The 69,841-nt window shown below is 35.8% G+C and overlaps 2 protein-coding genes and 1 long non-coding RNA gene across 3 annotated transcripts; all 3 read left to right on the top strand.

Annotated features, from left to right (window-relative positions):
* Positions 1-19,481: 19,481 nt before the first annotated feature.
* Positions 19,482-22,996, top strand: LOC128553333 (uncharacterized). Its single transcript, XM_053534469.1, has 2 exons — positions 19,482-20,303; positions 22,338-22,996. Exons 1-2 carry the CDS (start codon positions 19,482-19,484, stop codon positions 22,671-22,673), a joined length of 1,158 nt encoding a protein of 385 aa, XP_053390444.1. The 3' UTR covers positions 22,674-22,996.
* Positions 22,997-39,741: 16,745 nt separating this feature from the next.
* On the top strand, positions 39,742-42,944 carry LOC128553332 (uncharacterized). Its single transcript, XR_008369317.1, has 3 exons — positions 39,742-39,975; positions 41,288-41,436; positions 42,634-42,944. It is a non-coding gene; the product is annotated as an uncharacterized LOC128553332 (long non-coding RNA).
* Positions 42,945-55,013: 12,069 nt separating this feature from the next.
* Positions 55,014-62,730, top strand: LOC128553334 (uncharacterized; the record flags this gene model as incomplete). Its single annotated transcript, XM_053534470.1, has 3 exons — positions 55,014-55,148; positions 62,266-62,399; positions 62,560-62,730. Coding segments are annotated over exons 1-3 (440 nt in total), but the record flags the coding sequence as incomplete, so codon positions are not given.
* Between the last annotated feature and the right edge of the window lie 7,111 nt (positions 62,731-69,841).

Here is a 69,841-nt window from a genome sequence, read left to right on the forward strand (position 1 = left end):
TATTTGCCTTTCTATCCTTAGTAATATAATCTCAATATTCTCCCACTCTTCTTTAAATACCCACTGAGGTAGCCGAGCACATGGATGGTGACCGACAATGACATTTCTGACCTTTCTTAAACGTAACAGGTCAGCCGCAATAGATATGTCTTTACCCTTTGGAGGACGGTCCCATCCTTTTGTCGGAGGTGGTAGCTGCACGGTAGTAAATAAATTGATAGAGAGAGTAATCAGTAGCGATACATCCATACGTCTGAGATTTGGCCATGGTGTGATTACGACTTCACATTACTGTTGATTCAGAACTCCCTTTGTCTTTAATTCATTCAGTTTAGCTTGGTTTGATAGAATAAAATCTTCCCCATTTTTATTTGGTGAATGAAAATTTAACACTTTTCTGACACTCTCTGTACAAAGGTCCATATACATAGACACAAGTCGAAGGTAGTAAGCTGTTTCTTCTGGGTTGTCAGACATGGTATTTATCTTTGGAATGCCTATGTAACATAATAAATTGCTAAAATTTGTCATTACAAGTGTCTAAAAATTGACCGTTATATCATCTACGGGTGTTCAACTTATAATTGAACACTTTCAAATTAAAATCTCTTAGAGCTTGAAAGAGACTTTCAAAATTTTTTCATTGCACCATTTTCTTGAAGATACATGTACTTTGATTAATATATAATTAAGAACTGCAGTATAGTGTTTACATCAGATTTCTGGTCATTCGAGTTACAACACGGTAACACTTATATACATACCTTCCCCACCCATCCTACGACTAAAATATCGATGGTTCATCCGAGTTATGCTATCAAGTAACAACTGAATTAAAGCAAGGTGATGATGACAAATAATTGTAATGAGAATGAATGGTGTTAAATGATGATTTGATGATGATGGTGATGAAAAATGACGATGTATGACTGATGTTGAAAAATAATGATGAATAAATAACGGTGATGAAGAAATGGTGACGATGAATGAATGAATGAATGAATGAACAATTGAATATGATGATAAATGATTACGAATGAAGAATGATGATGATTTATAATTATGATCAGTATAAAGAGTTTTATTTATTTGTCAAAAACATCAGTTTTGGCCGATAAGAAATTGTTTATTTATTGAACATATAGAAATAAGAGTTTCGTCTGATTGATTTGATTAGTTATTCAATGCCATGCCAAATGGCAAATATAAAATGCAAACTACTGTATGATAATGGCAATTATTTAATGCTAACTGCCAATTACTCAATGCTAAAAGCTACATACCAAATGCTTTATGCCTTGTACTTAATGCAAAATGTCAAATGCTAAATGTCAAATAGCTAATACTTATTGCTAATGCCTCGGTCACAAAACCGTACATGTCCGTACGGTTTGACAAAAAATCGTACGAGTCCACCAATTTTAGAATCATTACTGTCTCTGTACAATCGTAGCGTCTGGTCACAGTACCTACGGGCTCCGTGCGATCTTAAGAGGATAAAGTCGCAGGGTATCCGTACATACATCGCAGACAAGTCGTGCGGAGCCTGCAAGGAGCCCGGCCGTACCTCGTACGATGTTCGTGGGATCGTACAGCGCTCGCACGGCTCTCGTACGGTGTCCGTAGTAACTGTGTTTTGATACCACCTTAAATAACAAAGGAAGTCGTACGGAGCCCGTACGGCCATAATGTACTGTCATCGTACGTTGACCGTGCGAGTCCCCTACGATAGTCGTGCGAACATCAGCAAGCCTGGCAGTTTTCCAAATCCACACGGATGCCCGTACGAGCTCATCAGGGGTCGATGTGGTTTCCGTACAGGGCTCTAGCGAGCTGCTCCCGACTTCGAAAATCTCTACGAGCTCATAGAGAACTCGGGAGCGCGGTGAACAAGTTGCCGAGTCTTCTACGAGTTCAAACAACCCATACGACGCTTGTACGAGTCAACGATGTCCGTACGGACGCCGTACGAGTTTGCAAAAATTCGACTGAAAACGGAGCTCGTAGAGTTCTTGTGACCGGGGTATAAATGATCAAGGCTAATCGTCAAGTTCTTAAACTTTGTTGATATAATGATTTCTATCTCTTAATCTAATGAATGATACTTTTAAATATTTCAGACATACAATATTCTAACAGTCTAACATGAAAAAGTAACATGTTCTAGAGCCCATAAGAACATAAACATTTGGAAGTTTTGTTTCGCATTTTTCATTTAACAATAAAAATTGACGTTAAGCATTTGGCAAATAGCACTTTGCATTAACTATTAATTTTGTCATTTAGCATTTGGCAATTATAATTGCGCTGCGGCTTCCCGTAAATAGGACTCCCTGTGTTTCTTTTCAGAACGGACCAACATCACCTTATTCCCAGGTACACGATTTACCTTAGGCTTAGTAAAATCCCTTCATGTTTTAAATAGGTGATCTTTGACCATCAATCATTATTCACAATCATCATCATCATCATCATTATCATAATCGTTCATTCATTCATTCATTCATTCATTCATTCATTCATTTTATTTCTACTTAATAAAATCAGATGCCTTATCTGAGGCATTAATGAAGATTAGGTACAGTAATCCTTTTCAAGTATCGATGTAAACATTGTGATGTCATGATGAACGTTACATAATGATTAAGTCTGTGTGATAAAAGTGGAGCCAGGCATAGTTAAATTACTAGTTGAAATTGAATAATCTGTTCTATGGTGGCATATTTCTGCCACGAGATAGATATGTAGCTATCGCGACAATAATGTAAACTTTCCAGAAAAAACAATCCGCAAAAAATAATATTTTGTGAAAATATTCTAGCGCAAAATTTCGCGTTAATGCTCCAAACTGCCACAAGATGCTTGGTAGCTATCATGATAATATTCTAAACTTTCCAGAAAAATAGTGCCATTTTCTGAAAGTATTATCGCAATAATTTATTTTTCCAGATAATGTTATTGTTTTCTGAAAACTTTTAAGCGTCTAATTCCGTTACTGCAACGTCACAGCTGCGCGATAGATATAGAGACATGATGATGGCAAGTTCAGTGTTAAATTACAGGGGTTCAACTTTGAAATATTTCATAAAAATATCACTTTTTCAGTTATTATCTGACAAGTAACAAAACTGCGTGTCATCTTCCTAAGTATCTTTACAGTTGGTGCCAGTTACTGCATTTAATATTCACTTACATATTAACTAGATATCTTGATTTTTGTCAGTAAGTTATGATTGGCAATATCCCGTAATCATCCTCTATCATTATGGAATGAATGAAAATACATAAAGAGGCATAATAAGTATGCGATTTTATCATTCCTTCGGAATGTTATAATTGCACAAATCATTAGCGGTAGTTGTTGGGGATGAGGTGCATAAATACTCATTCATTCCGTATAGGGGACGAAAAGTCTTACCGGTAATCGCCAATTTGTTTACGAATATTAACTATAGATATCAAGAAAACTTTCAATCAGAACTGTTAGAATCTATATTTCGATCTCTTTAGATCGTTCAACACGACATTTATGCTGTGTTAGTGTAGACATCTACTGTTTAATTTTTCAGCTTGAACATTTCGGCTTGGGGGTTCCAATACCCCCGCTTTAAAAGCTTTGGGTATTGTTTAATCACCCCTTGCATATGGTGCCTGCTTTTTAACTTTGTCTTTTGGCAGTTTCAGTGATATGCAGGCTCTATAACCACAGATCCCCTTTTTAAATACCAGTTTGTTAAGTTCTGCACATTGTTTTCTCGTTTAGGGCAAAGCCATTATTTCATTTGGAAACCATATGCCTTTTTTCATGGAATTGCACTCTGTACATCACCGAATGTTCCATGTGCACCGCCATATGAGTACATCTGTGGATGTCTCTAAATTATTTCCTAGTACTTATAACTGTGTAAATGATGAGTTCTGCTCAACCCGGGGCTAAAGGTCGTAGACGGTAGCTTGCATCCCCACTACCGTCCATGAACAGACTCTCAAATCCAGCCTGCAACATTTTCGTTTATGTCGTGTTGGAGAAGTAAGCACTACCTGTTAAGATAATTATCTGGATAACACGTAATTTTGCCACTTGCCAGAAAGACTTGATATGTGACATTTCTAGAGAAAACTGTCTATATAAATAAGTGGATATCAGAAATATGCCACCTGTAATAAAATTCAATCTGGAAGGAAACTGATGTAAACACTAGTCTGTCAATATGGGAGGAGCTTAATAAAAAAAAAATTATTCATCTGTTAACGACCTGATATCAAAAAATGATATCAGGCACTTTGCGTAGTTGCTGTATGATAAACGTAATTACGAGTACCTAAATGGTAATTACAAGTTACTTACTGATCATTACTAGCTTTATTAATGTTGATAACAGTAAGTAAAAAAGAGCTGTCACAGGAGACAGCGCGCTGGACTATGTCGGTGCTAGATAGTGAACTTGGGCACATGTGAGGAAACTGGAGCTATCATTGGAGTGTTAAATTACTCCGATGTGAATGACTATGATGGACAATAGTTTTAAATCTGGGTCAAATGTATTTAGTAATAACAGAGATAAGGTGAAAATGTATCAAAACATTAATCAAGTATAAAAGGGACATAATTCATGGAATATTTCTGCAAGAATAATGCACTATTGCCATATCGTTTGATTAATAATGTGGAACAACTATTTTAGGTTTGAATAGAATAAATTTAGTAATAACTGAGGAAGACATTATAACTTTAACCTGAACTTTTAAGAAAAAGGGGCATATTTAAAAACATTTGATGCCAGAGTAATGTGCCTTGCATCATATGATGTGTGTGATGATGTGGAACAAACTGCTTAGGTTTTAATCAAATCTGTTTCCTAACAACAGAGATATAACCTGAAATTCCAAGTAAAAAGAGGAAATAATTCATAAAACACTGGTGCAGTAGTAATGGCCCTTGTGTTATATGATGTGCGTGATGATGTGGAACAACTGTTTTATGTCTGAATCAAATCCATTCAGTAATAACAAATGTAGAGCGGAAGTGTAATATTTTAACTTGAAATTTTAAATAAAAAGGCTGGATAATTTATGAAACATTGGTGTGAGAGTTATATCCCTTGTGTCATATGATGTGGGTAATGATGTGCAACAATTGTAAGTTTGAAGCAAATTCCTTTTGTGATAACAGAAATATATCGAAAATGCAACAAAAATAACCTAAAATTCTAAGTAAGAAGATTGCATAGTTCATGAAAAATTGGTGTCACAGTTATGGACCTTGTCATATGATGTGCGTTATGATGTTGAACAACTATTTTAAGACTGAATCAAAGTGAGTCAATCAAGGTAAAGTGAAAGTGCACCGAAACTTTATCTGGAAATTCTAAGTTAAAATTAACGGGGGAGGGGGGATTTATTAAATTTTCCAGAGAGAGTTATGTCCCTTTATGTCATATGATGTGGGTGATGAAGAGGAATAACTGTTAAGTAATAACAGAGATAAAGTGGAAGTGCATCAAAACTTATCTAAGATGTGGACGCGGAACGGATGCTAACGCGGACGCCGGTACCAGGTCGAGTATAGTAGCTCTCTATATATTTCGTACGATACTGAAGGGGCCCTAAGCTTCTTCCGTTACTAAGTGTGTTCATCGATTAGGTCTGTTGATAATTTGCCCATTCTTTGAGATTGTTATATTGTCCGTAAATATTGACCTGACACTCATGAATATTCCGTATGTTTCCGTAAATTAATTGTCGGTGCCCGGACCTTAACAACGTTACAACTCTTGAAAAACCAATAATATACTTTTCTGAACATCAACATTATTATGTCGCATGTGCAGATATAGCTGTGCGGACAAAGCGTTCAGGTACCAATCTCAGAATTGCCATTATGAATTTGGCCAGGCGTGACGGCAGAAGCGGAGGAATAATGTAGCGACTGTTAGGCGGCAGCTCTAGCTTCTACGTTTATTACACATAAAATGGAGAATGTGCGTTATTGTAGAAGCTATATACCAGTGAAACATTTCCCATATGGTTGTAGTGTAAATTCGCCACAGTTTAGATCTGTTTACTATATTTTCTAAAATTTTAACCCATTGACGAAAATACACTGAATAAGCTGTCAAAATATCAAATTAGAAGATTTTGCGGCTGGAAAGACAGACAGCCACACGGACTGACAGTCGTGGGTAAACCTATAGTCCCCTTCTGTCTCACCTCATCGACTTTTTGAAGTCGGCTGGAAACATTTCTTCGCGTGACTTCCATAGCTATAGGGAATCGACAGAGGGTAATTTCTTGCGTTACATACTAGGGCCGCTGTGTATACTTTCGGTTTCTTATTCTGTATTTTTTGAGAGTATAATTATGTCTGTTAAACAAACACGGAATACTTAAATGAAGCATTCAGTAGCGTTATATTATTAGGTAGTTAAAGACCCCCATCCCCACCACCACCCCCAATCGATTAGTACATACATTACACAAGGGGTTCGACATTAAATGACGGTATAGACATGAAGATCGATAGATAGAGACACTTTGGTATGTATTTTTTTATTTACGCCCTTTAAAGACAAAGAAAATCTCCTATATAAGTGACCCCCCACCCCCACCCCTAAAAGCCAGACATTTTAATCCCCAATACACAGGATCCTGTCTGGTCCAGTCTGATAAGGGGCCCCTGTAGACTTGAAGGTAGTCCATGTTAGAGGATCATAAATTGTTTTGATATGTACAGATAATTGGTTATTTCCAGTGCTATACATTTCACTGATTGAAATGCAGCTTTTTTTCAGATTATACACACAATTATTTTAATTGATAATATACTAATTGTAATTGCTCATTTTTTTTTGAGTAATGTCCTGACCAATTAAATTATAATTCTTACATCAAGACAATTCTCACCTTTTTAGTAAACCTATCACCCTTATTTAATGAAAAATGAAATAATTATTTAAAACTCAATAACAGAAAGGACAAAGATTTTTTTTCAATTACTAATTGATTATGATCTGTTTATCTAAGTTATAAAATAAAAACAGAAAATTGAATATTGCTGGATTTTATTAGAAATTAAAGAAGCGCTCAGTTGCATTTTAAATAAATGAAAAAAAAAGTACCTTCATAATAAAATCCAGCATTCAACATATATCATTGTTCAAAATACACATGATTTATTTATACATAAATTATTTATTATTTTTAAAAAGGTGCATGAATGCATTTTCTTTTATTTATTTATTATTATTTTTAAATTAAGCAATAATGAGATATAATTGTTTTAAAGCTTGATTAATTGAAAACTAAATATGCTGTTGTATTTTATCACTTTGTTTGTTTAGTCCGAATTTAATTAGGCTTTCTAAACAGTGTAGTATTATAAGCAGCTCTTTAACGTCACCACTGCGCATGCTCAAGAATGGTCATTTTGAAATCTAGTTTTAGAATGACATCACCTTTCTATTTTAAGAATGACTTCACAATGTTATAAATACAAACCAGCATTAGTAAACTTTATAATGACCTTATATGTTATTAATAGAAAACGTTTTCCAAAGTATAACCGCCTGACTTGTTCATGTCAAACTAAAGTCTTCTTTCATCAAGGGAACATCTGGTTGTATATCAGTATGGATAACGCACACTGCATGCAGTTATGTAAATTCGCATTTCTGTGATCAGAAGTATTCACAAATGATTTCCGAAAACGTCAACGTTATAGGATAATTTTTTAGGATTGAAATTTGACGATTTATTTAAAAATCTAGTTCATTTTCTTTTCATCATAAAGTTTTTCTAACTGACCCATATACAGGCGCGGATACCTGTTGTGTTTACATAACTTTTATGGTATAATCATGCCGACAGCTACTATATTTGACACTTTGCTATTACTCAGAAACACATGACACCCATGTATATACTAAGCAAAACAGCCAACCTGCTATATGCTATTACTGTAATATAAAAATCCATTTTAAATTAAAAGATACCAAGTTAAAAGATATATCATGTCAGTCCATTGTTCATATTTAGTTTTGAAAACTATTTGTTCGACTGCAAGCTTCGTAAACATGATAATTAAAATTAAGTACTCGAAATTTATGTGTCAGTAGTATATTTTATATACTTTCAGTAGTCCTAAATTTATCTATTAGTCAATTATATCATATAGCAATCTTGTAATACATATAATAACAGTAAAAATAATACAGTTGTATGTTCATATAGAGGTGATTTATTCTGTTGATCCGATTCTGATAAATAACTGCGGAAGCGAAACCCCTGTAAAAGCCGATAAGAATTCTGATTTTGTTTATAATCTCTATACTGAAACTCAAACGTTATACTATTTTTATTTCGCACGCACTAATATCACATTTATTTCACTTTTTACAAAAATGCAACCGATATATTCTGTCAGTCACAGTGTAGCGCGGATGTTAAATTCACAAAACTATAAACTGTGTTTTTTGACATTCCACATGTCACACACCGTGCTATAGCGTACAAATACGATGATTTTACGTAGCGCAGGATTCAATTTATGAGCGTATTAATATAATTATAGAAATGAATATAATTTCTTTAATAAACCAAATTATTCATACAACGTACCAGTCATGCGCATTCTTCTGGATAAATCCGCCTAATGAATCCAGCTCTAGATGGTTGAATATAAATATCGTTTCACTTCCAACAGCCAATCAGAATGCAGTATTTTGACAAGCGGTAACACTTTTCCAATACACCTGACAGGTAAAGACCCGTATCGCTTTACTCCACGCTACATATATATTGATTTTAAAGAGCGCCGTTAACGCTTTATGCATAAGTATAGAAATGATTATAGCAAAATGTTATTAATTTCTTTAATTTACCTGATACAAAAATGAAACAGAAATATTTAATTTAATTGTTCATACAGCATAAATCGTGATATGCACTCTACCAGATCCTTTAACCGGATAATATTTACCTGTAGAACTCGAGTATAGTATATAACACTTCACTACCTACAGCCAATCAGAAAGCAGAATTTTGACAAGCGATAGCACGGAGTTTAACATTTGTCCGCTTATTGGGTGCGTTTTATAATTTCAGTCAGTGTATAGCTTTAATCTCTTTCTTCTTTATAAATACTAACGGAATTAAAAAGCTATATGCGTTGGTTATTAAGGTACAGACGTTTATTTCCACTAACGGTTTACAATAATTTTATAAAATAAAATACTAAAACTTTACATTTTAGAAGTGACAAAATGATAATAGAAAGGAATGTTTACTGTTCTTTAATACATAGATGAATAACTATTGACAAGGCAGTCAATTAAACACGATGGTTTTCTTAACTTACCTATCTGTTAAAAAACGTAAAGTACAACATTTCTCTATTATGCTTGGAACGACTTTAGCAGTGTTTGGTATCAAATGAAAGGTTTTGACGAGGACTATTGCGTTGTATACACAATTTGAATGCGTGGTCACTCCTGCGTAAAATTGTAGGCGTTATGGAAGAAGGTGTTACGAGGTACTGTATATACCGACAACACCTCCTCCTCCGCCTCGTCCTCCTCTCCTCCTCCTCTTCTGATAACCTAGGCGTGTTGGGTATCTCACCGAAGGTCTCGATAAGTACTATAAGGCAATAAACTTAAACCGGAAGTCAAATCACTCATGCGAGAAATACGCCAAAGTAATACTTACACTTTGATATCCAAAATGGCAGTGAATGAATTTACAGGGCGAAGTATAATAAATAGAGCCAAAGCAACGTTCTGATTAGTCAGTATAGCTTAAACTTAGCAATGCTCTGATTGGCTAGTGATATGACGCATTCTCACTGGTCACTCAGGGATCACACGCACAAGTCATATATAAGTCAAAAGTAAATTTAACCATGACTGGAGGTGTTACGAGCTGCTGTATATACCGACACCACCTCCTCCTCCTCCGCTCCTCCTCCCCCCGCTCCTCCACTCCTCCTCCTCCTCAATCTCCTCCTCCTCCACTCCTCTTCCTCCTCCTCCTCAATCTCTTCCTCCTCCTCCTCCTCCTCCTCAATCTTCTCCTCATCCACTCCTCCTCCTCATCCACTCCTCTTTCTCCTCCTTTAACACTCTTCCTCCTCCTCCTCCACTCCTCCTCCCTCTCCGCTCCTCCTCCTCTGCCTCCTCCTCCTCCACTCCTCCTCCTCCTTCAACACTCCTCCTCCTCCTTCTCTCCTCCTCCTCAATCTCCTCCTCCTCCCCTCCTCCTCCTCCTCCTCCTCAATCTCCTCCTCCTCCTCCACTCCTCCTCCTCCTCTTCCTTCTCCTCTGCCCCAAGAAAGCGTAAGAATGGCTAATAGAACAGAATAAAGCAGTGTCTTTTTGATAAAAGATATATAACTTACATCGGTTTCACAAATGCATCAGTCTTTCTCTAGGATCGACAACATGCGGAGACATCAACGTTATGTCCACGGAAAGGACGAAGCCACTGACAGTTTTTCACCGCCATTACAAACATGGGACATCTCAAGAGAGACGACGTTTCAACATTCATTTTCTATGGTCGTTTCAGGACCAAGTGGTAGTGGAAAAACTGAATGGACAAAAAAATTGTTATCATCAAATCTTGTAAGACCTCAGCCTCAGCGTATCATATGATGTTTTGGACAATGGCAACCATTGTATGATGAACTTCAGCGTAAAATCCCCGGGGTCGAATTTGTACACGGTATTCCAGACTACTTGAATGATTCCCAATATATAAATGTTAATCAAAGGAACCTGCTGGTCTTTGACGACTTGATGACTGAAGCTAAATGCGATCAAAGAATTGCTGATCTCTTTACCAAGGGCAGTCACCACAGGAACATATCTGTCGTATATCTCATCCAAAATTTTTTCCCTCAAGGTAAAGCTTGTAGGGATATCGCTGTGAATACGCAGTATCTAGTGCTATTTCATAATCCTATTGACAGACAACAAGTAGCTACATTGGCGAGAAGAATTTACCCTTCGTCTAGTAACATCTTTATGAAACGGTTTGAACGAGCGACATCAAGACCGCACGGTTATTTGGTAATAGATTTAAAATCGAGCACCCCAGAACAACACCGTTTACGCGATAACATTTTCGAGGCGAACAATCCAAAAAAGAGAAAACGAACAGATGATGAATATAAACCAGAAGACTATTTCAATGGAGAAGGATACTTATCGGACAAAAATGATGACAAGGATGAAGATGAGGAGGAGGATACTGATGACCATGATGATGATGATGATGATGATAATGATGATGAAACAGAAAATAGGAATAATGACACAAGCTTTGTAAAGAAACGATCTTTGATCGAGGGACCTCCCAGTAAACGTAGAAAAGTTGAGATTATAGAAGAGCGATCACGTCGTGAAATTTGGGATAAGCATTTTCAGGATCCTCTCAGACAATCAATTAAAGAACAATTTAGAGCTAAAGTTAACATCTATACAGAACAAGGGCTCCCTTTTGAAGAAGCTTACCCTCTCACCGCTAATGACGTGCTGCCTGAACTAAGAAAGAAACTGAGACAAAATTATGCCCGATTTCTAATTGACTTTTATTAGCTACAAAACGATCCTACTCAACAGCAGATTCTTCAGTCGGCTAAGAAACTAAGAAGTCAGCACGGGATGACTGTCAAAGAATCTATTCGACAAGCCATTGCGCTTAGAAAAGACCTTTTTTTTTTGAGTTGTGGCCCGATCATGAAAGCAAAGAAGAATATTCAATGGAGGATAATAAAGAAAGTGATGACGATCAAGAATCGGATGATGAAGAATGAACGTTGTAAGAAGGATTGGCGTGCTTTATCTTTCAACACGCCAAAATGGGTTCCATAGACGTATACGATTATAAACAAGAACAATGGGTACTGGATAAACCGGACCCAGAAAAGTGGTATCATCACTTCAAAGACTTGAGGGACGGATAGGTAAGACCAAATCATATGGGCCGTTACATAGTAGGTAGCGGTGCTCTTCTTAGAAAAATGGCCGAATTAAAAGAGGCGAGAGAAAGGGGAGCACTGAAACAAGAACAAAAAGGGGAAGATCTCCAAGTAGTTAAACTCGAGACATCCGTAGCCCAAGCGGTTGATATTGCTTGGTCGGAAATAAGACGGTCACGAAAGCATAGTGATCTGAAGCGGCATAGGGATAAAATGGACACAACTATGAGTCATAATTTAGACAGCCCACGACGTAAGAAATATCGCGAAAGCATGACCCAAGATACTATGGATTGGAACACCTATCCATTTTAAAATGAATAACTACGATCTCGAGGAAATGTTAAAAGAGTACCCTGTGACAATATGCGCTGCGGATCAACTTCAGATACATAGGGGACAATACGTCATTTCAAATACAGACACGAGCCAGGGATCAGGAAAACATTGGGTGGCCTTTTATTTTCCTAAAAGGGGACCCGATGAGTTTTTCGATTCACTAGGTAATAGACCAGAGCACTACAAAGTTCATTTTGAGCAAGCGTTAAAGAAGCGTTATTGGATGATCTTCAGTCAAATACAGGATACAGATTCAAACATATGCGGGCTGTATTGCGTATATTACATTATGAACCGATGTTCCGGACAAAAAATGAAGGACATTTTAAAACCGTTTGATGTGTATCGCAAGAAGTTGAATGATGACTTTATTTTGTCTTATTTTAGTTGATACATGTAGCCTGTATTAGTGGATACAAGCTTTGGCATTAAGATTGAAAGAACAATATGTCTTTGTTATTTATAACCCATACATTCGAAGTCGATTTGACAGAAAAGATGAAGCATTGGTAGGTGTGGTGGTGTACACAAATGAAACAACATATTCCTTTATTGTATTTTATTTCTTCAACATCGTTTCACAAATCGATATCATGCTTCGCAATAAGCGTCTCTAGCAGTTCTAAATGAAGAATTGCATCAATAATATCTATAGATTTCGTAAGTAAAATAAGATTATGTTTACTATTCTTCTCTTGGACTGGAAACTAATCGTATTGAAATTCTTGGCCGCCACCTCGTATCACATCGTTGACATAAAGCGCTATTTCCTCGTTCTCAGGAATATAAGTCATCCAGTCACTTTCACTGATCGCCTCAATATTCAAATTCATCTTATGAAAACGAATCATGTCGATCAAAGTCGCATATAGCTTTTTAATTCCGTTAGTATTTATAAAGAAGATAGAGATTAAAGCTATACACTGAAATTATAAAACGCACCCAATAAGCGGACAAATGTTAAACTCCGTGCTATCGCTTGTCAAAATTCTGCTTCCTGATTGGCTGTAGGTAGTGAAGTGTTATATACTATACTCGAGTTCTACAGGTAAATATCATTCGGTTAAAGGATCTGGTAGAGTGCATATCACGATTTATGCTGTATGAACAATTAAATTAAATATTTCTGTTTCATTTTAGTATCAGGTAAATTAAAGAAATTAATAACATTTTGCTATAATCATTTATATACTTATGCATAAAGCGTTAACGGCGCTCTTTAAAATAAATATATATGTAGCGTGGAGTAAAGCGATACGGGTCTTTACCTGTCAGGTGTATTGGAAAAGTGTTACCGCTTGTCAAAATACTGCATTCTTATTGGCTGTTGGAAGTGAAACGATATTTATATTCAACCATCTAGAGCTTGATTCATTAGGCGAATTTATCCAGAAGAATGCACATGACTGGTACGTTGTATGAATAATTTGGTTTATTAAAGAAATTATATTCATTTCTATAATTATATTAATACGCTCATAAATCGAATCCTGTGCCTTGTAAAATCATCGTATTTGTACGCTATAGCACGGTGTGTGACATGTGGAATGTCAAAAAACACAGTTTATAGTTTTTGTCAATTTAACATCCGCGCTACACTGTGACTGACAGAATATATCGGTTGCATTTTTGTAAAAAGTGAAATAAATGTGATATTAGTGCGTGCGAAATAAAAATAGTATAACGTTTGAGTTTCAGTATAGAGATTATAAACAGAATCAGAATTCTTATCGGCTTTTACAGGGGTTTCGCTTCCGCAGTTATTTATCAGAATCGGATCAATGCATAACAGAATAAATCACCTCTATATGAACATACAACTGTATTATTTTTACTGTTATTATATGTATTACAAGATTGCTATATGATATAATTGACAGATAGATAAATTTAGGACTACTGAAAGTATATAAAATATACTACTGACACATAAATTTCGAGTACTTAATTTTAATTATCATGTTTACGAAGCTTGCAGTCGAACAAATAGTTGTCAAAACTATTCTAAGTCTAAATATGAACAATGGACTGACATAATATATCTTTTAACTTGGTTTTGCTTAGTATACACATGGGTGTCATGTGTTTCTGACTAATAGCAAAGTGTCAAATATAGTAGCTGTCGGCATGATCATACCATAAAACTTATGTAAACACAACAGGGTCAGTTAGAAAAACTTTATGATGAAAAGAAACTTGGTATCTTTTAATTTAAAATGGTTTTTTATATTACAGTAATATTGATTAAATTAAAATAGCATATAGCAGGTTGGCTGTTTTGCTTAGTATATACATGGGTGTCATGTGTTTCTGACTAATAGCAAAGTGTCAAATATAGTAGCTGTCGGCATGATCATACCATATAACTTATGTAAACATAACAGGGTCAGTTAGAAAAACTTTATGATGAAAAGAAAATGAACTAGATTTTTAAATAAATCGTCAAATTTCAATCCTAAAAATTTATCCTATAACGTTGACGTTTTCGGAAATCATTTGTGAATACTTCTGATCACAGAAATGCGAATTTACATAACTGCATGCAGTGTGCGTTATCCATACTGATATACAACCAGATGTTCCCTTGATGAAAGAAGACTTTAGTTTGACATGTACAAGTCAGGCGGTTATACTTTGGAAAACGTTTTCTATTAATAACATATAAGGTCATTATAAAGTTTACTAATGCTGGTTTGTATTTATAACATTGTGAAGTCATTCTTAAAATAGAAAGGTGATGTCATTCTAAAACTAGATTTCAAAGTGACCATTCTTGAGCATGCGCAGTGGTGACGTTAAAGAGCTGCTTATACTACTCTAAACTCGTTATAAAAGTGAGAACTGGTCTGTTATAAAGATGAAAAATATCACATGCAATCTATGTACTGCACAGTAGCTATACAGTAGCTTAATATAATAAGCGGAAGAAAGTCTATCAATCGTCCAGTCTTGTATATTGGCTCTTACCGCCAATACGCAGACCATAGGCCACATAGCTTGCATACCAGAATCAGTGTCTTGAAGGACACAAATCGCATGCTAAAATCGCAAAATGGAAGACAGTGTCTGTCGCAAATTAGAGTTCAGATCAAATATCAAAATTGGCATACAGTGAATTTTTGATAGATGTATAGTTAAAAAGTAATTTCTTTCAAAAACGCAACAGCTATGCAACATCTTATTTAGATATATTTATGGAGTATGCATGCTAATTTCAGAAAACATGTGTTATTGGATTGCAAATCGATTTGACATGTTATTCACCAGTTTCGTGACTTGGTTGAGTGAATTTCTTTGCAATGAGTGTGATCAGTCAGCATTTTGTAAACATTACTTGTCCGTTTTATCTGGTATATCACCACAAGCAAATATTTATGTACAACTTATCGTAAAACTTAAATACACATACCATGTAATACAAAAAGACGATTTCTTAACTTCGGTCGTTTTGATCGGTCGCAACAGGAAAAGGGGGAGTACAGTCGTTTATAGAGTGTGAATACGAGACCTGATCAAATTACACAAGTAACCTTCAATACATACAGCACGCTGTTTCTTGTTTTTCAATGGTTATTTGAAGAAGAGGTAATTGTGAACAAAGAGTTATAAAAATAGAATGTATTTTATACTTCTTTGTTGTGAATTATCGAAGCGTTGAGTATGAATGTGAAATTTTAAAATATTATTCAATTAACATAATACGTTTTTCATATCAAAATGAATAGAATCATCTGTAATATTAAGAAGAAAATAAAAGCAAAATAATGATATTGCTGTTAACGCGAGGTAATGAAATGTGCAATACCTTTCGCTATAAATCATGTAGACATACTTTACTTTTTCCAACATAAAATGTGTTAACACTTTAATCTGTTTTTTTTTTACACTTATTGTTTAAAACTTATGGTGTTCATGATATGTGTTCACAGAGTTTGATCTAGCGTGTTAATCAATCAAACATCGCCTGTTTTGTTATATTATGCCTTTTCATGAGCCAATCCGAATCTTGTTTTTAGAACAATATTGAAGGAAAATTTTCGAAGAAAAAAAGTACAGCTGCAAACTCCTTCATTTTTTTACATAAACAGAAGTAAAACATAATTTCAAGAGTCTGTAATGCGATGGACTGTTTTTGGAAATTAAATTTTGGAGATATCTTTTACCATTTTGATTTTTGGCCAACATGTATTTTCATAGGAAACTTTCTGTTCAAATTTCTGAGCTATAAAAATTTAGATTTTTTTTTCTCTAAAATAGTCCTCAATGTTTATGTAAAACAAGACGCTGCTGCTAACTTTAAGATATCCTTGAAGTTTCGTGATAATTCAACAAATGATATCAAACTGCAATCAACAGAGTAGAAAAAGTCTGATATTTATGCCCCGACCCCTCCCCCTCCCCGATTCGAAGAAAGAGGGGTATATTGTTTTGCAGATGTCGGTCGGTCAGTCGGAATGTAGAACAATCCGTTTCCGAATGATAACTCAAAAACACTTGGGCCTAGGCTCATGAAAATTAATAGGAAGGTTGGTCATTATCAGCAGGTGACCCCTATTGACTTTGAGATCTGTATGTCAAAGGTCAAGGTCACAGGGACCAGGAAAAGTAAATTAGTTTCCGGGCGATTACTCATGAACTCTTTAGCCTAGGATCAGGAATATTTATAAAGTGATTGGTAGGAACAGCGGATGACTCCTATTGATTTAGAGGTCATTTAGCCAAAGTTCAAGGTCACATTGGCCAGGGACAGTTAAACGGTTTCTAGATGATAACCTAAGAACGCTTAGGGCAAGGGTCATGAAAGATAATAGAGACGATTATCATGACCAGCAGATGACCCCTATAAATTTTGAGGTCAGTAGGTCAAAGGTCAAGGTTACAGTGACCCGGATCATTTAAACCGTTTCCGGACAATTACTTGGGCCTAAGATCATGAAACTTGATAGGGAGATTGGTCATGACCTTTAGATGACCCCTGTTTATTTTGAGGTCAGTAGGCCAAAAGTGAAGGTCACAGTAACCTGGAACAGTTAAACATTTCCGGACGATACCTTAAGAACGCTTGGGCCTAGGATCACGAAACTTAATAGGGAGGTTGATCATGATCAGCAGCTGACCCCTGTTGATTTTTAGGTCAATAGGTTAAAGGTAATAGTCAGGTTGAACCAGAACAGTAAAACTTTTATTTACAGTGAGCATATAATTTGTGTTCCTAGTGCAATTACTGAATACATCAAAGGGGGCATTTCGTGTTCGACGAGCTCCTGTTACATTGAAAATACGCTGCCAAAACAAATCTTTATATGATAACTTCAAAACTAATGAATAAGAACGAGGCTTTTTTTCTGTTGGACTTGATTTTTTTTCTTTAATACTACTACATTTTGTACATGTACCGGGTACTCTATTATTTACTTAAAACGTTACCCTATTAATATCTGATCCATTCTGTTTGATAATTATACACTTTCGATAAATGATATTTGCTTAATGTCTTCTAGTGCGCTAAACGTCCATATCCAATTCTCAAAACATTCCTCACAAATATGTAATAGATATAATAATGAAGAAAGCGATGCGTGGGGTTTAACATGTCTTGAAATCTGCATTACTAAATGCTTTCACAAGTATAACAATATCCTTACTTAGAATTTGGAAATTTGGTCCCAGTATTTTCATCAAATGATACCTAAGCTATAATTAGAATTTTCGTGAATAACGGTTTTGTTATATAAGATTCAAATTTAAGTTATTTATCTTTTAAAATGTTTCTGGGGTGGCGGTAGAATGTTTTGAAATACTTTTGACATCTTTGATAATGTCATTTTTATGGCAAAATGTATTTTTCCCTGTCCATGAAAAACATTTTACAAGCCAATTTGCTTTTATGCTAATCCCATAGGTATCAAAAAAATCCATCTATAATGTTAAAATAGAAATTTTAAAACTTTTTTTTTTTGGTACATTCAATCTACCAAATCTAATTTGACAATATTTTGAAATTTAATCAGGTCATATACCCATCCTTGGAGTTCATTAAAATGACGTATAACATGAATGGTATAACTTTACATTTCAAGAGAAATGAATAAAAAACGACTTTGTTAGGAAAAGGTGAATCAAGAAGTACGGAAATGAGTATTGACTACGAAAAAAGCAGGCATGATACGAGTCGTTTATAAATCTGATTTCCATTTGAATACTACTACACTTATTTTAATATAGTAGAGACAGAAAGTTTGATATCAGCAGCTCATTTACGCTTAATTTTTATATTCAAAAAGATAAATATTTACCGTTTAGTAAATTTTCCACAAAAACTAAACATATCCAGGACTTTCTTCCGCCATGTTGATTTTCATACGTATGGAAGCGTCCTGGTGCCAGCAGAGAGATTTAAATTTGTCTTACGTACGACTTACTATCTCCTACGTAGGACATAGTATCTCCTACGTAGTACTTAGTATCTCCTACGTAGGACTTAGTATCTCCTACGTAGGACTTAGTATCTCCTACGTAGGACTTACTATCTCCTACGTAGGACATAGTATCTCCTACGTAGGACTTAGTATCTCCTACGTAGGACTTACTATCTCCTACGTAGGACATAGTATCTCCTACGTAGGACTTAGTATCTCCTACGTAGGACATAGTATCTCCTACGTAGTACTTAATATCTCCTACGTAGGACATAGTATCTCCTACGTAGGACATATTAAGTACTACGTAGGAGTTAGTATCTCCTACGTAGGAGTTAGTATCTCCTACGTAGGACTTACTATCTCCTACGTAGGGCATAGTATCTCCTACGTAGGACTTAGTATCTCCTACGTAGGACATAGTATCTCCTACGTAGGACTTAGTATCTCCTACGTAGTAGTTAATATCTCCTACGTAGGACATAGTATCTCCTACGTAGGACATATTAAGTACTACGTAGGAGTTAGTATCTCCTACGTAGGAGTTAGTATCTCCTACGTAGGACTTAATATCTCCTACGTAGGACATAGTATCTCCTACGTAGGAGTTAGTATCTCCTACGTAGGACTTAGCAACTTGTACGTATGTCACTGACTAAAAGACTCTCCAGCATGCGCAGTGGAACAATATACTCGTGTGTACTATTATTTAGTAAGGAAACGTGTGTAATTTAAAACTACACGGCATGGATGACTTTATAAAAACATATTTTGCATCTGGTATGAAATACCGTGAAATATTACTTTGTCTTGAAAAAATAAATGGGTTTAAAGTTTCTTTACGAAGCCTTAAACGGATATTGTCACGTATGAAGTTATTTAGACGCATAAATAAAAGTGATGGACTTAGTGTTGCTCTCTATGTCATGGAAAATGTAATGACATCTAGCAAACAACTTGGATACAAGATGATGCATCAGAAACTCCTTCAAGAGGGATATGTTGTTACACAGGAAACAGTTCGCCTGATGATGCATATTTGTGACAAAGAAGGTATTGAACAGAGAAGGAGAACTCGTCTTCAACGTCGGATGTACCTGAATCTTGGACCTAATTATTTATGGCATATTGACGGGTATGATAAATTGAAACCGTACGGGCTGTGTATCAACGGAGCTATCGATGGATTTTCTCGTTTCATAATATGGCTTGAGGTGCACAAAACAAACAGCGATCCGAAGATAATTGCTGGTTATTTTATGAACGCTGTGAAACATTTGCAAGGCTGTCCAACGCGTGCTAGGTCAGATTATGGCACCGAGAATGTTTACATTCGACAGATGGTCATTTTTCTTAGGGGTCAGAGAGACGAAGGGTTAACAAACAGCTGTTTTTTACAAGGATCAAGTAACCATAATCAAAGAATTGAGCGTTGGTGGGGTATACTTCGAAATGAAAATGTTCAGTACTGGATAGATTTTTTCACAATGCTGAAAAGTACTGGTGATTTTAACGGAAGCTTCATTGATAAGGCTGTTCTGCAGTTTTGTTTCATGGACTTAATTCAGGTACGTCTATATTCTTTTTAGAAAACATATGACAGATTTCTGACCTTTCTACACGGATTTTCGATTTTATCGTTCATCGTATAATGATGTTAGTTTATATAGAAACAGATTTTGCTCTAAATGTATGTAGGTTAATTATTATGTAGGTCGTTTTAAAATATATAATTTAGTGACCAGGCACAGGCACCAGTATCGGACCTGGGACAAAAAAATATGGCCTTATTTTCATCCTAAATGAGTTCAAAATGAAAAATATGTAATGAAATATAAGCCCCCTTTAAAAGATACATATGTCTACTGAAGGCCAGAATCTCGGGAATCGAGCCTGCGATAAATGGGTTCAGTTCCCTGGCCGTTGTGAAATAAATTCTCTAGACAAACTACCTATCACTGTTTCCCGTATACATTTTGCTACAAAATGAGACCGATCCCAAGTCTCTAGCCCTTCCCGTTCACGAAATATCTATCAGGAAACGAATGCCTTCCTGCTGAAAGTCTCTGGTAGATAAAGATGCGGCACAAAGAATCGGTACGTAAACATAGACTAAAGTATTGCTGTCCGCCGATTACGGCTCAAATTCAATAAAAAGATACTAAAAAGTATAACTAAATACATAAACTAGGGCCACTCAAAATCGTCAGTAGCCTCTCAAACACGCGATATTTGCGTTTCAAAGTTTTTCACGGTCTTTCAGTAAGTTGAATGCTACGCCATTGAACAGAATTCATTAAGTATTTTTAAACTCAATTTCTGATTGGCCAATAGCGACACACCTCCGACAGAACCGCAACGTTTCGTACCAAATTACTCGGATATTATCATATCTGTTTCAGTGGCGGATAATGCAGTTGAAAGACCGATGGAAAAATAAAAAAGTAAATATCGCGTGTAGCAGATGCTACTGACGGTGGTGAGTGGGTGAGTGGCCATAATTTACATATTTAGTAATACTTGTTATTCATGGCAAATGAATTTGACCCGTGCTAGGCTGACAAACATCTTTTAGTCAGCAGAAAGGCACTCGTTTTCTGATAGATATTTCATGAACGGGGAGGGTTAGAGACTTGGGGTTGGTGTCAATTTGTAGCTAATTGTACATGCGAAATTGTGATAGGTAGTTTGTTCAATTGTTTAGAGGCTTTATTTCACAACGGCCCGGGAAGTGAACCCATCCCTCGCAGGCTCGATTCTCGAGATTCTGGCCTTCGGTAGACATATGTATCTTCTGAAGGGGCCAATATTTCACTATATAGTTTTCATTTTGGACTCATTCAAGGCCATATTTTTGTCCCAGGTCCGATACTCGTGCCGGTGGTAAGTTACAATGGTACCAGAAACGTCAATATTTTTCAATACACGGACGCCTGAATTTCATATCGGGTGCGTAACGTAATTTACTGTGTGTCGTTGCATTAATTATTTTATTTATTTCAGTACTGTTAGTCTTAATGAGACTACATTTTTTTGTATTAAACAAATTTATAATATTCACATTTCGTTTATTCATGTAGATATGCATGTGATAAAAAGGTTATTATCTTTGCATATACAATGTATACATTATACGTGTATGTATGAAATAAAAGTTCCTAACGCATGAGTTCTGCAACGGAAATATTGGTCGACTTTTGGAGCGCAATATCATTCCGCAAAACAACGAATGCATATTTTCCAATGTAAATCCAATACAGTACTCTTTTTATTACTTACGCATACCTCACTTTTAATTATTATATAAATAGTTCACATCTTTTTATGAAGCGTGAGTGAAGTTGAAATTATCGTCGCTGAAGAACAATTAAACGTGACGATATACCTGAAACTGACGTCACACCCGGTATGAAATTTGAACGTAAAAAAAAATAACATTTCAGATTCCACTGAAACTTAATAGAGTTTTAAAAGGAGTGTTAACAAATACATTTAAAAGTGTGTGCGAAGTCTCAAAAAGTGTAAATACAGGCCTATATGTAGCGTGCATCTTAATTACTTTCTTTCGCCATTATACTTTTATCAATACATTTTTTTTTCAGGAAGAACTTAACTCTATAGTTAAACTGTGGAATAACCATCGTATAAGACCATCAAGCAATCCAAACCAGCCATACGGAAGACCATTTTTGATGTATCATTGTCCTGGTATGTTCGGCTGTCAGGATTACCTTTGTCGTACATCTGAAGCACAGGTGAACTTGTGTCTTGAGGAAAGTATTCAAAAGGGAAATGTTACATGTGACGAAACGGTGTTTGAACTGTGTACCATCATCATGTCGGACCATAATCTAATGCCTGCCAAAACAGCAGACGATGCTGCACTGCTTTACCAATTTCTCCGACGGGAAATATTAAACGAACTTCACCAGGACTAGGCCTAAATGCAAGACCAACCAATATAAGGCGAAGTCTGTCGACGCACAGGCTACTCCGTTATTTACAAGTTATTTTAAACAAGTTGACCATGTTCATTTGTAAAACATGAAAATGACGTATAACTGTTAACTGGTTGTTGTAAACATATTAAATAGTGTCTTTAAATCAATTCATTGTTAATCTCAGTATTAGCAAAGCAGGAACAATTTCAATGTTTAACAATTTAAAGAACCAGTAAACGCATCTATTGTAACCCTTAGCTCATGTGCGAGAATTGATCAAAAAGTTCATGGATATTAGTTATATCTTTAATATGAACGGGCGCCAATATAAACATTTAACTAGACTATTCAAAGAATAAGGAGGGCTATTGTACTCAATCCAGGCGTCGATGTAGCCGTCGCGAGTTATATTTAAGAAATGATTTACAGCAAAACCGTGTTTCAACACTATCTATATACGCCGAGCGTAATAATTTTACGGGGGCGTATTCCCGAGAAAATATTTCGTACGATATAATCTGCGGAGTGTATAGTGTTCAAACACAGCTTTGCTATGAACTATTTCGATTCTAATATGTCTATTGTAAAATTTCATTCAAATATGATAGAACTGTTTCTTCGCATATAACTGTTTCTCCTTTTGAAAGGCTTATTAAAATCATCTCTGAACATGCCCGGATCCAGGGCCGGACAGATGGGGCCCATGCCCCCGCCTCAAGTTGGCTGAGAAGTGACCTATACTCATCAAAGTTGCACCATACGTTTTTAGCTCGACTATTCGAAGAATAGTCTAGCTATTCTACTCACCCTGGCGTCGGCGTCGGCGTCACACCTTGGTTAAGTTTTTGCATGCAAGTACATACAGCTATCATTTAAAGGCATATAGCTTTGAAACTTATTTATTCTTTTTCTAGGTCAATTACCAACCTCACTGGGTCAAGTTCCATAACTCTAACATGTATTTTGAGCAAATTATGCCCCCTTTTGGACTTAGAAAATTCTGGTTAAAGTTTTACATGCAAGTTACTGTCTCCAAAACTAATGCAGATATTGAATTGAAACTTCACATGTGTCTTCGGGGTTATAAAACTAGTTGATAGCACCAAGTCCCATAACTCTGACCTTCATTTGGCCAAATTATGCCCCCTTTTGTACTTAGAAAATTTTGGTTACCTGTATGTCAAACTTTTCCAGGGGCAGACCTCCTGACCCCCAAATCAAGTGGGGAGTAACGTACCCCTCCATTACCTCCACATTTATACCTCAAATGCACCAGAGGCCACCATTTCAAGCCTGTATTTTGAAAATTTCCAGGTGGAGTGCCCCCTGACCCCCATAATTTGAGGGGAGTACACCCACTAATAAATGCACCTGAGGATACCATTCATACGTGTATTTACAAACAAGAGCTGTCCGTAAGACAGCCAAGCTCGACTATTCGAAATATTGTCCCAGAAGCAGGAAAATATTACCCAAAATGTTAAATATCAAAAGAGTTTTAAGTTCAAAAGGGGACATAATTTGACCAAAATAGCATAACAGAGTTATGGGACTTGATGCTATCAACTAGTTTTATAACCCCGAAGGCACATGTGAAGTTTCGATTCAATATCTGCATTAGTTTTGGAGATAGTAACTTGCATGTAAAACTTTAACCAGAATTTTCTAAGTCCAAAAGGGGGCATAATTTGCCAAAAATACATGTCAGAGTTATGGGACTTGACCCAGTGAGGTTGGTAATTGATCTAGAAAATGAAAAAATAAGTTTCAAATATATATGCCTTTAAGTAATAGTTGTATGTACTTGCACGCAAAACTTTAACCAGGATTTTCTAAGTCCAAAGGTGCCATAATTTGGCTAAAATGCAGGTCAGAGTTATGGGACTTGATGCTATCAACTAGTTTTATAACCCCAAAGACACATGTGAAGTTTCAATTCAATATCTGCATTATGATGGGATGGGAGTTTAATTGAGAGAAAGCTATATTTAAACCTGTCTCTTGTCTGTGACTGAAAGCTCTTCTCCAAGAGAGATATCTCCTTTTGAAATATCTTTTAAGGTAAGGAAATTAATTATACAGATAGCTGTTTAATTAAGATACAATTATCAACAAAAGTAGACTCTCTCTCTCTCTCTCTCTCTCTCTCTCTCTCTCCCTCTCTCTCTCTAAGAGTCTTAATTACTGTATATTTTCTCTTAATTACAGTACTACATTTAGCCCACTTTTATATATTTTTTCCTACTGAATTTTGTGATCTATTCCCGAAAATACACTCAATAATAGTGTTGCTTGCCTTTAAACCAAAAGAGCTCTTGGCTTACCGTTGTTATACAGCTATCGTTTTAATGGAAGGAGATGTCACTTTTATCTAAAAAGGCAAGAGATGGCTCTTAACCGGGGAAATAACAACCGCTCCCTTTGCCGTGACGTGCGCGAAGCAATTACATTGAGCGTTTTTAGGTTGGTCAAAAAGTTGGTTTTTCTTAAACATTTCTTTATTTCTTGTCTCTCTTGCGAAAAATGCTGCCACACTATAAATTCAAAATTGCTAACGACGTTCACGACGACATCCAAATACAACCGTCGCTTTACGAACGTTGATGTTTCTAATATTAGCACGACATAACGTTTCAATAATTGAGTAGTCTGGGAAGGGCCCTCGGTAATGTTATCATAACTTTTAGCCCAACCCATTTGTATATATGACATATATGATGTATGTGATTGTTCTTTATATTTCCGTATATATGTACAATAAAATATGATTAAACTAAATGATTGAGTAGTAATTGGGAGTCTGTAATTATATTTAAAGGCGAGTGTTTTAGAAATTATATTTTACTGAACTATTCATCCTTTATTCTTATGAAAAACAAATGCTTAATTTTCCTTGAAAAAAAAATAGTCAGAGTTAGTTTATACATTTAAAATGTATGGCGCGAAATATCACGTAGACGAAGTCATGGTGGAACTGACGTCTATATGTGCACTATTTCAATTTCACCAAAACTCTTTTTAGCAATTAAATAATGAATAAAACATTTGACATCGGTCTTAAAATGAGCAGGTTTCGAAAAGTGGACCTCTGTCAATTTTAGTACACTAATTAGTCAGGCCACAAAAGTGGTCACCAGGCAGTGCAGTCTTAAGGTTAACCCTAAGCTAAGGTTCACAAGCTATATCTTTCAAATAATGTGCCTTAATAATTTTGCCTACAGATGTAGCTTTAAAACACTGCTAGATCTTTTAAGCTAATGTTATCTTTTTAGCTAATGTTAAAACTCATTCCTAAACCTTCGACCTACAACATGCGCGGATCCAGATTGGGGGTGGGGGACCGGGGGTCCGGACCCCCTCTGGAAAATCATTGAAAAAGGAAAGAAGTGAAGAAGGAAAGAAAATGTTGTTGTTTTTTTCGAAAAAGACAATATTAGGACCGCATTCAAAGTTATGCGGCTGCTGCTTCATTCGATCCCGACATAATTCATATTTATATCAATTATCTAAAAGAAACTAAGAATTCTACCTTGAAGAAAACTTGATTTTATCATTTTCCCCAAATTTAACAGGTTAGCAGATAAAACTGTGAAAATAAGGGGTATATTGTATATAAACTTGCAGTGGAAAAGTGTTCTTAAATGCTCCTTAAATGCCCAGAATGCAGAAAGCGCTAAATTTCAAACTTTTCCGGGTGGGGAGGGGGTCGGACCCCCTCTGAGAAAATAAGCTGGATTCGCGCATGTACAACTCCAAATTTCCCTGACTTTTCTCTGACTTTTGCCCAAAGTCCAAATTTCCCTGACTAATTACAAAAATCACCGACTTTCCCTGACCGTGGGAACCCTGACAGAGTTCAGATGCGAATGAATTGAACGCCCGACTGGTTAAATACCGATCTAGAACAGACAAAAATAGTTCCGTCTCGGCCGAAAGTGACCTTGACCTTTCAGCTAGGGAGGTGCATCTTGCACATGTCTCATTATTCATATAAAATTCAAATATTCGCCTCTCTCTCTCTCTCCCTCTCTCCCTCTCTTTCTCCCTCTAAGAGTCTTAATTACTGTATATTTTCTCTTAATTACAGTACTATATTTAGCCCACTTTTATATATTTTTTCCTACTGAATTTTGACTGTGATCTATTCCCGAAAATACACGCAATAATAGTGTTCCGAAAAACTAATATCAAATCAACTTGTGGTCCGACGGTTTTGCTTTCTTTAACATAGTGTGTGTATCTTCTATATATTGTATATTTGGTGAAAAAGAGGAAGAATAGAATAGTGTTGAAATAAAGTGAAGCATTTTTTGACAGTAAATTCTTTTAATTACCGAATATCACGGCGAATTTATAGGTTTCAGTCATTAAATCTGGTTATCCTTTGTTTTGTTAAGTTTATGCCTAGAGAGGAGAAATTAAGGACGAGTAACTTGGTAAACACGATTTATTCCCCTTTATCGCTCTTCACAGTAGAGGCTATTTTCTTTTTTAAGATAAGAGCTAATTTCATGAGAAATAACCTTTACAATTTTGTTTGATCAGAGTGACTAGATAAAAGAATAATTGACTGGTTGAAACTTACTAAATCTTATAGAACATTGATAATCGTGTCATGCAATCAGGTCTATATAAATTCATTCTTTGTTATTGGGTAGAAACAGTGGTTAAGAGATTATTTCACGGAATTCAATGAAAAGTTAATTATTTAAGCCCCTTCTCGAGATAACACACAAAATACAAGAATATAATAGTTTAGAAAATAAATTAAATATTGCAATAAATGCCTTTTATCAGCACGCAATTAAAAAGTCAACCAGCAATGTTCAATTAACACATGTACCGGAAACGCAAGTAGGACCACAGAACGTTCCAGCGCCGCAAAATGGGAACCCTTACGTATGAGTTACTAAGTCCTACGTAGGAGATACTATGTCCTACGTAGGAGATACTATGTCCTACGTAGGAGATATTAACTACTACGTAGGAGATACTAACTCCTACGTAGTACTTAATATCTCCTACGTAGGAGATACTATGTCCTACGTAGGAGATACTAACTCCTACGTAGGAGATACTAAGTCCTACGTAGGAGATACTATGTCCTACGTAGGAGATATTAAGTACTACGTAGGAGATACTAAGCCCTACGTAGGAGATACTAACTCCTACGTAGTACTAAATATCTCCTACGTAGGAGATACTATGTCCTACGTAGGAGATAGTAAGTCCTACGTAGGAGATACTATGTCCTACGTAGGAGATACTAAGTCCTACGTAGGAGATACTAACTCCTACGTAGGAGATAGTAAGTCGTACGTAAAACAAATTTAAATCTCTCTGCTGGCACCAGGACGCTTCCATACATACGTATATTGTCATATGACGGTTTTTCATTGTACTCGTATCGGAGTGTAATCTGATATTGTAAACGTTATTTTAGGGATAATCTCAAAACATTGATTGAGATGATTTAAGCCATGCTATGAACAAACAAAATAAAGATCAAAATTAAATCGACACGACTAGTTTATTAGTTTAGTAGTTAAAGTTTCATTCATGTATGAAAACAAGGAAGAATATCCAACAGGGAAAGCCACGTTCAAAAAAGCAGCCTCCAAAAGGCACACACGAACAACACTCGCACACCACACACACGCACACACACAAAAGACAAAAACACAAAGAAAACAAGTACATAAACACAGTGGGGCACCGCCTTGGAACGGTCAGTGGTAAAACCACCACTGGAGAGTTTAAACCGGTTTATGATGCAGCAGCTAATTTCACTCTTACCCCCAACATGTTTCAAAGTTAAAACCGTGTGTCGGAAGGCCAAGTTCAGTTTTTTAACGTGGACAGGTATATATTTATATTTTTTGATACTAAGATACTCATGGGCTTCTTACAAATCTTTGAATGGCGAAAAAGTAAATTATTTATCATACAATACTCTCTATTTGAAAGGAATCTTGTCATCTTTTTGTACAGCTTAGCAATATGACCCTCTGCTACAGCAAATACAATGGCAGGGAATTAAGTGAAGAAATTGAGGGAAAATAACAAAAGTTTTTACGCTTTTTTGCGGGTTTCTCTTATTTGTGATTTGTTACTTGTAACATGCAAATGTTAAGTTCTGCCAAACCGACGGTAGCATACATATCCACTACTGTCCACGAACAGGCTCAGTCAAACAGGGTCAAACACACTCTTATCGTTTCAGCCAAACCTATAGACTGCCTCTTCACATTGCTTGCCATGCCTGGCTAGGACTTGTTAAGGAAGTTGTCTCAAAATAAAATATTAGGTCAGTAAGGAGTGTTTTTAATATTTTTTTATATTCTCTCACTACTTGTTCACACTTCCATGCTGTCTGCTTTTACTTTAACACTCTCATTGACAATTGAAAGGTTTTTTGGTAATGGTGTAAGTACCAGAAGATAGACAGACACTATAAAACAATTCTTGGTCTATAAGGAAATTTTACTATTAATTATTTACAAGAAATCAACTATTTATCTACCTTGTACCTACAATCAAAATATGATTATCGCAATCGAAAATACTATCATTGTGAACATTCACAAGATGATGTTCACAAGAATTGAATTGCCTCAATCAAATAAAGATACAGATATTGAAAATGTAACAAATAACAAGGTTGTAAGTATCTCGGACTTTACAGTTCACAAGTAATTCGATATAAATGAAAAATGGCAAATAAAGGTAATAGAGTCCAGACAAGGTTGATAGTGTCCGGGACTTGAAAATGTAATAAATGTGCGCGCTATCCTGGAAATTTGAATTTTCTAACTATCTGATTAAGATGTATAAAGATTACACTACCCCTTTACAGACTAATGGATTCGACCACAACATAAGAACAGAAATCTGCGACAAAATTTCTCCACCCATTTGACAGATTACATTGCTTAATCGCTTCGGTCAATAATTGTCTTTTTTGGTCGTACTGAATGACTTAAAAGTCAAAACCTAAATCATTATGTTCCTTTTAAAACTAAATGGTAGAAACCATTCACCAGGAAACAGGTATTAGCCTATCTGTCATTTATATGTTTTTATCTTCTCAGAGCCAATTTTCGTGTTTTTTTTTAAATTTTTATTTTGACAACACAAGCTGAGCTGGGAATAAGCTGCCGGTCAGTAAAAGCAGGAATTCGCTGCTTTTTCGTTTAAGTAAAACGACATGCAGTTATTCTAGGGACAATGCAGCGTTCTATATTTAGGAAAAAGCAATGAGGTATTTTTAGACCTTATATTTTACAGAGAAACCCCAAAACCATTGGATTGCAATGGTGGCATTGACCATGTAGTCTTGTCAGAGTTTTATTATTTCCTTCTTGATTGGATTTTGTTTTTCCCGGTTTCTCCTATTGCACCAAACTAAATTCGGGGATGCAAAATAATTGAAACAAGTGACCGTTTATTGCAGAGACCCTTCCGCAAAAAAAATTACTTGACATTGACCCTAGTGACCTTGACCTTCGACTGACAACCATGGGTCATGTGTGACAGTCTAATCATGGGGAACACTTTTGTGTAGTACTAAAAAACCTTCAATGCAATTTAAAGTATTGGAGCAGAAACAAATTTGAACTTGATTTTGAACAGTGGCATTGACTTTTAACCGATACGTACAGGTCATGCGTTGACACATTGTCTCATCATGGGGAACGTTTGTGTGCTATGGGTTTCGTTTTGGGCATTCCCTGTTTGATACTTGTCTTTGTTTTTTTTACTCAAGGAAAGACATTTTATAGGACCTTTTGAACGATCAGGATTAATTGTTTTGGATTCTATATTATCCTACCTGTATGAAATAACATAGATGCACTTCTCTTTGTTTTGCAGACAAAGTAGGCAAGGGGAGAAAACCTTATTTATTTCTTAATTATGTCCTGACCTTCAAGATTTATACTTCTTATAAAACAAATAATTTCGCTGCCGTTTAAAGGGAGGTAACGTAAATTTACAAATACAAATACATGGCATTTATATAGCGCAAAATTTATAAATTATTCTATTGCACTTTGCAATTATATAACACACATTTAAAATATATACATTCAAAATATGAACATGGTTCTAGAACTTAGATTTAGAGATTTAGACATGTATAAAAACTATTTTATACCACTATTGATATTTTGTTTTTCAACAAGAACACACTCATTGTTCATTAAACTGACTAAACAAATGTGTTTTTAGTTTTGATCTAAAGCTGGCTTCAGACTGAATGTCTTTCAAATGTCTAGGTAGATCGTTCCACCATTTGGGACCAACGACGGCCATAGATCTGTCTGCTAATTTTGTTCGCCGTCTAGGGATGTTAAATTTAGTGTCACTCTTTGAGCGTAGTCTGTACCGTTGTCGAGTAGGTACAAACATTTCCCTCAGATATACTGGAGCTGTACCATTGATGACACGGAAGACTATTACCAGGACTTTGAACATGACTCTAGCCTTAACTGGAAGCCAGTGTATTTTTTTCAGAAGTTCGGCACTTGGCTTTTCGTAGGAAGCATTCATGACTACTCTAGCGGCATGATTTTGAACTCGCTGTAGTTTGTTGATTCGGTAGGCTGGAATTTCGGTAAATAAACTGTTGCAGAAGTCAATGTGAGAATGAACCAATCCATGCACTTAAGATTCGGTTGACTTTTGTGCGAGATGTTTCCGTATAGCCCTAAGGTTTCTTTGATTGTGTCTGACGGAAGAGGAGGAGGACTCTATGATAGGCAGTATTTAAATCCTACCACTACCAGGACTGAACTGTTTTGATATCTGTCTTCTGGCCTGTTTCGTCGGGCCCTTAATAGTGTTTCTCTTGTTGCTCTGTCTTCTGAAAAGGCTTTGAGTACATACGTTTTCGGTACTAAAGGTTTGCTTTTTATATATTTATACACGAGCATTTTTGTGTTTTACATGTCATGCCTTTTTGTTTCCATTACGTGTGTTAGAGATTCACTTGGAGGAGATTACTTTTATTTACACTGTCCCGTGTCTTTTGAACATGTTGGGGGTAAGAGTGAGGTTGGGTGCGCACCATAAAAGGGTTTAAGCTCCCCAGTGATGTTTTTGCCACTGACCGTTCCAAGGCGGTGCCCCACTGTGTTCCTTTGTTTGTTCGTTTTGTCCTCATGTGTTGGCTGTGTGTGTGTGTGTGTGTGTGTGTGTGTGTGTGTGTGTGTGTGTGTGTGCACGTCTGCGTGCTGTGGGTTTCGATTTGGGGAGGCTGCGTTTTTGGTACGTTGCATTCCCTGTTTGATATTTGCCTTTGTTTTTTTTCGTAACTGCACATGAGCTATCTGACACTTTTTCTGGATGTGATGGTCAAAGTTGAGTGTATTGGTCATAGTTCTTGTCTCTGACATGATCGACGCATTTTACGTTACACCCACCAACGTTTACACTTCTGATATTCAATTTCGCTAACTGTTGTCTGGTTCCATACATAATTATTTCAGTTTTAGACTGGTTCATTTTCAGTTTAAAGGTTGTCATCCATTTTATGATTTCATTGAGACAACTCTAGAGTTGTCGAAGAACAGTTGTCTCATTTTGAGAATTTCCCGCTTGAATTTTTAACACAATCTTGTGATCACCCGCGTATCCATAGAGATCGGCTGGATATTTCTGCACCACTCGGTTGAGAGCCGATGTATTCAGGGTAAAGATCACCGTTCCGGCACAAGAACCCTGCGGGACACCAAACCTCAGTGGCTCCGTGTCAGATGCTGACTGTTCGACTAGAGCTTTCATTGTTCTGTTCGTGAGATAAGATTATATCCATTTCAAGGGAGTGCTATGTATACCAAATTCATCTTGAAGGATTTGAATCAGTATCGGGATATCGATGGTATCGAACGCTGCACTCAAGTCGATCATGACCACGATTGTTACTTGATTTTTATCTATGGTTTCCAAAAGATCATCATTATTCATTTTGACCATTGCTGTTTCAACCCCATGATATTTTCTATAGGCACTTTGGTAAGCTTGGAGGAGATTGTTAGCTTCAATATGCTTATTGATTTAGTTTAGTGCAGCTTTTTCAAGAATTTTGGAGAGGAATGTAAAATTTTACACTGGGCGATAGTTTTGCACTTCAAGTAGGAGACCTTTTATATTCAACAAAGGTTTTATCACAGCACTTTTCCATTCCTCAGGGAACACACCAGATAGCAGTGACCGGTTTACAATTTCTGTCACAATGGGAGCAAGTTGTGAAAAATGCTCCTTTAATTTCTTGGTTGGAATCACATCAAAATAGAAAAAGTGGAAACTCCACAGGTCGCTCAACACAACAAAAACGAAAATGTTGCAGGCTCGGTTTGATTGAGCCTGTTCATGGACGGTAGTGGAAACGCATGCTACCGTCCACGCCCTCTAGCTCCGGGTTGAGCAGAACTCAACATTTACACATACAAAAGTACAAAAAGCAATTTAGAGACATCCGCACATGTATTCAAACGGCGGTGCAAGTTCACAAGTTGTAGATTTTGATGCATATAAAGTTTCAAAATATCGTTTTCGGAAAAGAGTTTGAACGCCGTAAATGTATTCATAATCACAGGTGGATTCGAGAAGGAATAATTACCATTGCTAGGTGTTTCAATTGGTATATTGTCAAGATCATTTATCAGCTTGATTATTTTATCGGCAAAGTATCGTAGTGAAAAAAAAAACAAAAAACAAATATCAAACAGGGAATGCCACGTACCAAAAACGCAGCCTCCCCAAAACGAAACCTACAGCACGCAGACGTGCACACCACAAACACACACACACACACGCGCGCACACACACAAAGCCAACACATGAGGACAAAACGAACAAACAAAGGAACACAGTGGGGCACCACCTTGGAACGGTCAATAGCAAAAACACCACTGGGGAGCTTAAACCGGTTTATGGTGCGCACCCAACCTCACTCTTACCCCCACCATGTTCCAAAGACACGGGACAGTGTAAATAAAAGTAATCCCCTCCAGGTGAATCTCTAACACACGTAATGGAAACAAGAAGGCATGGCATGTAAAACACAAAAATGCTCGTGTATAAATATATAAAAAGCAAACCTTTAGAACCAAAAGCGTATGTACTCAATGCCTTTTCAGAAGACAGAGCAACAAGAGAAACACCCTTAAGGGGAAGTCATTTGCCAAAGAAACTGCACTTGCGTGTAATGGGAGCGGATTGACCTTCGACCTTCCTAGTAAATCTGATGTAACAGCATATAGCTTTTTTTGATGTTTACTTCTGCTTCTCCAATCTTGTTCTGGTAGTACTCATCTTTGGAGCTAGAAAGTTCAGCACCATATATATTTCTTACACCACCATGTACTTTCTTTGACAGGTCAGATTTGTCATTCAAAAAGATTTTCTCTATTGAACGATTGTATTGTTTCAGCAGTTTTAGGTATCCTGAGTACCAAGGAACTGTCGGTCTACAGAGAATAGTTCTTTCCTTTAGAGGGGCATGTTTCTGAACACTGTCTGACGTGATTCTAGTGAACTCAGACACAAGATCATTGACATTGGACGAGTTCACTACCATGTTGTTTAATTGTCCGATTTCTGCTTGTAATTTGTCACTGGATACAGATTTCCAATTGCGAGATTTGATTTCTTTCCTGATCAAGGGAGGACGACACTGTTCTATGTTACAACTAGCAAAGCAGTGCAGAGATGTAATAGTCTGACAAAGGTTCTGAGGTTCTGAGACATTCACACGTTTGTCTTCAAGCTTTGTGATCATCAGGTCAAGAATATGATCACCAGAATGAGTTGGAGCATTGACATGTTGAATCAGTCCAAAAGATCTCAAACACTGCTGAAATTTTTTAGTGTAGCAGTCTGTCTTATTATCCAAGTGGATGTTAAAGTCACCTAACAGCACCAGATACTCGGATCTGGTCGTTATTTGTTCAAGAAACTTAGTGAATTCTGTCATAAACATAGCCTGAGTCACTGGATGTCTCTCCGAATACGCCGGTCTTTATATTCCAAAGATGTAGAGGATGAATGATTGACTACATACTTTCCATTCAGCACCATCAAAGGACTGAAAGATTTTTGCTGGGCATGTTGACACTCTGAGATTGTTTCTGTATAATACCTTTACGGTCGGGTATCGGGACATCATCAAAGCAGTAGCCATCCTGAGACAATTCCCCTGTGACCACGTCATCACCATCCGGCTGTGGCCAAGTTTCAGTGATCACACAGAGGTCTATACCCTCCTCCAATATGTGCTGGAGAAGGTCAGCAGACTTTCCACGCCCAGACCTTATGTTCACAATTGAACGTTTCAATTGTTTCTTTCTGTGGGCATTTAATAAGAATGAATGATCTAGTTTAACTGGGTAAAATTCGAACATTTCAATTGTTTCTTTCTGTGTGCATTTAATATAAATGTATGATCTAATTTAATTTGGGTCAAAGTTTTCAAGTGAAAATCAGCTTTAGACTTTATCCTCGGGCCACCAGCTCGTTTACCTCTGTTAGTCTGTATTTTAAAAGATTATACTTTTTCAGCATAGCTAATGTTTCTTTTTTTTCGTATTGTATACCTCCTAGGCAAAACTCTTTAATCCAGTAATTGGTCTCTACTAAACTGTCTACCTGTACATGGATTTGAAAAGGAATCGATATGCATTTTTTCAGATGCAAAATAGAGGATCATGTAATTAATCAAGAGACGTTTAAATTATTGTTCTTTCTTTAATTTTAATTTACATGTGTGGATACAGCTGACAAAAATCTATCTTTTGTGATACATATGCAGGGCATGTCGACACCAAATTGCTCAAATTTAACTGAACGTTACCCTTATTTATTTGTAATTTTCTGCAAATAATGTAAAACAGTTTATCAGCTTTTGTCATTTAAACATGATTTTTGTCTTTTGAGAGGTGTTATAACAAGTGTGACACGCTTATGAATTTCGCTTTATTTCACGAGACTGGCTTTGTTACTGTAATTCTAAAGAGGATATTTTAATAGTTTGTGCTATATGTAATATTGCATTTGCTCAAAATCGTCAATAAATGAAAAAGTGCAATACAGAAGTGACAAGACTCTACTTACAATTTTATCTTTTTGTTACCTGATTCAGTAGAAAAATAATAATACGCTGGGGCAAATATTATCCCTGATCAAAGTTCATATCTATTTTTCAAGTTAAGTAGAATATTTTATTTGCGTCTCATCACAGTCATATTCACCACAATAGAGTCATCACAAAATGGATACAACTACACAATTGAGCCGCATCATGAGAAAACCAAAATAGTGCGTTTGCGACCAGCATGGATCCAGAACAACCTGCGCATCCTCGCATTCTGGTCAGGATCCATGCTGTTCGCTAACAGTTTCTCTAATTGCAATAGGCTTTGAAAGCGAACAGTCTGGATCCATGCTGGTCGCAAAGCCACTATGTTGGTTGTGTCATGGCGCGGCTCATATGCTTTTCTTAACAGAAATATGAGTCAGTTCAGATAGCATTGCATTTATTCAACTGTCTCACTATGGAACAAATATTACATAATGTATGAAGAAATCTGTGTATGTACCCATAATAAAATGTTACAAATGTTCATGAAAAATATACCCTAGATCTGCTATTAAAATGATGTAGAAGTTATATTTCAAGATACCGGAAATATAATCTGACAATAAAATCATCACATCTTGAATCATAATAGAATTGTCAGAACTGTAACTGGGTAAAACAAGTCCTGTCGCACTTTAGTTTGCTAACCCGACTGAAAACTCATACACTCGTTACGATTAAACTAGTGAACACTTCAAACTAGTTCTACTACGCTTTCAAACCAAAAAGACGACCAAGTTTAAATGCCAAGAAGTATCTGATATAAAAGGGAAGTAATTCTCATTCACGCCAGTAATACTTTTTGCATGAGGTCATCAAAATAATTTAAATACAAGATGTCGGGGCCATCCCAAGAGGCTGAACAAGAATACAGAAACAAATATTTTTCGAAAAGAGTAATTTTGTAAATAGCGTATAAAGTTGCATATGAGAGGACGCCATTAATGTTCTAAAATTAATATATGTAAATGGATATTTGAGATATCCAGGAGCTATGGTTTGTACATGAAAATGGCTTTTTTGAATTAATGCGTTCAGGGAAGCCCATCCAATATAGTTCCGAAAGCAGTGTTACAGTAACAAATACAGAATATTAAATTAGTGTCTTTTCATACTGCATTTGTTACATGAGTTGAGTAAAATAATAAAATGCTAGCCATTCATTCTTTAACTACTGAATCGATCAACGTCTTTTATGCTAAATAACAAGTCAACGTCAAAATGTTATTACACTAGGCCAGTGTAATACCGAAAATATGTTATGGCTTTATTTCACTCCGACTACGTCAAGCATGTGATAACATGAGTTTCAGAATCTTTATCAAAAACAAGTTATAGCAACTCTATCATCTAAGGGAGTGCCATAGTTTCCACCAAATTACACAAAAGTAGTCAAACAGAAGCAAAATGTATGCATTATAAAGGTTTTACATATTTCTAAGGAGAGAAAGCGTTTATTCGTGACAAGATACGAAAGGGAACTGCATTTTTAAGAACAGAATCAACATAAATATTCAAGAAAGCGTGCTTTCAATGGTAACACATACTATTTTTTTACGGGAACTGACTGTAATTCCAGCCCCTGATAAATACTGTGGAGGTAAGTATTCTCAAATACGAATTATTTTGTGCCTTTTAGATATACATAACTTTGGTACAATTGTTTACATGTAACAGTTGTATAAGAATGTATGATATTTGAACAAAGACGTGTTATTTTATGATGTAGAGCTACTTTCATATGCGCCAGTAGTATCGTATATCGAGCGTCGTGCCACGCAACGTTTAGTATTGTCGCGCGTCTTACTGCATTTTCCCGTCAACGTGTAGAAGGCCGACACACAAGACGACGCGCAACAATGCAACAGGATACTCTATACACGATATGACAGGTGACATTACAACTGCGATATTCATGTTGCGCGTCTTGTCGCATTGTCGTGCATCATTTCGCATTGTCACATTTAGTAGTTTAGAATTATGTTGTTCGATTTCAATCCATATTGACTCTACAGAATTACATTCAAGATCAAATCTTTAACAACAATGTAAACTACCACTATTTATAACTTAGAAACAATTGCTTGTTAGACGATCACCCGTTCAAGAAAGTTTCACAGAAACAGAGTATCCATTATTCATATACAAGTTAATGAGCAATAAATCTATTTTTATTAAACCAGGAATAAATTACTACCATTAAGAAAAAAAATTGAGCCGTGCCATGAGAAAACAAACATAATGGGTTTGCGACCAGCATGGATCCAGACCAGCCTGCGCATCCGCATCGCTATTAGTTTCTCTAATTCCATTAGGCTTTGAAAGCGAACAGCATGGATCCTGACCAGATTGCGCGGATGCGCAGGCTGGTCTGGATCCATGCTGGTCGCAAACCCTCTATGTTGGTTTTCTCATGGCACGGCTCACATTGTGTTCAATTTTTACAGAGTTTCGTATTGTATTCAAACTTTCACTAGGATAAATATCATTCACGTTCGTGAAATTATTGGTTGTCTCCCTTTGCAATGACTACGAATATCCTCTATGTTTTCAAACATGTCTTTTTTGACATAAATACATATTTTAGAAGAATGAATTTTATTACGATGATGATAATAATGATGCTGATGATAAAGATGATGATGATAATGATAATGCTGATGATGATAATGATGATGATGATAATAATGATGATGTGAGCAGTATTCAAGCATTATCATTGTACTATGGCCTCCTATAAAATGCTGCAACAGTATCCGCAACAAGCGACCATGCTTTATCAGCCATGCGGAGGACACTGGCATGTAGACAATGTCTCTGTCCTTTGGTTTCACAGTTCTCCTCCCTAAAAGCATTCCCTTTTGACGTTTTTCTTTTTATTTTGTTTTGCGTATGACATAGATACCACAGTAGTGTCAACAGATGCATCAGTGATAATGTAGCTTTCAACATTTGAACGATTTTGTCATTTCAATTCCATTTCGGTATCTTTTGTTTAAGATATGGATGCTTTCTTAGATCTTTAAAGAAGGTGATGCCCTTTCTAGTACACGTGTCTTACGGTCCTTTAAAGCAATTTTAAGTTTGGACTGCATAAGTTATGTCACACACGTGTCTAGCAAAAACTTCCCTCGTTTGACATACTGTTTCCTACAAGGATCACGATAATACTTGCTCAGATAAAAGACGTCAATGCGCGAATCAAGAGGGTGTGCCAATTTTTTTCCGCATGTATCTTAACCACTGTATACATGTATATGTAGATTATTAGCTATTCACTTCGAAACTGTTCTTCAACGACGGATTTTTTTTTTCAGTTTAACGAATACTTACGAACCAATTTATATCACTTGTATAATAATTAAAAGTTTAGATGCGTAATACTGGCGTTATTTAGCGCCACGTATGCATCGAGAAATATATAGCGCTGTAAAATTTGATAAAATATTTTTTACTTAATAGTAATTGTAAGACGAAATGTTACAGTGCACAACTGTTTTGAGTTTCAGAATTATTAGCCAGCATTTTCGCCCAAATTGAGCACTTTCGCAAGGCGTTTCACTCGCGTGTATTAACAAGGAAGCGTGACGCCCTACCATTTGGCGCTATTAATGCGCGAAGAAACAGTTCTATCATATTAGATCTAAATTGTATAATAGAAAACATATTAGAAACGAAATAATTTATAGCAATATCGTGATGAATACGTTCAGGCGTTCTTACGTAAGTAAGTTGCTAAAATATTTAATTCTGTAATGTTCTGTTCCTTTATCTTACCACGTGCATGAATTGAGATATATTTATCATTTAAAGTAATCTGGGTATGAATATTCTTTTCATATGATGGTATTGAGATAGAATCATTTATCAGGGAATTGTCAAGCTTAAAGTCCTATATACACAAAGTAAAGTATAAAACATAACTAACGTGGTGACATTTATGTTTAAAGTTATTAATAAAAGAAGATAACCTAATTCGCTAGGTTCACACATCTATCTGAGGAGTAAACTTAGGGATTTCTTAGGCTTTATCCACCCGGTATCAGTACACAAATGTTGATTTATCAGTTGGCAATGCCAGTCTGGATAGTGATATTACATTTGACAAACACGTACTTGGATTTTAGGTCAATTTTTAGCCGTTTGAAAATTGCTAAAAAGGTAAGTTAAATGAATACTTTTTAAACATGATTTTGTTCTTTTCTTTTTCATTTTTTTCATAGCATTTTAAAATCAGACTGGAAATGGAATCGTTACTAAAATAACAACGAAAAACTGTATGTCTATCTTATATGTAAGATACACTTACGCCAAATAGTACTCCAACACACGTAGGGCTTTATGGAGACTAGCCTGTCTAAAACATTTCGAAAACAAATACATTTGTATATCATTTTATATTTCAATCTAATGTAATTTCATATATAAAGCCAGTCTATTCTGGAGATTTCCCCAGGGAATGGATTGAGTGATATTTACAACAGGATATACTATGGTTCCATCCACCAGAAAATACAGCTTTAAAATGTATCATATCATAGGTGTTAATATATGGTTAATTTGAAATACTACAATGTACATACTATAAATTCAGTGTTTGCATTTTAAGAAAAACGATATTACTTTCCTTTTATATGGAAATACGTTCGATACAGCAAAAAAGCAGTAAACGATTCGATTTCAAAATGTTCTGAAATTTGATTTGGCTGATTTTCTTTTTACATTTGTTTGCATATATAATTTATCCAGTATATATATCATATATTTGTACAATGCATGTCATGACAATATTTATGGAAGACATAGCACTTGCAATTACAATTTGCCAATAAAGCTGTCAACTACTAGAACCAGCAAAATAGGTATGTGCAATGAATTCGTTCTGTTTTGGTACACTAAAATCTAGACTAGCCTCTAGACTGATAATAGATATATTTCTACATTTTCTCCTTTTTTGTCGAAGTCAATTTCATAGGGACAAAAACCAATCTATTTCAGAGTTTTTCTCAAAATTATTAGCTTATGATATTGGACATAGGATATAGACTGGCTCAGTTTACTACATTCAATCATAAAAATGTTGAAAAATGTATCATAATCTAAGAGCTAGTCTAACTATAATGAAATAACCACACTTTATAGGCAATGTAATCCAAAGGGAGTTAACACCTACTCGTTTTTGTTAAATCGACAGTACATGTGCCTATACAGTTAATTTCAAAGATGTTTTGGGCGAACAGCCAAAACGTTTCTTCCCGAAGTAGCGAGGCGATTTAGCACCGTTACCAATAGCGGCGGTTCAAAAATGTTATTCCGAATACAGGGGACAAACACAAAAACTTGAAAAAAAAGCTGTTTTAGTAGTCTGGTTTAAACTGGCTTATTTTAAAGCTGTATTGCATGTTCCCTATAATCAAAGCCTCAGCTAGTTGATTGATGTTTTCAGAAATGTACATTTTTCTTGATCCTTCAGAAATGACAAATGTTATAGTAAAGCACGTGTTCGTCATAATTGTGATCTTGGCCAGTTTACTTTACCAACATGCACGAGCTAATGAGGGGCAGTTTTATGGCGGATCAATGAGCTACAAAATGGAGAAGCAATCCGACGGCATAAATCTGGTTAGACTTTAATTTTTATTTGCAACTGACTTGAGATTATTGCAATGTATGTAATTAAGTATCATATAAAAGTTTCAGGGCGTGAAAAGAGAACCCAACAAACTATTTACATATAAAAACATTATACTTTCAAACAGATAGATATTACATAATGTCAGACTTACATCTTAAAATTGTCAAGAAGGTATTCTATAAAAAAGCTAAACCGTGAAAAAGCAATAATAAAATGTTTACATAAGATGAGTAAGGGGTACTTTTTATGTGGTTCAACTTCGAAAATTTCCAAAATCCAATGAACACAAGTTTCGAATCCCGGAATCTAATGAACACTATTTTTGAGATAAAAAATCTATACATAAATACTTACACGTGTTGTTGTTGAAATACCTTTCGCAAAATAGTGAACAAACACACCCACAACATATCAACATAGGAATATATCATATTTTACAAATTTACGTTAAGCCATCAAAATACAAAAATAAAACATAAACCTATGAAAAATTTCATATTTACGAATAGATTTCTATTAGATATCGAGCTTTTAACGTTTAAAAGAACTTTTTAACAAAATTCTGTTTTGAGAGAGACTGTTAAAATCAACTTGAACAATAATTGAAATTGACACGTCCACTCTTCAGATGTTTAGCTGCAAGTTTATGAATACTTTAAGACGCCAGACTAGTACTAGGCAGAAGATTTCAATGCGTAAAGGAAATTTCGAAATTTCGAAACTGGTGTTCACTGGAGTTATCTGTTTTTCGATTGAAGTTTACAGGGGTTTGGGTTAGAAGTCTGTTCAAATTATCCAGTTTTGCAGTTGCGCGTGAAGTACGCGCCTACTCTTGATAGCTCTCTTCTAAAACATTCAGCAAACCCTGACATTCTATTACCTGATTCAAACTGGTATGAAAAACAGTTGTATAACACCCTTTATATTGTAGATTAATATAAAATTGACGTTAATGACACGAACAATGTTGTCAAATAAAGAGAAACCATTAAAAAAAGGTTCAAAGTGTTCATATATATTTAAATTCGGTACTATTGTAAGGTCCGCTTCTTGAACTTTATCGAATAGAACTTAAAAAATAAGCATTTCGCGTTTCACAATATATTCAAGTTCAGTCTTGTTCTATAGTTTTGAATGGAATTCATAATAATTAATTTTTCTATTATTCCTGATAACCTTTGTAGGTGACCATCGAGCTGATTACAGGGTGGGTACTAGGGACAGGTCCCTGTGGCCCAGGTTGTAACCACACAGACATAGGTAGATCTACACGCTCTACAAGACCATTAATGACGAGAATCAATTCAGACTATCTAGGAATCTACACGTCTGACTTTTTAAACAAGACCGCCACTAAAACGGAAACTCATGACATGAATGCGTTAGTACTCTCGACATACAATGAAACAGTAATAGCCATTAGCGAGCCCGAGAAATGGGAACAGGAACTTCTTCATTTTAGCTTCTTAATGCCACCTGGAATAGAAAAATTAGATGTAAAGTAAGTAATAAGTAAATATGTTTTTTCTAAATTGTCGGCTTTAAATCTTGATCCAATAAATTTAACCTTGATGCATTATATTGTTCATCTTTAATCATGATGTAATAAATTGTTCACCTTGAATTTTGATGCAATAAATTGTTTATCTTTAATCTTGATGCAAAAAATTGTTGACCTTAAATATTGATGAAATAAATTGTTTATCCTAAATGTTGATGTAATAAATTGTTTACCTTAAATATTGGATGAAATAAATTGTTTACCTTAAATATTGATGAAATAAATTGTTTACCTTAAATCTTGATGAAATAAATTGTTTACCTTAAATCTTGATGAAATAAATGGTTTACGTTAAATCTTGATGCAATAAATTGTTTACCTTAAATATTGATGAAATAAATTGTTTATCCTAAATATTGATGTAATAAATTGTTTACCTTAAATCTTGATGCAATAAATTGTTTACCTTAAATATTGATGAAATGAATTGTTTACCTTAAATATTGATGAAATGAATTGTTTACCTTAAATCTTGATGCAATAAATTGTTTACCTTAAATATTGATGAAATGAATTGTTTACCTTAAATATTGATGAAATAAATTGTTTACCTTAAATATTGATGAAATAAATTGTTTACCTTAAATCTTGATGAAATAAATGGTTTACGTTAAATCTTGATGCAATAAATTGTTTACCTTAAATATTGATGCAATAAATTGTTTATCCTAAATGTTGATGTAATGAATTGTTTACCTTAAATCTTGATGCAATAAATTGTTTACCTTAAATCTTGATGCAATAAATTGTTTACCTTAAATATTGATGAAATAAATTGTTGACCTTAAATCTTGATGCAATACTACTGTTTGCAGATCAAATTTCCCCTTCAACTTTTTTCAAATCGATAGAGTTGCACATTTACATCACAAAAACTGTGAAGCTGAAGCTATTTTTGGAGTAATCCTGACAGGTTAACCCCGCCTCATTCACAATATATTATTCATTCATCTTGTCGTGAAACTTTTTTTTCTTTATCTTTACGTCACACAAAGCGCGCGCTCTGACTGTCTTTGAAGTATTGTACTTGCATACATTGTAAAGTGCAATAAGGTGATAATGGATATGTTCTAAAAGTAGAATATTGAATATTTCAATTACGTTCAAATGAAAACAGCGTTTTTTTGTTTGTTATGACAATTATTATCGACAAAATTTTCTTCCACGCAAGGTATATAAGGTTTTATAGAAAAATATCATTGAACCTTAGAGTTACGCAACACTTGTAGATCTAATTGTCATATCCATATGATATTCAAACTTCTGCAGTCTTCCGTAGCTTAACTATCGCAAATCTAACTCCATGACTATAGATTTAGTTTTTTTATTTTATTTTTTTGGTGGGGTTTAGCTTCTATTTGTATGTGAATTTATCTACTATTTATTTGAAGTTGTTTAAAAACTATTTCAGTTATTTACATACAGGCAGTTGATAAGCCCGGTCTTCGTTGATGGAAAGAACCAGTTATAGACTCACATAAGTCAAAATAATTCGACGTTTAGTTTGTTGTATACATGTATTTGTGACGGTCACTCTAAAAGGACCAAAATAATTGAGGATAAATAACAGTACACCGTCATGTAAAGTTATTGAATTGAATCCCACTGTTGATTAGTCTAAATAATGAGACCTCGAGTAGACCGATTTCACATTTTGATATTATTGTCATTATTATACCAGAGTTCTGATTTCTCTGGCTGAACTCTGGCTACTCTGGTTAAACTCTGGCTGAACTCTGGCTAAAAAAACTCTGGCTACTCTGGCTGCTCGGGCTAATTTCACGCACATCAGATATGTATAGTATATTTTATACATTACGTTGTCTACCTAAAGGGGATATCAACCAGTCAAAAAATATAACGATATTCAACTCTTGAGTAAAATTATTTGGATTACCTTTTGATACATGTTTACAAGTTTTATTTGGATTTATCTTATATTCGCAACAATATCAGCATTTAAACCCAAATCTGGCGATGACAATTTCTTTGGAGTGGAGAAAACTACTCGTAACTGTTTCCTAGGATCGCGTCAAATTAGTTCGACTAAGACTTACATATTTCGTAAGAAATTGCCGACTTTTTTCAATTAAGGAAGCATGGTCGGATCCGGGGATCGAATTTTTGCCCTTCAATCAACGATGAGCGAATCCAACAACTCGAGTCAGTCACGTTTTATAATTATTTTGAAAACTAAACACGAGGTACATTATTTAAAAGAAAAGTCTGCAGCAAAAGGTACTGAAATTTAGGCAGAAAAAGGCCTTTAATGTACAAGAGGGTGTCTTTTTTCACATCCACGCTACCTAAATGCAGTGTGCATTGTGGCAAGATTCATTTAAATTCTAAATGAAGATTAGTTCTAGTACATCTGTTACAATCCAGTTAAACTCCCGTTCCAGCAGTATTTAAATCACCATTTCTCGGTCATGTAGCCTATGTAAACTTTTTTTTTACTCGTATCGGAAAGGCGGAGTAACCTGTATAGACGAGCCAAAAATAGCTCCAGCATCGCTGCATTTGTGACGTAAAGGTACAAGTCTATCGATTTAAGAAAAGGCGAAAGGGCAATTTGATCTGCAAACAGTAGTAAATTGTTCACCTTAAATCTTGATGAAATAAATTGTTTACCTTAAATCTTGATGCAAAAAATGTTCACCTTAAATCTTGACGCAGTAGTACTTAGCTGTAAAGAGAATGTATGTATCGTGTATTTAATGAATAAATGAAAAATTAATGAATAAATGATTTTTTATACTCATTGCATTTTATGTTTGAAATGTTGATGTAAAACTCTTTTATCAAAAATTGTCGATTTAATGCTTTAATTATTTGTAAAATGCGATGCATTAAGAATTGTTCATTTGCCGAAAACCTAGGTTTGTAACTTTTAAATAATATTTGTAAAATTAGATATTCTTGGAAAGTTATAGTCCCTAAAGAGAATGAAATGTATACTCATTATCAATATTTGAAAAATGATTTACAACCTCTACACATTTTATATAGTATTCCTGCTTTCGGGATCGTTGGATGTAGGTCGTTCGTCTGTCCGTCCGTCCGTCACCATTCACAATTTCTTTAAAGAACGTCTCCTCATACACCACTATGCCGATTTTAACCAAACCTGACAAGAATATTCCCCTTTCAGGTTCCTTAGAATTTAGCTCAGCCATGCAGATTTCTGGTTGCCATCGCAGCAAAAAAGAAAACCCTTAAAAATATTCTCTTTAGAAATCACGATTTTTTATAAGATTATAAAGAAATGTTTCTTGCATGACACTCTACCATCCTTCAAATAATCTCACACAGGCGTTGCAGATGTTATAGGAAAGTTTGAAGATCTCCTCTGAACCACTTATCCGTTTATTTTTTTTATTTTATTTTTTTAGATAATTCGACCTACGTTTTCCTTGGGTGATCCACTACCAAATTCTTTCAAACTATTTGGTTTCGTTATAAAAGAAAATGGCCGCCTCGGAAGGAGCCTTATTTTCTCTATACGGCTCTCTCTCTATGCCTCCATCCCCTTCCCTCCACATAGGAATATACATTGTCATTACCCTCTCGTATTTATTCAGTGGAAACAGCTAAAATCTTCCTGCTAGAAAACCATGGCTCTATTTCGAAACAAATTACAAATATTTCCAATGCTTGACACTCTACCAAAACTGTTCAAGCAAGCTGTGAAGGCCAGGTGAGTGATCTGGGACCACTTGTTTCATGTGACATTGGCAGAGTATTTTTCCGCTTCCGTTGGGTTAAACGTCGCGTCACACCGGTACAATGTAAGTCATATGGCGAGTTTTCAATTTAGATGACGTAATAGAAGATCTCCGTTGCTCTCAGAGCATTGTCTCAGGCGTGAAGAAGGTTACCTCTCAAGCGAGGTTCAAACCCACACCGATGAGAGGCAGTGATTCAAGGACAACGAGCTCAATATGCAGACAAACTGAATAAGTCAAAAAGTTTCTAGGTCGGTCCAGTTATTTTCCATTCATTAAAGAATAGCTGCATTGACTGAAACGCATGTCTTATAATTAGTGTACATACCACATAAAAAAACAACCCCCCCACCCAAAAAAAAAAAAAACATGAATTTTAATCTCAATAATTTAGTCATTTGATAGAGGGAGAGATAAACGCGGCTATAGCATTAAAATAAAGATATTAAAAGCGGAAGGTATTCATAATAAAAGATGAAGAAATAAATAGTTGAGAATGATATCGTAAGCGTTAGCTGCATGTTTTAGCATACCTTCAAGAAACGAATTTAGAATTATAAAGGGTTAAAGTTTGTCTACAATATACCGTGTCAAAGTCGGAGGAGAGGTAAAATATCTGCTACATGGGACAGACGACTTTCAACAAACCACGCGTTTGAAGCTGAATAAAAATGTACACAGAAAATTGTATTTTATACCTGCAAGTTTATTTTACAGTTTTGATGGTAAAACGTGGAGAAAAGTAACACTTCAACACTTCGACAAAGTTCCTGGCAGTTGGCATTTTCAAACCACAGTATCAACAGCTTTGCGCAGTGATACGAGAAAACCTAACCATAGTCCTCGGTCAATTGCAAAACCGTTTTATAGGTAAGGTATAACTGTACAGAAGTACATATTTTACTCTCTTTTATTTTTCATATCACTTGGCAATTCCTACATTATGAATATGCATGTCCTCATCTAGCCGTTACTATCGTCATAGCATATCATGTGTTATTTTTATGACTCCTTATGTAAATCGACAGTCCATAGTTTGTGCTATAGTTAAACATTGAATTTGCTGGTCTGTGACTATTTACAGGTAAGCCACTCGACAAGTTTTGTAACTGATGGTCAAAAAAAGTGTGCTAGGCTCTTCATTTTCTTTCCGGCACCATTTCTTAACATAAGGCTTTCTTTCAGTGACAAATTTCAATGCATTGTATAACTTAAATTTATGACCTTGAAAAAGTATTCCTGATTCTTTAAGTAACTGAATATAAATGGCATTTTCTGAATACCAAATAGCATTTGACAATACTGTCATTTAGATATAACCCTTGAGTTAATGTCAAGTATTTAAGAAATGTAAAATGTATTCTAAACAGCGACTGTTGTTGATTAAAATCATTGTTTGGACTTCATTTGCGAAGGAATAATATCAGGAGGGTGCAGGCAAAGTGATATTATAATACACCTTTAAAAGACAAACAATTATTCTTTTCAAGGGAAAATCACTTTTTAGATATATAATTTAGACATCAAGGATTGATATCTAAACCCTCGACGAAATCTACCAAACATGTGCCTTTTTTGCGCAGTTTTTTTCAGCGATTCACTCTGATGTTTAAAGGTATGACGTACAAACGGTGATTTTGTTGCATCAGGTGCATATTCTTAAATAAAATGATTTGTTTTCTTGTTGAACAATTGAAAACTACGGTGGCTGATCAGGGTCGTAGGAACAGGAGGGTTGGGTGGAGGTGGGGGCCGCTCCCAAAAAAACAACAACAAAATTTGACCGACTATGGTATTTATCACAGAAACTATTTGAGAGCGAGTCAATTTTAGCTGATTTTCAATTTGTCTGCCCAACCCCCCACCCCCGCCACCCAACAACCCAATCTGAAAATGCTTCCTACGGTCCTGATGATTACTGCTATTTCGTATTGTCGTGTTGGCGGGTCGGGCGAAAACGCGACAACACAAAACTCGACAAATAATTGATTTGTCGAGTTCTCGTGTTGTCGTGTTTGCGGCGCGTAAGCACGGTCGAATTTTACGCGAAAACTTAATGTTTAGATGGCACCAACACGTCAAGTTGATCCGTCGCGTTTCCGTGTTGGCGGGTATGAATAAGAATACGAAGTGTATGTATAATAAGAAAAATAATTTCGTATACTCGAGGGCCTCGAGGAAGATAAACTTATTCAAATTAGTTGTCTTGTTAAAGAAGAAATTTAATTTAATCAGGATATAATTGTTCTTATAAAACATTAAATGTATGACAGAAAATGTCAGGATACGTGTTATATGACCCAAGGTAGTGTCTACGCTCAGTTAAATTGGTTTATAGCTAAGGTGACTATGTCTCAGACTAGCTGAAAAACTATGTAGAATGTCCTTTGTTGGTTTGATTTTATCCTATCTTATTACTATTTGATATGTAGTTATTACATAACAAATCAAAGGGTAAAATGGTCATACAACAAGGTCTGACAACCTCAGAGACTATCTTTCCCTTTAACTGTAGATAGAACAAGAAATATCTTTAAAAATGATGGTCGGCGAATTGTAATAAGGAAAGAAGTTTAATATGAATTTTTCATCTAACATTTTTCAAATTGCAAAACTAAACACCGCATTTTAACAATTTAAATGGTTCTCTTTTAATTTTTCGCAAAGGTTTCGTAGGGTTGCAATTTTGTTTCGTTTATCCTTAGACGAATAATTACAGCAGTAGTTTGATAAAGATTCATGAAGCGGTTCATGATAAGAGGTCATTAAACGTGTTTATATTTTTAGCTAAATTGGTCCCTATCCCCATTTGTCATATACAGACGACAATTGTAACAAGGAAAATCTTTTAAAAACACTTCTCTACATAAAAGACTGTTATCACACCCTTATTCATGTGATACGCAGACCGTATTCAGCTCTTTCTTTAATTTGATATATGTTGGTATTTGAACAGGTTTTTATCATATTTATTAAACTTACTTATCACTTTTAGATATATCAATATTCTTGCTAAATATACTGAGCCAAAGTTAGCTTTAAAACTGTGAACAGCGTCGTTTAGGATAAACGCTTTGTCTACATTTCACTCAGCGTAGCACAATCAACAGAGTGAAAGAAATTGACACTCTCGTCCAATCAGGCAGAGTGTTGCATAAATCTTCCATTTTGATAAATTATCTATAATGCGTTATCAAGTAGTTTGATTTGCAAACTGAAGTCACGTGGCATAGGTAACGAAAACGAATTTAGACGGCGTCGCCGAAAAAAAACGGACACAAAAATTATAAAGCACAACATATAAAATCGAGCAATAAAGTACAAATGACGGATATATAAGCATTGTTAAAACGTAGAGCTGGTGAGACCATATCTCATATAAAATTAGCTCTGGCTGCCTCGTCAGAAATGATTTGTAAATTATTTGAATCTTGAGCTAGATAATTTTAGGGATCAAGCAAAACCTTCAGTGTTTCAATCTAACAACAGTCGACTAAAGATAATCTGGTCGAACTCCTTTAGGCTGGAGATACTGTTTTGTTGAAATTCATGTCAGATGATGTCTTTGAATCAACAACATACAAGTCCTATATTCCGCCTATGTTCTCTGAATTGAAGCTGCAATTCTATATGCTCAGAGCCTATATGCTATAAGATATAGCAGTAGACTACCATACGTGTATGGCCCCAATGCCTTGGCTGTACTTCTCTAATAACGTTGAGCTTTCTTTGCCTCATTTTTGCGATCGAGAATTTAGTGCAAAACTACTGTATCTTGTTCTTTATTTATAAAAAGTTACAATAGTTTTGCACTGAGCTATTGTATCTTGTTCTTTATTTATAAAAAGTTACAATAGTTTTGCACTAAGCCCACGCGATGCTTAGCCTGTATTTGCTATCCTCTATCCCATAAAGGTTTAACCTCTATGTGCTGGCCCTAAATCTTCAAACATAACAACACTGAAACGCTTCTTACAGGCAAAGAAAATCTCCTATATAAGTGACCCCCCCCCCACCCCGCAAATACCAGACTTTTTAATCCACAGTATACAAGATCCTGTCTGGTCCAGTCTGATAAGGGTCCATAAAACCCCTGTAGACTTGACATGTAGCCTAATTATTGTCAGAGAATCATAAATGTTATTGCCTACACATAAATTGGTGAGCGTCAAACGTCTTCTTTTTATGATTCATCCGCTCTGACAGCGTAGCTGCAATAGTATTAGTTGTATACTCGGCGAGTGTATCAATCGCTGTTCACTGGTGTGTGTATGTAAGCTTATTTAAAGTCGAGACCAGTAACCCGTGTAGGCGACTCCTCCAGAAGGCTGTAAGTACTGTTAGAAGGATGATAGTGCAAGATACAGAAGACGCCATGCATAAAGCACCCATACACTCGACTCTTATACCAACGTTAGTAATTTTTAGTTGGAGGAGTGGGGACTCGAACTCACGACCCCTGGTTTCGTAGTCAAACAGTTCACTTGTTTGTGTGTATTGAAGTTATTTACCCTCGAATAGAATAGAATACCTAGGGGTAGGATATAACATGTACAGAGGCATTTTCTTTCTGGTCTGGTACCAGTGACCCTCGCCATCTGTATTTTATATATTTATCAGCTTTTGTTATTTCGTTGTTTACTTACATGTGTTAGAGTGTGATCATAGATATCAACCAAACGCAAATGTTTTTGACCCGCAGTGAGTTAATATCAAGACTGGATAACTCCCATAACGTAGAATTTAAGACTGGTATTTAAAACTTTTACAATCTTAAACTTAAAAGTACTACATTTTTCCAGTATTTACAATCTCAAAATTAAGTGTACAGTATATTTTTTCTTATTTACATTTCATATATTAATATGTATATACATCGATTTGTATCACAGCAGTTTCATTTCCCCATTTATAACTTTTTTGCTACGATTTAATAATTGTAAAAAGATTAAAAACTTCTTGATAAAGTTTACAGCCCTACAAATTGAAATTAAAAGTAATAAGGAAAAAGAAGTTCCTCTCTGAGAACTCTCTGAAACGTATGCCCAATATGTAACAGTACGAATTCATATTGAATTTCATAAAGCAGTAAACTAATATATACATATTATTCACGAAGACTTTGAATACATATAAGACATCTTGTAGCACCATGTAATAAAATATGAAATTAAGTGCTTCCTAAAAGGCAGAGCTTCCTCGAAAAAAAATCACCAGTGTCCCTTAAAAAATTTAAAGGAGTGGTGTTATTGCAGTGGCTGCAAATATCTGGAATTATGGATCCGTTTTAGGAAGTTTATGTTCTATTAGATCTATTACAATTATTTGCATTAATAACAATTCATGATTTCTGAATGTATGTCTTAAACGAAATTAAGATTAAATCTCGACATGTGAAAACTCGACAAATATTCTGTATATGAACAAAAGAAAGTTCTGAATAGATTTACATCTGCACCGAGATGAAGAGAAAAGCGTACTTGAATAATTTCTGTTATTCATACTAAAGCGTACTGCATCAACAATTTTACAAAAATTATTATCAAACAGAAAACAAGTCACAATTGATAAGTGCTTCAAATTGAAAAGTTTGCACTGTGAAATTTTTAAACCTACAGAATCTCATTATGGCAATAGCCTATGAAATTCTGTCTCTTATCGCGTGAATGTTTGGAAATGAGGACTTATTGTAAATAGTTCACGTTCCAATTCCAAAGTTTATAGAGATCAGAATTTACGTAATCCTGGAAAATGACTATTGTAATTCCTTTTAATGACATTATTGTCATATATTACGGTTCTTTTTCGAAGGAAGATTAGGTCCAACTTTCAGGCAAAATACTGCTATGATGAACGCGTCTGGTATGGAAGAATAACAAATAATCATTTACATGTACAAAGCTTATTTAAATTCAAAAGACAAGCCATTTTTAACAGTTAATGATCAGAATTTTACTCAGAGAAAATCACTGATTGCCGAAATTCTCGAAAACCCTTGTTAAATTTACTGAACTGCTAAGTTTACAGTCTATAGCTTTTAATGTTAATCTTTTAGCACTATAGAAAAGGCATGGTAGTAGGAACCTTTTTGATGTTTATTGATAACTCATAGCCAATAGCTTTTTTCCTAGTGTTAAACTCTGGCCAGTGATTTTTAAGATAATGGATGAAATATATGTGAAAGGGGAGAAGAGCAATATGTGCTTATCAGAGTTCAATGCCTGTAAAGTTTGACCCCAAAACTTTTTTTAAAAAGTTATATCGACTGTACAGGCAGTACATTGGAACCTGACATCAAAACAAAACGCTTGTTAGATTTTCACATGAATGACTTTGGTCACAATATTTTCAAAATTCATGATAAATAGTAAAATACAATAAAAGAACTAGTGAAATAAAAAGGAAGTTAAAAATATATCTGATCCTGATGAGAATCGAACTCCCGACCTAGATTGCTAAGTGAACGTAAACCACTAGGCCACAGTGGGACTGTGACGTGTTACATTACAAACATTTAATTTAGTATATATAATAAATTTTAGTTATGGCAGCGTGGCGAAAATCGTTTCACATAGAAAATATTGCATTTATATTTTTTTCTTCGTAGAAAATGTATTAAGCACAAATTTCTTATTATCAAACGCTCATTTACATTTTTGTTCAATGTTTAAAGCAGTAAGCGTGACGCGTCTGTCATCCGTAGACAGTAAGCGTCTACTGACGTCTTACTGATTGATAACTGTGCGCATAGTGTACTCGAAGAAACCCAAACAACACCGATTCCAAAATGTACAACGAATTTTAAACTCGATAGTATACATAATATTCATTTTCTTTTTCATACGTGTGACAGTAATGCGACGCTGTCGGCGCGACGCCGGTAGCTCTGCTATAATTGTAAATTAGAAAGTTTTTTTCCCCCAAAAAATAATACATCACATGCGATCTTCAATAACATTTAAGAGTTAAAATATACAGACTACCATTTCAAAGTTTCCTTTGTAGGGCCACTTTTAAGGTAACTAGAAAATGTAAAAAAATTACATGTAAACTACAAATAAAATGGAAAACATAGATCACATGCGAAAGCCACATTTAAAACTACTGTTCACATTTACGCCATTTCATGCGCGAGGCTGTGTGTACAATACTGAGTGAGCACTTGTTCCATCCCCGGCTAAGAAGGCTAATCAAATTTTATATATTTCAATACATGAATGAAATATTCATCTGATCGGAGGAACCTTCTACGTCATAGTATTTCTAGAGGATAATTAATAACACAGTTCACTGTCAGTCGTCTAAGCAGAAATGTGCTTTGACTGGTGCTAACTTGTTTCTGATTGGTCCAGATTCTATGGTAGCATACTTCTGCCACGAGATAGCTAGAAAAGTTTCCTGGAAATACTTTTGTACATATTATCTCGCTATATTTTTGCGTGTAGTTCCGAGCTGCCATTTTGATACCTATAAATAGCACCCTACTGAATCGACGGAACACTGTTGAACCCTGAGGACAGTAATCGTGATCTGTTTATAGCTATCTAGCAGCTGTGACGTTGCAGTAACGGAATTTCAGAAATCAATAAAAAATATCTGGAAAGATAAATAACAATGATAATATTTGGAACAGAATTTGTTAGGAAAGATAATATAAGAGCAATACTTAGAATAGATAATTTAACAGCATTATTAAGAACAAATAATTTAACAGCATAATTTAGAGCTGGTAGTCTATCAGCATTATTTAGAACAATTAATATTCAGCAATTATAGAACAGATAATTTATCAGCACACACTATATAATACTTCATTTCAGAGTTAAATTAGGCACAGTCACAGAAATTCACATTCCAGCCGTTGATGATGATGGGGATTTTATTAAATGTGAAATAGCAAAATTTGTTGAGGGAGGTGATATTTCAAGATATCCGCCGCCAGATGTACAGGTCTTCAGAGTAAGTATTTTTTGTCGGAACAATGCGAGTACAAACAATAAAAATGCACACTTACCAATTACAAATAATGGAAATATTAACACTGCTAACACTAATCATTTAACTTTATATTATAATTATTTGACTATGTTTTCCGAGCTTCGACAATGCTTCAAAGCTTTTCGAGCATTACAACATGCATTTTTATAGTATTCCGTTTCCGTAATTGTTTTTACGTAATTAGTTTCACAAATCAGGAGTTCAAATTGAGTGAGTTCCACTGTCAGTATTAATCGTATTTACATCTTTATAGAACTGTACAGTATCCATCAATACATCAATGTCTAGCAACTATACGGATGACTCATGGATCGCCATGCCAGTCAGTGTGAGGGATTTTAATAGGAAGAAGATTACTTATGGTCGGAATGTTTACATGCCATATGAATATTCATTGAGTTATACTACCGTGCAGGTAATACTCTATAAAAATGTTCTAAGTAGATCTTTGAAAAATTTTGCTACTGTAACAGTTACGAATAAAATCAAAGGTAGATACCAATATATTAACTTACCTTTCCGTCAAATTTAAGAGTATATTGTGATATAAATTATAAGTTACAGTTAATGCATAGTGCCACAAAATAACAACTTGAAAACAAGTTAACTGTTTTAAGTTTATAAATTTCTATTTTGTTTTAATACGTAGAGCAGGTTATTAAATATTTTTAAAATATCATACTATACTTTTTTAATCATTTTTTATTAATTCCCTACCGGTGGACCACCGAACAGGTCAATAGGAATGCCCTCCGTCCGTCCGCGTGTCCGTTCGCAAAAATTGATCCTGCAGTTACTAAAACGGTATTCAAGCTAGGTTCATAAAACTTGGTTTGTAAATTTTATGCGAATGTGCATGACTTAGCTTGTAGGTCACAGCTCAAGGTCACAATTGAAGTTCAAGTAAAATTTGTTTCTGCTCCATAACTTTTATATTTATAGATGGATTGTCGTAGTGTTACACAGAAATGTTCCCCATAATAAGACAATGTGTTGACGCATGGTCTAAGCTTGTCGATTAAAAGTCAAGGTTAGTTTTTAAGGTTAAGAAAAAAATTGTTTCTACTCCATAATTTTTACTAGCATTTTTACTAGGATTTTTTTTTATTATGACAAAGAAATGGTCCCCATGATTAGACTGTGTCGCGTAGTAGTGAATTCAACTAGGTCATTTTAACACAATCCGATTTATTTCTCTGTTAGAGAAAACAGAATGAAAGTTTGTGTTTTTATGCATCGACTACAGTGATTTGCTTTTGAATAATATCATTGTCTGTCAGATGCATATTATTATATCACGAGGTCGCATATAATTCCTTTGCATCAGAACTCCAAGCAACGACTTTATTCAACAACAAATTACTGAATGAGATATATTATTGTCCAAGTAAATACGCATGTGGATTTTATTACACAGTTAATACACATGTAGATTTCTTTGCCCTAATTTATAAGAATGTAGAGTTTATTACCGAAAAACGCATGCAGATTTCATTACTTAATAAATACGCATTTTTTCATACCCAAATGAAAACTTTTTTTCTAACACGACCCGATTTTGCCCTATTAATCAAAGAAGACATAAACTGTAGTTATTTATTATATGCAACACATACATTTTTTGTACATCACAATTATAACGTCATAGCGTCAGAGGTCATAGCGGCGTGTAAAAAATGTCGCAACACCGCTAAATGTCGCAATCACGGTTAAATATCGCAAGGTTGACGTTAGATATCGCAAATACCGATAAATGTTGCAAAATTATCTGTCGCTAAATGTTGAACGTTTAACGTTAAATTTCGCAAAAATGTGCCCACCGTTGTATGTCGAAATACAAACGCTAAATGTCACACAGCAAAGGTAAGTTCAACAGTCTGTCCAACTTAGACACAAGATTTGGTGAGTGCATGCTTGCATGCGTGAGTATGCAATGAGGGCTGAAATGAAATACCGTTGTGAACTGCACGTTTGCTTGTCAATGGTCCCGCGCCATATGTACGTTATATATTTAATATTTTTAAAAGTTTGAGCCCTAACGCGGTACTCGCCATAGTATTAAAATTATTTCAGAATTACGTATTTCTCTGTTTAACTCATGAGAAATTAACCTAGCGCGGCGTAGTGCATTTCTTGCGTCGACCTGTTGCGGTAGGTACGGGAAGGAGTTTCTGTCCGTATTGGTGTGTGTGGGGGTTAGTGGTGGTGGTGGTGGTGGTGGGGGAGGGGGTCTATGTACAGGTATAAAATGTTGCCCTGTGGCGCATTTTTGGTATAATGAGGTGCTGGAGGGGTACTAACACTCATTTAAGAGGTTTTTGTGTGTGTGTGGGGGGGGGGGGGGGGGGGGGGGGGGGGGTATTGGGCTCTCTTTCTTCTGGAACATTTTGAATACAAGTATGAAATGCGCTTGGCCCTAGTCTTTTTATGCCCCCTCGAAGAAGGAGGGGTATATTGTTTTGCAGATGCCGGTCGGTCGGTCGGTCGGTCGGTATGTATGTAGACCAATCCATTTCCGGATGATAACTCGAGAATGCTTAGGCCTAGGATCATGAAATTTAATAGGAAGGCTGGTTATCACCAGCAGATGACCCCTCTTGATTTTGAGATCATTATGTCAAAGGTCAAGGTCACAGTGACCAAGAACAATTAAACAGTTTCCGGATGATAAGTCAAGAATGCTTAGACCTAGGATTATGAAAGTTGATAGAAAGGTTGATCATGACTAGCAGATGACTCCTTTAGATTTTGAGTTCAGTGTGTGAAAGATCACGGACACAGTGACCCGGAACAGTTAAACGGTTTCCGGATGATAAGTCAAGAATGCTTGGGCCTAGGATCGTGAAAGTTGATAGGAATGTTGGTCATTACCAGCAAATGAACCCTATTGATTTTGAGATCAGTAGGTCAAAGGTCAAAGGTCAGGGTCACAGTGACCAGGAACAGTAAAACGGTTTCCGGACGATAACTAAAGAACCTTTAGGCCTAGGATCAGGGAAATTGATATGGAGGATAGACATGACCAGCAGATGACTCCTATTGATTTTGAGGTCATCATGTCAAAGGTCAAGGTCACATTGGCTAGGATCGGTTAAACGGTTTCCGGACGATAGCTCAGTCATGCGTAGGCCAAGTATCATGGAAGTTGACAGAGAGGTTATGACAAGCAGATGACCCCTATTGATTTTGAGGTCAGTAGGTCAAAGGTCAAGGTTACAGTGACCCGGAACAGTTAAACCGTTTCCAAGAACACTTGAGCCTAGGATGACCCCTGTTGATTTTGAGGTAAAAAAAGATCAAATCTCGAGGTTACACTGAACTGGAACAGTAGAAGTTACGTTTACAGTGAGCAAATAATTTCTGTTCCTTGTGCAATTATTTAATGCATCAAGGGGGTGGGAGGGGAAAGGGGGTGGGGCGCATTTCGTGTTCTACGAGCTCTTGTTGTTATAAATATCGATGTATGGGATGGGTCATTTTAGATTGGGAGGGGGTGGGGAGGGTGTTATGGGACTCTCCCCCTAGGAAATTTTAAACACACGTATGAAATGGTGGCCTTTGGTGCATTTTTTGTCTTAATTTTATGGAAATGGAACTGCAATCCCCTAATTTAAGTAGGGTCAGGTGGTTCTCCTGGGATATTTTGCAATATAGGTTTGGTGGCCTCTGGTGGGTAGTTTGGGTCTAAATTTTAAAATAAAAATATTATTTCAAAATAATTGGGAGCAACTATGATGAGTACAGGTCACTTTTCAGCCAACTGTGGGGTGATGCCTCGACCCGGGCCACGATCCGGGATGATGCTCAGCAGTGCGACGCTCGACACACGATACGACTGGCGACATGACATCGTAAAATCTGGACGTTTTGCCGCATTCTCGAGTGTCGTATCATACTGTCGTGCTTCGTGTCGCACTGGCGTGTTTCGCGAGCGCGACAACTAATGATGAGTTAACGGCATCAAAACCAATTGCCGACAACTTACCTTCACGATACCAAATAAACAGGAGGATAACAAGAGCACCACAACGCAGAGCCCGAAGGTATGTCCTTTTACCTCTAAATGTGACCTTGACTATGAAGCGAGCCATTCACAACATTCGCTCTGCACTTCTTCTCGATGTGGTGAACATTTGTGTCAAATGGCTTTAAATCCGTCAAGCAGTTCAAGAGTTACAGAGCGGACAAGAAGCAAAATCAAATGAACTTTGACCCTAAATGTGACCTGGACCTTGAAGCGATCTATCCAAAACATGCATGTGCTCTGCACGGTACGTCGTTTTGATGTTGTAAACATTTGTGTCAAGTTTCTTCGAAATCCTTCAAGGGATTCAAAAGTTACAGAGCGGACATGAAATTGCTAACGGACGGACGGACTGACACCGGGGTCTTAACATAATACGTCCCTTCGAGCGTATAAAAAGGGAGTGGCTTCTATCAAATATAGAGGCTAAACTAGCCCAGCCGTACCCAATATGTTTCATTTCAGTAAAAGCTGCTACAAAATATAACTTTGTAATGGGAAAATGTAAAATATATCCGACATTATAAATGCCTTGCCACCAAAGAGTCGAACACCGATTGAAAGACATTCAATCGCAATTTGATTTTTCTTTTAATCAGTCATGGGTTCTATTTCTTTATTGGAGGTTTACATCTAAAGTTATAAGGCGACTATCCAGCTTCAATGGCGGAGGAAGATCCTCTGTGTCCCTCTGTACATTATTTCAGGTACGAGCGGGCATTTTGATTTTTTTTTTTACTTTCAGTTTCTTAAAATTGTCTGGCTTAGTCTCATTCTCCCTGCCCACATTATCCTCCTTTCTCCGCCACCCCACCCCACATGACTGTGAGGTTCTAATCTGCGTCCGTTGTATCCCGACTATATACTCGTCATTTTCAGACATATTTATTTAAGAAATAATATATCTCATCCAGTGATTTGTCGTTGAAGAAATCATTGTTTGGAGTTCAGATGCGAAGGAATTATATCACTCGGGCTACGCCCTCGTGATATAATTCCTTCGCATCTGAACTCCAAACAATGATTTATTCAAGAGCAAATCACTAAATGAGATATATTATTTCGAGTCTAACACGTTACCAAGGACTTTAAAGTACATCCTTGACGGCATTTATTAAATATTTGCCCGTTTTCAATTGGTTTCTTTTCCAGCGCGCCGCTATATGCCGTTTAACGCTATGACGTAATATTGTGACGTCAGGACAGTGAATTGTCGTATAATAATTCACTGTTTACCGTCTTCTTTGTTTAATAGGAAAATGAATCGGATCGTGTTAGAAAATTTCTTAATTCACAGATTTTTGTGTGTGTGTCTTTTCAAGCAAAGTGTTGAACTCCGGTTAGCGATATAGGGCCACGAATGCCCTCTTGTTTCTATACGTAACAGCACTTTTTACTAAGATAATTATTTGTATTACATAAACCTGTTAATACTTCTTCCCTCGAAAAAGTATACAAGAATGTATGGGTATGAATTCCGTCTGGTTTAAAGCTATCAACACTTATTTTATCATTGAATATTCACGTAAACTACTTAAAATAGAATTCTAAAATATACATAAGGAATTGTTTATATAACATAGTGTCAACAAGAGTGCCAGAATGTCACAATATACGTCCGTCACAGCAAATTTCTTTACACTAGCACCTGTATTTACAAATAGAATTTTAATTTTGTGGTTGTTTAGTAAAGATGGTAATTCTTTTGTTTTTCTAAATCCACATAAAAACTCCTTACCAGGTAGAGATACCTAAAAATACACCTAAAATTTGAAAGTAACATCTATGTTGTAAATGTACCACAGAAAAGTGGTCTTGGTTTTCGGTCAATTATAAAAAGGTTACAATATAAGTTATTTATAGTAACAACTAAAAAAATAAATAAAAAAAATTGTAAGTCCACACAAAAAACCTTACCAGGTAGAGATAGGTCAAAATACACCTCAAAATTAGATGTAACGTGCATGTTGTACTACAAAAAACGTGGTCTCGATTTTTCGCTACGACTAGTACTGAAAAAGTTACTATATAAGCTATTCATAGTAATAACAAACGGAAGTAATTCTAAAGAAGGGACCTGCGCATGACACTTCATCTCGTGATGGTGTACAATTGTGCCAAGTTTCATCAAAACCCCTTTGGCCTCTAAGTGTGACCTTGACCTTAGACTTAGGGACCTGGTTCTTACGCATGACACTCTGTCTCATAATGGTGAGACATGCACGAAGAAGATATGCTCCGGAAAAAGTCTGTGGACGCCGCCCGCCCGCCCGCCAGGGGCGTTCCCATAACGTTTCTCAAACGGGCGTATAAAAAGGAAGTGCGACAATTATATAAATATCTTATGGCAGCGTGTGTGACATTGAAATTGTCAGTCCGAGGGCAGAATGTCACCCGAAGCGAAAGCCGAATGATGACATTCTGCTTTAAGGGTTTACAATATCAATGTCAATTTTGCTGCCATATGATATAAATTTATTTTATTATGCCGAACAAAATTATGGAGAAAAAGCTGAAAAATATTTTTGATTCTTTTGTTTCTCTTTCTGTCGTCTGAATCGCCTGTGTACTCATTGAATAATGACGTCAGTTATTATGTATGCAAGGGAGGCACTCTTTTCATGATTTGGCTAGGGAACTGAAGCAGTTATTTGCCCTTATATGGCATTCAAAAATTCAAAATATCAGCGGATGACCTGACAGTCACTTTCGCTTGATCATGTGTCAAAAAAGTTGGAAATGCTTTTTGATAGTCAAAATATCTCTTTCTCGAGTAATGGGATTTATCATTGTAGACAAAAGTAAGGTATAATAATTAGCGTTGGTGTTGCGACATACAACTGTGTGCACATTTTTACGACATTTAACGTTAAGGTGCGACATTTAGCGGCAAATAATTTTGCGACATTTTGCAGTGGTTGCGACATTTAGCGTCAACCTTGCGACATTTAACAGTGGTTGCGACATTTAGCGGTGTTGCGACACTTAACTGTGTCACAGCGTGATGTAGAAAAGAACCTACACAAAACTCTTGAACAAATCATGGTTTTTCGGTCTAGATGAGTATTATTTCATTACTCGGACGAACTCCAAACAATGATTTTATTCAACGCAAATCACTGTTTGGGACATATTATTTCTTTATTCTTACACGACCGGATTTGTTTTCTTATTAAGAGAAAAAAGTCTGAAAATTGTGCGTTCACTGTTTGTACGTCTAAGTTATTACATCATAGCTGCGCGCTGAAAAAGAAAACTGCACAAAAACAGGCGTGTTTTCAGGGATGAATATAATAAACCTTGATAACGTGGTAGAATCGTGATATGATACCTCTGAACTTAATTCAACGACAAATTACTGTTTGAAATATAATATTTCTTAAGTATTTGCGATTCATTTCTTCACAATTGCACTAACTCTTGATTTAAATGTTTCCACTGAACACGAATATAGCAGAAAAATATACATTATGAACTTTAGTACAGAATGTTCATATTATTCTTTCAGTTTGTTGTACAAGTGTTAGCTAATTTGATTACACCGGACTTTGTAGAGCCAACGCATGAGAGCAATCATATATTTATCATGTATGCTGGTACATCATTGAGAACAGAAATATATGCAAAAGCACCAGAAAATACGTGAGTATAGCTGAAAATACGTGTCAGGTATATTTATAAGTAATCGCACTTCTAAAATTTAAATATTTTCTATTAGTATGAATTTTGACATACGGCATTTAGCAAAGTTAGAAGATGTTTATCGATGCATTTTCATTTCAACATTAAAAATCTTTTGCAGTACAATTGAGAATTTTACGGCTTTTGGAATACAGAATGAAAAAATAAAATTGTCTTCAATACAACAAGATCCAAAGCGACCGCAAGTTAAGTATGCAATAATGACATGGAAGCCGTCTGCTGTCGAAATCGGACAACACATAGCATGTGTTAATGTACATGATAATACCGGGTAAGCAGTTATAAAGTAATTATCTAAGGAAGTTTTTCCTTACGATGAAAATGTTCAAACCCTGCTTAGATATTCTCAAATAATTTAGCATCGCCAGATCTAAATTGTTCATCGGTCGTCTTTATTGAATATCCGTCAAGGTCGTGACACTGTTTTAAGGCTGCCGAATAAAGTGACCAAGGTTTCAAATTACAGAAGAACGTTGCAAAATGCTTACATAGATGACGTTAACGTAACTAAAGTGCATACGTATTAGTAGAAAGAATATCGATGTCCACTCTGTTCCACTCTTGTCGCATAATAATGGTTTATTGACTTCAAGATGTAATAACATTTTATTTAGTAAATGTACAATGTGAATTTTGTATGTGAATTTCAACACTAGCTTTTACCACGGGTACTAAACAGTGCCTGCGGTACCGCCTGTGCCGACGAGGAATGAAGGCATTTCGCTTCCGGTACCGCAGGTACTTCGCCAATGTTTACAAAACGAGCGAGATCGGTGAGCTATTTTTGTCAATTTTGTAATGTTGTTACTGCATAGAGCATTTTTTTTCAAAAATGTAGCGTTATCTACATATCCATGCTAAATTTTGTGGCAAATGATCAATATCCTAGACACGCAAGGACAAATAAGTTGGGAATGAAACGTGATTTTTTTTCACATCAGTGACTGTTTAGACTCATTTCTTTTTGCTGACCCAAACGATGTTGTCTTTGCCGTCGTTAATTATATATTTATAAATGACATGTGATCTGCCGAAACATAAAATGTGTCCAGAAAATTCCGAATTTGAAAGTTATGCCAATTTTTGGAAAAGAGCCGCAGGCATTACGACGATGCCGCAGCCCCGTCGAGGTGCCGCAGGCACTTCTAAAAGTATCGGGACTTAAATTTGGCCCATTACTAACCAAATCTCCAATAACTCGCATTTGTACGATCATATTTTATATTCACTAAGATCAAATAATTTAGCAATCGGTTTATCTTCGCGGGTAATCTTAAACTCTAGTACGCTATTGTTCTGGTCAATCGAAGCGAACTGTATTTCCTAAATATTATGCTTTTTGAAAACTGCATTTTCTGTCCATTCTATGTTGCTCGATATGTTATTCGCGTACATATAAGAACTATTAAAATTCACCTATTTGATCGTTTATGAGCATACTTTCTAAGTTCTCCTCCATTTTTCTGAAAACATTTTCACAATAAATTATTTTTTGAAGATATGCTTCATTTTTCCAGGAAACGTTAGGCTATTAAAATAACTACAGAAAATTTCGAAATATCAAGATAGTTTCTGACTTTATATCGAAATAACTGTCTAGCTAGTAAATGGCAGCTGTCCACAACGGGCACTTACACAAATGGTATCGAGATTATAATGTAAATCATCGCAGTAATATTTATAGGAAACTTTTGGCTATTGAGACTCTTGTTAGAAGACTTCGCTTTATCACGATAATTTCTTGAAGTATCGTGACAGCTACCTACCTATCTCGTGGCAGAAATATGCCACAATAGTGGATGGATATTTAAAGCGTAAGAAAGGTTTGGTCACTTTTATTTTACAATACTATAAAGTCAAATTATTACAGTATCATGGGGGCATTAAGTTTTTGCCCTTCTGTTTCTCTGTTCCTTCATTTGTCTGTTTGTCTAGTTGTGGGCCAGATTTATGCCCCGATACTTTTAGAAGTGCTGCGGCACCTCGAAGGAGCTGCGGCATCGTCGCAATGTTTGCGGCACTTTTCCAAAAATTGGCATAACGTTCAAATTTGGAATTTTTTGGACACATTTTATGTTTTGGCAGATCACATGTCACTGGTGTGAAAAAATCACGTTTCATTCCCAACTTATTTCTATGAAATGGATCATTTACCACAAAATTAAGCATGGATATGTACATAAGATACATCTACACCCCGCTACATTCCCCGATTTTTGAAAAATTGCTCTATGCAGTAACAAAGTGACAAAAATGACAAAAATCACTCACTGATCTCGCTTGATTTGTAAACATTGGCTATTTACCTGCGGTACCGGAAGCGAAGTCCCTTCATTCCTCGTCGGCACAGACACTGTTTAGTGCCTTTGTTTGCGTACACAAGTGACAATAGACACCACCGTATAAAATCGTAATAGATTAACATCAAAACCTGAAATATCTGCCATATGTGGGTGTAACGGTTTTAATTTTCTTTGGTGTATTCTCATGTAAAAATGTCAAGAAAGGACGATTTCTGTCAGTAGCAAAATTTTCTATTATTTGAAGAGCTCTCTAATCAATACATGTTTAGCAATTTAGAAAGAGTTAATTTAAAAAGAATAAAAGGAAATGGAAGTCAAAAGTAATAAACAAAACTTAACACTGATTGGGCCAATTCGTTTCACTCAACCCGGGACATGCCGGTCACGTGTGCGGCAAGAAAATAATTTTCGCCGGTTTAATAATAAACGAACGCTTTGGCGTACGCCGGCGACGTGAGTTGCAAATAAAAAAAGATGAATTTCGAATTTATTATGATTTTCTGTTGAGGCCTTGTCAAAAAATGTTAGCAAAATATTTCTTGTTGTATGTTTCTTCCTTTACTGTTATTAACCGTATGTTTCAGATGCTTAACCGATTTTATATCGCGAATATATATGATTTGCCGTTTTGCCTATTTCGCTAGACCGGCGCACATCGGCGTACGCCAGATAGACCCGGGAAGTGCCGGAAAACCAAACGAACGCCTAGTCGGTTGCACGAGGCAAAACGGCGTGCGCCGCAAATGTGAAACAAATTGGCCCATTACTATAGATCGACCGCGTGTTTTGAGCCATGACGAAATGATACACCTTTTCAATTGGGTAGATACCGATATTCGGTCCATACCTGAAATCTGAACAGAGTAAGTTGATATGTATGTTTTGTTTACTTGATTACACCGCTGGCGCAATAGGTAGAGCTAATGATTACCAACCTTGAGGTGCAAGTTCGAGCCCAGATTACGGCCGTATATTTTCTCTAGTACAAAGAAATGTATACATTATTTTCATTTTACTTTAGAATCTTTAAAAAAATTTCAAAAACCATTTTAAAAATTTTGATAATAATATTTGACTTATTTGTTTTTCATTGTTTCTATATTTTTAATACATTTCGCAAATTTTGTTTCAGTTTATTTCATAGTACATAATTTCAACTTCACTTGCTGTGTCTGTTGACGACCCTTCAGCTGTGTCAGTCTCTTAGTCAGATGATGTATCTGAATCCGAGTTAAGCTCGATGATCACCGGTGCATACATGGCCAATACACCTAGACCAGTCTGAAGATGAAACTGTTTAAAAACCCTCCGTAATAAGGTCTTTATTAAAACAAACGATTGAAAAAATTTTTTTTACCAAGGCTCGAACCTCGAAAAGCAAGTATTTTAAGCCAGCGCCATATCCTTTGAGCCATGCATTCGTTTACATTCATCTCGATAACTTATACCGCTTTACTATGTATTACATATATGTTCCTACCCTTTTTAGCGAATCAACTGTCCTGCATAAATTAGTCACGGCTGAAAAAACGTGGTCGATCTATAATATATAATTATTTATTTATTTATTTTGTTGGGTTTAACGTCGCACCGGCACAATGATAGGCCATATTGTGTCTTTCCAGCATTGACGGTGGAGGAACACTCCTCCGTGCATTAATTCATCACGAGTTGGCACCTGGGTAGAACCACCGACCTTCCGTAAGCCAGCTCGATGACTTCCTAACATGAAGCATTCAACGCCCCGAGTAAGACTCGAACCCATGTCGATGAGGGGCAAGTGATTTGAAGTCAGCGGCCGCAACCACACGGCCACGGAGGCCCTCTATATGACTTTTATATACATGCAATATTGACAGTAGACGTCAACTCTGTGGAATTAGTGAAAGGCATGTAAACCTTTTTAGCATTTTTGACATACTTTGAATATTTACAGGGTGGATTCGGCACAGAAAAGATGCTTCATATTGGATATTAAAGGTGATTTCTGTGTTAAATTTATTTGTAAAACGTATTTTACTCCGATACTGAAAATCCTGTTAGTGTTCATTATTGGAGCTGTCACTGATATTTCTTTAAGGACGCTCGCTACAGTTTCGTAATTTTTTCCTCAATAATAGATTTTGATGAAATGTTTTGTTTTAAAAGATCATGTTATGATGTATTGAAAAATGAAATAAACATACTAGGTCACCAGCTTTGTTTCAATTTAATTTGCCCCTAGATATGGTGCTATTTTAAACATTTTTCAAAATTTCTGTAATCCTAAAATATATTTCAGTAAAGTACAATAATCAGCATAAATTTGATTATCTAAGCATTTTCATAATGGAAAACAATATATCTATTTGAAACATGCTCAGAGAAATCAAAAGAACATGATTTTGTAAAGAAAGAAATACTTGTTCAGCAGACCCAAGGGCTATTTTTGCATATTTTTGTCAGTTATAAGCTGGTACTTCTGCTATTTTATCTAGTTTCACATAACAGAATTTAATCAAACTCTGCACATACCTTTGGTTATGTCTACCTTATCTAAAACAAAAAGAAAATTGATAGGTCACCATATTAGATTTCGCTTAAATCAAATTACAACGAGGTGGGGGTGTGGCGGGTATTTATACAACGCAGGTTGGTACAAAATACTCTTTCAGTGTTTGAGCAAATGACTTAGAAATATATATATATAAAATTATCAAACGGCAGATTTCTTAATAATCGGATTTTAAGGTGTTTCTGAAGCATTTTGATGGCATAGAACGATGAAAGTTTCCGCCCCTTTTTTTTAACAAAACCTATAGTTTACGAATGTACGGTACGGGATTAGAAACAGCTGTGACTCAATGCAGAGTTGGAGCGCTGGTATAAATAACAGACTCCAGTATATGTCGGATTAAAGCAATTTGAACTAAAAGTACTTTAACTGTATATATTTTGTAACCATGGTGATACTTACCCTAACCTTTAGTCAGTATATTATACATTTTGTACATTAAATGCATGCGAACATACAATAATTTGCGAAATTTTGCCGTACGCGACAATAGATAATCACTTCCGTCCATGCGCAGAAAACCGCACCAACTCTGCAGTGAGCTACATCGATTAGAAACACAACCAAATTGGCACGGTGTTAGGGTAAATATCGACCCGTCCGGAAAAAACTGTATCGAGTGCCTTTAATTATAATTGAAAATAAAAGCAGAACTAATTCTTATCAAGGAAATATTTTATATGTTATTTCCTATAAGCTGCAGTCATACATACGGACATGTCCGTTCATTGAGGTACTGTGCGGATTAGATTGGTCTGAGGGGAAGGACACGGATAAGTACGGAGCAGTACGTCTTAATACGGGAAAAATGGTGAGAAACGGGGAACAAAAATGTACAGGATGTGAATAAGTACGGGTAGGAACGGCGTGCTACGTTGAACACTATGTTTTACTGCGCCTGGCAACCTGCCCAGCGCGTGCACCGGTCTGCGGTGAACTACGTTGAACTATGTTAAAGTAAGGGCAGCCTCGGACAACTACGGTAAGCTACGGCAAGGCACGTTTCAGTACGGATGATTACGTTTTAGTACGTTTAACTACGGATGAATAAGTTTCAACCAAGTTGGACTAAAGTCACGCTACGGATCGCTCAAACGTTTGTGCAGGTTCAACAGTTTGAGAAACTTGCAAGTTTGGGATAAGTCTTGAATACGTTTTGACCAAATGTTGGTACGGATTGATACGGATTACTACTTTGAGAACTGCTTAGGTACGGATCGACACGGATTACAACGTTTCTATTCGTGGCTAGACGTAGCTCTATGTTAAACCACAGTCACACATACGGCGCGGATAGCTACGTCTAGCCACGGATAGAAACGTAGTCATCCGTATCGATCCGTACCTGAGCCGTACCTTAAAGTAGTAATCCGTAACAATCCGTATCAGTCCGTACCAATCCATTTTTCTATATAGCGTTTGTATGCCTCTAGGCGCCGTATGTGTGACTGGGGTTTTAGAGTGTCATATTTTTATCTCGTCTGATTACAAAATGATCGGGTAAGCTATTCAAACACAAACATTCGTCGGTCAAAAATACTCGACAATATCAACCAAACTTCACAGATGTTCCTCTTTTAAATATGTTCAAATTAGGAATGGGAACGAATATTCGCAAATTGGCCGAATATTCAAATATGAAAATCAAATTCGAATATTCATAAATTAGTGTATAGTTTTTTTTTTTTTTTTTTTTTTTTTGCAAAATAAGTGTCGTTGGTTTTGGGCAATATAAGCATTCTAATCAAAATATGTCCAATTAACAAGAAAATTGCAATACATAATTGGCAGGGGCACCGTTAAGGATTAACAGTTTGCAACAGGCGTAAACGTGATGTCTTTTTATCTTTTGTTCATTTTTATTGGCGCCTGTTTTATGTGATTACTATTTTTTGAAAACAATACCAAACTTGTAGATATTGGTGATCTTTCGTACAACATCTCAGACCATCCGCAGAATCGGTTTTTATCCACAGCGCCCGGGCAATCGGCAGGATTTAAAACTAATTTTGGAGTAGTTTATGACATAATCAAGAAATAATATATGACTGATGCATAAGATAATTTTGAAGGAGGTCTAAATTATAATCGATTTGAATGTTGTTTTTTTTGTATTATTTTGAAACTTAAACACTGAATTAGTTAAATATGCTCACGATTATACTGACAGAATCGTGAAATAAAACGCTAGGGTCGGTGGGATCACCGAAACAAAATTATTTAGGCCTTATTACGTACGATGATTCGCGTTACAACGGAATATATTGTGTATATGCCAATCACTTAACAAGAATTTAAAACTTCCATTAGAACAAGCCGTATATTCGAATATATTCAAATATGGCCAACCAAATATTCAAATATTGATTTTAGTATTTGTCCCCACCCTTAGTTCAAATAATTCCACTCGGAATTACACAGAGGCAACAAAAGCTAAAATAGAAAAATATGCAAACGACATCGCTTCCTACATTTGTGTCTGATTCTGAAAAATATCACATCAATTTTATTCTCATTGGGTGATC

Source organism: Mercenaria mercenaria, unplaced genomic scaffold, assembly GCF_021730395.1.
Source record: "Mercenaria mercenaria strain notata unplaced genomic scaffold, MADL_Memer_1 contig_3711, whole genome shotgun sequence".
In the NCBI taxonomy this organism is placed as follows: domain Eukaryota; kingdom Metazoa; phylum Mollusca; class Bivalvia; order Venerida; family Veneridae; genus Mercenaria; species Mercenaria mercenaria.

Coding starts and splice junctions, on each gene's coding strand:
- LOC128553333 (XM_053534469.1), top strand. CDS start 19,482: ATGGATGACTTTATAAAAACATATTTTGCATCTGGTATGAAATACCGT. Junction 20,304..22,337: donor GTTTCATGGACTTAATTCAG/GTACGTCTATAT, acceptor TTTTTTTTTCAG/GAAGAACTTAACTCTATAGT.